The following is a 71790-nucleotide window of genomic DNA, read 5'->3' as shown; positions in this document are numbered from 1 at the left end:
TCAAACATGATCTTCTATCTTATTAGGGATTTTTTTATTAATTATTTTTTGTCCCTTTTGTCATTTTACCATCAGTCTAGAGTACCAAATGCATGTGGCTTTAATGAAAAAATCTCACAAAACAAATTATTTAAAATCCTACGAAACACACAACTTTTATATAATCTCTCCACCACGGGACCCCGACTTGGGAACAATGCTTGGATGAGACACGTGGTTTTCCTCTTCTCTAGAAATCTTTAAACCACAAATAAAATATATCCCTCTTGTGTATATTATTGTTCCAAAAATTTTCGTCGTTTATTATTGCTCTAAAAATTTTCGTCTACCCTTTACAAATAAAATATATCTTTCTGGTGTTTAATATTGTTTTAAAAATTTCTGCCTAAGCAACGATCGCTTCGATTAGTCCCTATATATTTGAAAATTAAGAAAGTACGCTTATACCTGTTTACACGTCTTTCTAACTATCTTAGGCACCCGTCAAAGTCCGACTCTCACTTAGACAAAAAATTGATAACTTTCATGTTATATTTTAATTTTTCAATAAAATTTGAAAAACATGTTGAATATTTAGATGAAAACTCATTATATGCGTGTTCCTCATGTTTTTAATATGTTCTAATATTTTATAATATATATACCATTTTATTTTGCAAGTTATGTATTCTAACTGTCTAGCCACCCAAGTACTAGGGCACACCTCGTCGCCGGACTAGTATTTGGCATCTTTTAGATTCTTGGTGCTTAATAATCTAACAAATTCTTCATAAAATAAATTCAATGAATTATTCTTAATATTGTTGTGCCTAGGTCCGTTCGTTAGTACGGAAACAAGATATAGATTACCTCATCAAAATATAAACCTACAGTTGAACAAAATAAAATATAAGAAATAAAACACCAAGAAATTTACGAGGTTTGACAAAAACCTGCCTATGTCACATGAAAGATATTGCTCTTCACTATAAGAATAACAGTATAAACTACACATGAGTTAATAACAGTATAAACTACACATGAGATATTGCTCTTCACTATAAGAATAAGATATTGCCTATGTCAGTACGTGTGTTTGTTGGTTGTTTTATAATTCCGTTGGTCAGTACGTGTGTTAATTAGCTGTTGTTCAGCTTTGTGCGGCCTGCAGCTTGCACGGCAGCGCGTGCACGGTTGCCTTTTTTTACGTTGAATGTCTGTATGGTGAACCTGTTTGCGGCTCCAAGTTTGTTGTTGTTGCTCGATTAATAACCAAGCTCAAGTATTTGAGTTTAACGCGTGCGGTTGCTTTGTGCACCCTACTCTTTTCCTATTTTGCCATTAATAAACTTTACTTAATCTATAACCAAGTTCAAGTATTTTTCATGTTTACTTACATAGAATGAGTACTATTTTTATGCATACGTTAATGTGTATCACTTTTGTCCTAATTATCTTGTATTGGTTATTTGAGGCTAGGTCACTCATTTCTTCAAAAATCTTGGCAACGATGTGGCTTTTAAAATCGATGTGAGTGAGTTGCTGGGGTTATTCAACGATGTGAATGAGCACTGCAATAATGTTTGGAAAGTGCAATGGGCAGGTTTTATGTTGAAATATTTTGATACTCCTTGGTCTTTTATGTCTGCCTCAGCTGCTTTCATTGCCTTATTACTCACCGATCCAAACCATTTTTGCCATTCATGCGTCTGATGGTTCATAGGGTAGGTCTGATAATTCCTGACACGACCCGATAATCCGACAAGACACGACATGACACGAAATTAACAGATGTTCAGGTCGACACGATAACGAATCGGGTCGTTATTGGGTAACCTGATAAGCACCTGTTAAGATAACGGGTTGGTTCGGGTATACACGTGGGTAACACGATACACGATAAGCAGAATATTAATTTAATAATTTTATAACCCTACAAAAATACTATAATAATTATATATATTAATTTAACAATTTTATACTCCTAAAAACTATAATATATATATATATATATATATATATTAAATTAACTATAATAATTATAATAATTATAATAATTATATATACTATAATAATTATACCCCCAAAATATTAACTATAATTATATATATATATATTAAATTTTATACCCCTAAAAACTATAATAATTAATATGCATCATGCTGCCATTTGAAGAAAAAGGGAGGGAAAAATGAAAATTATAAGAAAAGCTGAAAAGAAAACAAAAAAGAGAGGGAAACATAAGACCTAGTGGTATTTTCAATTTGGCTTGCTACTAGTAGGGTGGGTTTTTCCACTGTGGTCTCTCAAGTGTGCACTTGTTATTGTTAGGATAAGATATGACAGCTGTGTTCCTGACACGTGTACGTCATTTACCTCTCTCTCTCTCCTTTTTTTCTTGAGAAATTTTTCATTGTAACAGGAACACAAATAGTACACCATGTGTTTTAATAAAAGTGGTGAGAATTTTTATTTTTTTAAGTTATTAACTTTTTATCACACATATCCCACTATTTTTATAATGACACGTGATGTATTACTCCGTGTACCGGTCAATTATACGTACAAAATAAATAGATTTAAATTTACTTAATAAATATATATATATATATATACACACACACCATTGAACTTGATGGGATATGCATTCTACGAAACTAGTTTCAGTGATCCAACCGTCAAACATGTTTGTATATACTTCGAGATCGCATACGCCAAAAATTGAAAAAAACAAACATTCTGAGATCAAGTAATGGGACAAAACTTTTCGACGGTTATAAAAAAAATCACGATTTAATGGTTATTTTAACTCCGATTTTGATGATTTTTTTACATGTACACTCCTTGATCCTATATGAATACAATGATTGAATTCGATCTTCAATTTAAAATATTTACACTAGTGGATACCACAAAATCTTATGTTATACTTAATGAAAGTATAAATAAATTCTTAAGTGTTAGTGAATCTATTGTTAAGATAACGGATGTGATACGACACAACCCGTTAAGATAACAGGTGTTATACGAAAATGACACGAACACGACAAACACGACCCATTTACCAGGCCTACCACAGGGGCTTGGCGGAGGGCCGTAGGTTTATGGCGCACCAATCATCTCTCAAGTGGTCTATATGGGATTTGATGTCGTTACAATTCATGCCATTTTGTATCACTTAATTTCTTTGTTGACTCCTTTAACTGATTTCTGATATGTTTGGCTGGTGTGTAGTGTTTAGGCTTAAAATATGAATCTAGAGTGTATTTTACCTTTAATTAGTGTTGCATGCTGTTCATATATACATCCCTTAAGGGAAAAGAATGGAGATTAGTTGTGGAACTTACACCATACCAAACTTCAACGATCCAAACTGTCTATTTGTAAGTCTCAATTCATAGATCATCTTTGCAAAAATTCAATTCAATCTGAAACCATTTGCCTCTTTGATTATTTCATTGTTTCTTATAGGACAAAGTATTCGTAAATTTCTTTGAACCCAAGTAGATGTCTTAAATATTTTCGATTTGGCTAATAGTTTGCAAAGATGATCTATGATATACAACTTGAAAAATAGATGATTCGAATCATTGAAGTTCGATGTGGTGTGGGCCCCACAACTAATCTCCATTTAAAAAAATGGGGATCATTTCTCTTATAGGCCTCCACACACATATACATATACTAATTTTTAAATGGGGATCATTTCTCTTATAGGCCTCCACACATATACATATACTAATTGTAAATATACATATATTAGAAGAATTCCATGTTAGTGTTTTTACGACTAAATTTTTACAAATCTAGTTGGTTTTAATTTCTGGAAATTACAGAGAATGTGATGAGCTAGTTACAGTGAGCAACAATGGTGAAAGAGAGAGAAGCAAGGACGAGAACACGTCGTGAAAATCTGCGTTGGATTCTCACAAATTAGTTATGCAAACATGCTGGTTGTGTGAGCCAATATAGCTGTTGCTAGCTCACACCTCAGCTAGCATAGATCATGTAAGTTGCATGTGAGCAACTTGAAACTTGCAACTAAATAGACAGGTGGCATGATATACACGTGTTAGATGTTATAATTGTGGCCATCCATTACACTTCATTACAAAATCAAGAACTTAAGAACTAAAACTGTAAACCATTGCAGCAACTATGATCATCAAGCTTTAATCCTTCATTCTCAACAGCAGCAAAGCTTATGCTTCAACACTCTCTTTTAAGCTTCTTGTTGCTTTCATTCCAAATCCTTTGGCAGAGCCTTGGTAAATATATCTACCAATTGATCCTCAGACTTGCAATAAACAAGATTAATGATGTTAGCTTGTAGAGCTTATCTGGTGTAGTGATATCTTTTGGCAATATGTTTTGATCTTTGATGAAACACATGATTCTTTGTCATTTTAACGGCAGAGGTGTTGTCACAAAAAATTGGAGTAGCATCAGTTTGCTTCTCTCCAAATCCTGCAGTACAAACCTAGGCCACACAACTTGTTTCGTTGCTTCACTGGCACTTATGTACCCAACTTCAGCTGATGAGAGTGCTACATTGTGCTGTTTCATAGAGGCTTATAGGAAAATACCACTGCCAAATGGCCTGAAATGTTTTTTTATGTCAGCTTCATCCCTACTTCACTTACTATCATAGTATCCAACTAGTAGTGTAGCTTTGCCTTTCTTGTACTTTAAGTCCATAGTCTAGTATGCCTTGAATGTACTTGAGCACCCTCTTTGCAGTTCCAAAGTGTTTATTAGTTGGATTGTGCATATATCTTGCTAACAAACTCCCAACCAGTTGTCGATATGTAGCTTCTTCATATTAGGTCTAGTTGCAGTAAGGTATAGCAAACTCCCAACTAGTTGTCGATATGTAGTTTCGTCATATTAGGTCTAGTTGCAGTAAGGTATAGCAAAATCCCAACTAGTTGTCGATATTTAGTTTCATCATAAGCATCACTACCATCCTCATTCATTAATTTCTCATTTACTAGACTCATTGGTTTGCATTCCTTTAATCCAAAAATTTCGATCAAAAAGACAATGCACGCTTCTTCTGGTTTATAAAAATCGTCATGCTTCGATTGAAGTGTTCCCATTTCAAGGAAATGATATAACAACCCTAAGTCTGTCATCTCATATTTTAGCATCATATTAGCCTTAAATACATTCATAACTCAGTGCTACTTTCGGCGTATACTATATCATTCACATAAATAGACACTATGATAGCTTAGAATCACCTCTGGTTTTGATGTGTAAAGTGGCTTTACTAGGACACCTTGAGATACCACACTTGTGCCGATGTGCATCAATTTCTTATACCAGACCCTTAGTGCATGTTTGAGTATATAGAAAGCCTTTCTAAGTCTGTACACCTTATCTTCAGCTCTAACAACTTCAAAACCCTCAGTTTGATCAACATAAACTCCCAATTGTGGTACACCATTGAGAAAAGATGATTTAACATCTAACTAGTATAATTTTCAGCTCTTTTATGTTGCAAGTGCAATTAGAGTCCCGATTGTGTCTAACCTTGCCACTGGGGCAAAGGTTTCATTAAAATCAATTCCAAGTTTCTAAGAGTAGCCATTAAATGCTAGTCTCGCTTTGTGCTTCTGTATGGTGTCATCCAAGTTTAGCTTGGTCTTGTAAACCCATTTCACTCATATAGTTGAACGATCTGATGGTCTATCAACCAATTCCCAGGTGTTGTTCTTTTTTATCATTTCAATTTCTACATTCATTGCTTGCTTCCAAGCATTAGTTGTTGCCTCTTCATATCTTTCAGGTTCTGTCATACTGACATTCCACCTAGCATATACATCACTAAGTGTCTTCAGTTTCATAGGAGTATCACTTGAACTGCTACTTTCTCCAAATTCAGTTTGTGAATCCACAAACACTTGTGTATGACCATCACTCCCTTCCAGCTAATGTGCCACATTTTCACCCTCTTGAGTAATTTTAGCGACTTCATTCTTCTTATTCAAATTCAAACTCATTGGAAATGTCATGGTAACTGAATTCTTAGTTTTCAAGTCCCATACACCTTCTTCATTAAATATAATACTTTTTGATATAAAAACTTTTTTGGTTGCTAAATTATAAACTATGTAACCCTTCTCAACCTTCCCATAACCTATAAAGACTTCTTTCACATAAGCTTCGTCAAGTTTTTGTCTCAATTGTCCAGGAATATGACTGTAACAAATACAACCAAGCAATCTGAAATGCTTTGACCCTGACTTTCTGCCACTAAATGGTTCAAATGGTGTTTTATCCTGCAATGCCTTTGTTGGATACCTGTTGAGAAGATATACTACAATGTTAACTGCTTCTCCCCATAAATCATAAGGCGGCTTCTTGTCACGTAACATGTTTTTAGCCATTTCAACAATGGTTTTTTCTTCCTCTCTGTAACACCATTTTGCTGAGGGAACTATCAGTTGTCTTTCAAGTCCTAAATCATCATAGAACCTTTGAAACTCTAGAAAAGTATACTCTCAACCTCTATCACTTCTCAATTTTAGAATTTGGTAACCACTCTAAAGCTCAACCATAGCTTTGAACCTCTTGAAGGTACTGAATACCTCTGACTTGTGCTTTCAAGAAATATAACTAACACATTCTGGTACAATCATCAATAAATGTCAGAAAGTATCTATTTCCTCCAAGGTGTAGTGACTTGCATAGGACCACATACATCAGAAAGAACAAATTCCAATGATTTACTTGCTCTTCAAGTTAACTCCTTACTAATTGCTTCTCTTTGCTGCTTTCCTACAACACACCATTCACATACATCATTTGTTTCCATCAATTTAGGCAGGCCCAAAACCATTTCTTTATCAGCCAACATATGCAAACTTTGGAAATTCAAGTGGCCAAACCTTTTGTGTCATTCCCAAATGCCTTCTTTAGCTATTACATTCAATGTCGATGGCATCATATCCTCCATAATAAGCGGAAAACATCCGTTTCCTGTTATTTGTACAATGACTACCAACGGCGGAGCTAGTAACAGGGCTATGGTGGACTCTAGCATAGGGAGAGTTTTAGTTGTTTAAGGTTAAAAATACTGATAATTTAGATTATTTTATTAATTTTAATTGTTATAGTCTACCTAATAAATAAAAGTTCTGAACAATAGGATTACTTTTAGAAAAAGTAAGAGTTAATAAATATTAAATAAATTATTTACTTTAATCAATATCAAAATTTATTATTATTATTATATTTCAAATCATACACACACTGGCAGTCACGTCCCATTAAGTCTTTTTATTTGATTAGTTTCTAGGGAGTAGTATAGTGATCAGTTTAGGAGTAGAGTAGTCATCTCATCTGGTTTTAAAAAGTAAATTTAATATTTTATTAATTTAGGTTTCCTAGGAGTAGACTAGTTTATTATTTTATTTCAACTTTTGGGGTACAACACAGTGATCCTCGTTCACTTTCTGACTTTCAAAAAAGCCCTTGTCCCGTCTCGACCTCTCGTCTCTGCACTGTAGTTCACAGAAACCAAGCATACAATACAAGTGAGAAAACTTGTTGATTTTTCTTATCAATAGGTAAGTTTTTAACCACTTTATTCTTATGTCTTGATGATTTTATTTGTTTATTGCTTTAATTTTAAGAATTCGTACTTTAAAAGTTCAATTTCAAGTTTAATATATTTTTTCTAATAGCCTGATAGATTTCTTAGAAATATAATTTATTATATAAACTTGCATTATTGTTGTTTAATTTGTTAGGTTAACGTTCAATGAAGAGGTTAAGAACTATTGATTCATTTTTTAAAAAGAGAGATGATGGTGATAAATTAGGGAGTGATATACCTTCTGCATCTAATGATAATGCACCAATATCAATTGAGCAGCCTCATGATTCTCACCAAACATCTAATATAATTGAACCTTAAGAAAAAGTTTTTGATGATGCTTCTTTGGAATTGGAACGAGACCCGGGGAAACGGATTCAAATACATGAGCATCATATTCATCAACAAGATGAAGTTCGACGTGCTTATATCAAAGCTGGGCCTTACCGACCGAAACTTCTTAAGTATCTTAGGTCTCGGTTTGGATCACAATATCGTTGATTTCAGTATTCTTGGTTTTCACAATTTCCATGGTTAGAATATTCTTCGACAACAGATAGAATATATTGTTTCCCATGCTTTCTTTTTGGGACTGGCCTAACAAGTCGTCCGGCATTAACTGTTGATGGGTTTAACAATTGGAAAAGAGTTAACGACATAAAGAATTGTATATTTCTTTCTCATATTGGAGGTCCATCTTCATTACATAATACTTGTGTTTCACGTGTAGAGGAATTGATGAATCCATCTCAGCATGTTGACAAGGTTATTAATCGACAATCAAAAGAAGAAATTTTGAAGAATCGGTTGCGACTCAAGACTATAGTTGAGTGTGTTCGATGGCTTACATTTCAAGCATGTCCTTTTAGAGGACATGATGAATCAGTGGGTTTGAAAAATCATGGGAATTTTATTGAATTGGTAAAGCATACAACCAAGTTTAATGATAAGGTCGCTGCAGTTGTTTTAGAAAATGCACCAAAAAATGCCAAATATTCCTTGCCCATGATCCAAAAGGAGGTTTTGAACATTCTCGCCGACATAGTATGAAGAAAAATTCGTGAAGAAGTTGGGGATGGTGTTTTTTGTATTCTTGTTGATGAAGCACATGATATTGCTCACAGAGAGCAAATGGCCATTATTTTAAGATTTGTTGATAATGATGGTTTTCTACGAGAACGGTTTTTAGATATTGTGTGGGTTGAAGACACTACTGCACCAACACTTCACAGGGAGATAAAAAAAGTCCTGGCTTTCCATGAGTTGCCTATAAACAAGTTACGAGGTCAAGACTACGATGGCGCAAGTAATATGCGAGGTCAGTGGAATGGGCTACAATCTTTATTTATTAAAGAGTGTTCATCTGCTTATTATGTGCATTGTTTTGCTCATCAACTGCAATTGGCATTAGTTGTAGCATCAAAAGAAGTAGTTGTTATTTGGTTATTCTTTTCAACATTAGGTTCAATTATGAATGTTATTACTACTTCTTCAAAGAATCATACTCAGCTACAGGTTGCACACACAGTGAACATTGAAGAGTTTATGGGTTATGGTGAACTTGAGATGGGAAGATGAGCTAATCAAATCGGTACTATACATCGACGTAGAGCTACTCGTTGGGGTTCTCATTATGATTCAGTGTGTGACTTGATACATATGTATGACGCGTCTTGTACAGTACTTGAGAACATAAAGAATGATAGATCTACTACAAACTTTTTGCGTGGGGAAGCTACTGGTGCTTATAATGCAATCAGATCTTTTGAATTTACTTTCATCTTGCATCTATTGCAGGAGATCATGGGAATCACTGATATCCTTTGTCGGAACTGCAAAATAAGTCACAAGACATTCTGAATGCTATGAACCTAGTCACTACTACAAAAGATGTCCTTCAGAAGTTGCGATTGGATGGTTGGGCTACCTTTATAGATAAAGTGAGTTTATTCTGCAAAAAACATGACGTTGATATGCCCGATATGAATGCTCAATAGGAACTGGTCGTTCTTCACATTACATTTGAGCATCATTATCACATTGATATCTTCAATAATGCAATAGATTTTCAGCTGGTAAAGCTATATAGCAGGTTTAGTGAGGAGGCAATGGATCTTCTTATTCTCAGTTCAGCTTTAGAACCAAGAGAAGCTTTTAAGGCGTTCAACATTGATCACATTTGCAAGCTTGCATAGAAAATTTATCCTATGGATTTCACAGAAAAAGAGCTACATACGTTGAGATGTGAGTTGAAAAATCTATGAATCAGACGTACCGCATCGTCCTGTCTTTTGATGCGAAATTTACTTGACACTCAAATTAAACCCTCGTTTGACAATTGTAGTAGAATGGATAAGTGAGGGATCGTTCTAGACCGGGGATTAGGAGGGCTTGCTAAAACCTTCTAAATTGGTTTAAAAACATAAAAACTAAATTAAAATACTCTTAACAAGACTACTATGACTCAGAATGGCTTTGAAAAACTCAAATTGTCTAAAACAATCAAATTGACTCAAATAGAAGCTAGAACTTGATTTAGATGAATTTGCATTTATTTATGACTCCAAAAGCTTAAAGATACAAAAATAAAACATATACGAATGATTAAGACTTAACAAAATAGGGGGGGGGAATTGTGGTTGGACGATATTAAATTAAAAAGACAGAATATAATTAAAGGCAAAATGTAAATATGAATGTGATAAAAATATGGATGATGGAATAGCCAAGGGGTTCTTCTCCACACATGTTACACTTGCATACAAAATTGATTCTCAGTTGGTCTTTCGATAAGTTGTGAAACTCAATGCTCCAAGTTAATTAGGTCCGCTTAAATTAACTTTCAGATTTCCCTAGATTCGTTGGATTGAATGGAAAACGCATTACAACCAAATTATTCTTAATCAAAGTCCCTAACTATGGAATACGCATGATAGAGACATTCAACAAAGATCATTAAGTTCAACGGAAATCATAAACATTGACGATGCATTCGTTACTATGGAATACGCATGAAACTTATGCCAAGAATTCGTTTAACGCGATTGTTTATAAGCAACCTCCACTACTTGTGAATATAAGTTCATAACGATTAGATGAAATTCACTTATATTCTAGCGTCATATTCATGCATGAAAATTAAGCGCGCATTCTTAATAAACATTCATAAATAAATTATCAATCAAACGGTTAAACAAATTGAATCCACAACTTATGAAATTCCAACGAAAGTTAATCAATTCATATTGCAAATATAAACATAGTTTTGAATCACCCCCTAGCTAAAGGGGGTTTAGTTCCTCATAAGTTTGAAATCAAAGAAACCCCTAAACATTCCAACAACTCAAACTTGAATTGTATGAACGTTTAGGCACTCTTCTCTTCCATTCTCATACGTACAAAACAAAGAGAATTAAATTTAAACTTTGAAATCAAAGAAACACCTAAAAATTCCAACAACTCAAACTTGAATTGTATGAACGTTTAGGCACTCTTTTCTTCCTCGTTGTTGTAGCACAAGGTCTAGGTGAACTTTGGGGATTATGTGAAGTGTTTTGGAGGGATGGGAAGTGGTTGGATAGTGGCTGCAATGGAGGAGAAAAACTGCACAGAAATGGAAGGGGATTTGCGGCACAAGGGTTGTGTTTGTGTTGTGTGAAGTGTATGAAAATGAGATATGAATTGAATGGGGAGTGAATGAATGAATGCTAGGGTATTTATAGGGGTAGTGGAGGGAACATATGGCTGTTTGTTTAAGCATTTGTGTGGAGGAATGATGGAAAAACAGCTAGGACACATGTGAAAACTGGAATTGCACAAGGGGAGCAAAGGGAACCCACGGCAATTAGAGTTTGTTTGATGATGATGCATGTGATAGGTGGGAACAAAGGGTGAAACATGGCACAAGGGGGCTTGAATGAATGATTGAATGTGCATGTGGATTTAAAGAATGAGTGGTGGTGTAATGATGAAGTGAATGCATGTGGAATTAAAAGGAGGAAAGCTGAAATTGTGAAGGGAAGGCACGGCAATGTATTTTGTAAAAGGGAAGATGGTGTGTGAATGCATGTGATTGTAATGTTTGTTGGTTAAAGATGCATGTGGATGTATTATACAATGGGAAAGTATGTGATTGAATTAAAGGATGCAAAGTGAATGAATCATGAATCATTGTGGATGAAAGGTGGAAGTGCATGTGTTGATGACTAGGTTAGTGGGTGGAAATCTGAAAATGGCATATAGGAATGGGAGCTCACGGTTTGAATGTGTGAAGTGTGTGTGAATGCATGTGAAGATGCAATAAATAATGCATGTAGGGTTAGGAAATAATGAAGAAATGCATGTGAGATGTTTGGAAAGGAATAAAGAATGAATGGTGGAAATGTGAGTGAATGATGTGCATGTGTGAGAATGCATGTGGAATTAAGAGGAGTATGGAAGTGAAATAAATGAATGATATGTTAAGTGATAAGTGAATGATATGTGGTGAGTGATAAGTGAATGGTTTGATAAGTGATAAATGAACTAGTTTAAAGGGCTAGGGTTTAAGTACATAGAATGGGCCTAAAATAGGTTGGTTTGTATGGCATAATGTGTTAAGCCCAAGGCAAGGTGAATGTAATTGGGTTAGGGCCATTGTTTTGTGTCTTCAAGTGCATACAAGGCCTTCAAATTCGTCCATCTTCTTGGCTCCATGGATAAGCTATCCAATCCATGCCCAAAAATGCTCCAAATGGCCTCAAAATGCACTTTCTTGCTCCCTAGGCCCTTAGAACCTGAAAACACACAAAAGAAACATAAAGGACTAAAATAACGAGAGAAACATAACGTAAATGCACGAGAACAAGCCATTTAAGTCGCATGAATATGCTCCTATCAAATACCCCCACACTTAGCTTTTGCTAGTCCTCGAGCAAAACAGAATAAAAACAAATAAACAAAACGACACTAAACACGTAAAACACAACCTAAACCTTCCAACAACCGTCTTAGGGATTTCCAATGCACATGACATGTTAAAAATCATCATTCTCACAGATTTTAGTCATCTTCACACTTAAGTACATTCTTAATCATAGTTACCATATACTAGTTCACAATTAAGCATTTAAAACCATGTTTTGAATGTAGTAACATGCCTTAGAGAATTTGCTCACTTTCTTTCAAGATATGCACTCAATTTTTACTCAGATTCTCTAACTACACACCCTAATCTAGTCATATGTGAGAAGATTGATGGAAACATGAAAACGACACTCACATATATGTATCACAAAGAACGCAAATTCTGGAGTTAATAATCAAGTTTAGATATGATCTCATGAATGGAATGCTACTACTTAGACGCAAGAACCAGTGACACCATAAGCTCATACCAAGTTCAAACTCCACAAATTGAAATACACAACACTCAAGATAGAAGTCAAGGGTTGTAACGGGGCTTGGGGTATGTGGATAACAAAGAAGGGATATGGAAAACAAAGGTTCTTAAAGAAATAGTGAGCAAAGCATTTGAATCAACTTAGAATTCACTTTTGAATGAAAACTCAACTTTTGAACAAAAAGGGAGAATTTAGACAATTTACGCCCAGAATTGGTGTTTTGGAACCTTTCTTCAATCACTTATTCTTTTCTCTTTTTTTTTTTTTTTTTTTTTTTTTTTTTTTTTTTTTGAATCTCCAAAACAAAAACACTTAAACATTCTCTCCCCCACACTTATTTTCTTTCATAATGTAACTCAAAAGGAATTCAATTAAGTCATACTCACTATCTTTTAAGAACAAGGGTAAGGACGGTCATATTCTAGGTTAGGCGAAGATGAAGTGGGTTAACAAAGAACATGGGTTAACATGGCTCAACGGGGGTAAAACTTACAACATATACGAAATATGGGAAGCGAGGCTATTTGGCTATGGTGGCAACTATACAACTTCATCTTGATATATGTTATGCAAATCAATAACATGCTTTGAATGAAATGGGCATGAGTTCTAGCATTTGGAACTATATGATGAAACGCCTTCTAAGCAGTAACCAAGCAAAGAATAATGAGATCATGCAACGATTTTAGAAAACAAGAAATCACAGATTATACTCTCCAAAGAACGTTATAGGCTCAAGTCTCTCAGGGTTGTAGCATTTGTTTGAGTTCCTTCCTTCAGGCATGTTACAAAAACTAAATTTTCTTTTATGATTGCATGTGAAGTCATACATTATAACCATAACCAAGCATATACCAAGAGTAAATCAAACTTTTCTCTATGTTTATAATTCTCTTTAACAGTCATGCAATTACAAACCAAATCCTCATCATTGTGTTGGAAGGTACCCTAAGACACAAACACACACACAAAAACAACTCTTTTTGGGTTTTTCAAAACAATTTTTCAAATTTTTATGGGATTTTCGAATTTTTAAGACAAAACACACTAAAACAGTTTTTAAAACAGTGAGAAACAACATGTGAAGTGATAGGTGATAAAATCCAACGAATTTGTATCAAATATACTTAGTTACCCCCCCACACTTAAATCAAACATTGTCCTCAATGTTTTAAGCATAGAATCACACAAAGCATAAGTAAATACACAAAAAGCACTTAAACATACTAAACATGGCATAATATGATTAACAAAGAGAAGAGTTTAGGGACGCAAATCTGGTTATAGAGTGTAAATTCCATCTTCTCCTTGATAATTGCATTGAGGCTTTATCTTGGTGATTCCACAGGCTTACTCTTGAACTGGTTTCTGCCCATCGTTGATTTTCCTTTGTGCTACTTCTTGAACTGGGCAGCAGGATGGTTCTTTTGGTCTCCCCCGAAGGTCTGAGCTTATCCCTTTTATCTGTTTCTTTGTTCAATCTGTGCAGGAGTGGTCCCTTCTCTGGAAGTGTATCAACCGTTGAAGATGACTACTCGAGAGCAACGCTAGGTAAGCAATCAGGAATAGATTCCAGGCAGTTGGCTCCAGATCGGAAGACTGACTCCAAGTGCCGGCTGATTGCTTCTTTCACTTTGCCATACGAGTAAGAACAAGGACAAAGAAAAGGACAGGGAAAGAGCATGATATGAGATACTTTTGCTTTTGACCTTGATGATATGAGATACCTTTGCTTTTGAAGAAGCGGTGAATGAATCAGCGTATTTCAATCCGCCGTTTCCTCCTGGGTCATCTGTACTCCAGGCATCTGGTATCATCTTTGGGGAAGAAGAAAGAATTGAGTATTTCGAAAGGCTTTGCTGGGAGTGCTCCCTCAGAGGTGAGGAAGAGTTGGGCATTTTCTTCAGGTTTTACCTTGCCAAAAACAAAATGAAGGTCGACATATATAGAGATAATAGCAAGTGGTGGTACTTTTTACCCTTGTCGACAAACGTTTTGATCCCGCAAATCCGTCTTTTTGAAATAGTGGCGCCTCTTCGATCTTTGAATACGCCTCTTCGATTTCTGAGCAGGCGCCCCTTCGATTTCTGAACGACGCCCCTTCGATTTCTGAACGACGCCCCTTCGCTTTCTGAAAGACACGTGGTAGTGCAGATGCGGCTCCTTTTGACAAAGCTGCACGCGTTTTCTGAAAAGCAGAGAAAGCGTCGCCGAACTTTGCGCTTGTCGGCTAAAGAGGTGTAGTTGCGATGATGGCCTCCACGTGCGTCTTCTGAAAAGCCGAGAAAGCAACGCCTAAATTACGCCGGAAATTCCGGCTTCTTGAATCGGTGGACGCGTCGCCTTGGCTTTTTATAGAGCTATCGATCACCACAACAAACACACTCTGAAGACTTCCCATTCTTGAAAATCGACTCCGACCCTTTTCTTTGAACACTTTTGAAAAATGGCAAACTCATCGAACCTTAGCTTGGAATTGAGCCTTAGCAGTGATACGGGCGCGCCGCGTCAAGGTAACGTATGGCGCCCTTCTTTCTTTTCTTCTAACGGTCCTCTCACAGGTGAAGACTCCGTGATGCAGGACGCCACAACAGCTACAATAGTAGCTAAGAACCTCCTCACTCCAAAAGATAGTAGGCTGCTGTCAGGACGGTCCGATGAGTTGGCCGTTCAAGAGTCCCTCGCACTTAGTGTTCAGTGTGCGAGCTCTGTGTCCAATATGGGCCAACGCCTGCTTGCCCGCTCCCGTCAGGTGGAATCATTGATGGCAGAGGTGGAAAGTCTCAAGCAAGAGATCAAGCAGCTGAAGTATGAGAATAGAAGTTTGCATGTGCTTGCAAACAACTATTCAACGGGCATGAAGAGGAAGCTTGATGAGCTGCAAGAATCCAATGTTCGAATGCAAAGTGACCGTCAAAGTGACCGTCAAAGGCTTTCGGCTTACTTCCAGAGGCACATTTTTCCTGGCTCGTCCAGCGTTTGGCCAAGTATTGGGGCCTGGAATGCTCCCGCTCCGATGCCTTCCGCTCCGATGCCTTCTGCTCCGATGTCTTCTGCTCCGATGCCTCCCGCTCCGAGAGTTTTGCCCAGTAGTGGGGCTTCAAGTAAACGCCCTTTGTGAAGGCTCCATCTTTCTTTGTTTAGCAGTGCCTATCAATAAACAAAACATTTTCTTAATGTTACAATCATAGACTCACAGAATTAATAAACAAACAAACAATAACAACTAAACAACCTAACAAGTCAAAAACGAAATAGCAACAAAGAAAAGAATTTTAATAATTTATTTATTTATTTATTTATTTATTTATTTATTTTTTTTTTTTTTTTTTTTTTTTTTTTAAATTTTCGGAGTTTTATACCAAGACACTATAAAACACACTAAAACACTCTAAAAACGCTTAAAACAGCAAGAAACAACATTCTAAGTGATAGGTGAATAAATCCCACGAAATTCATGCAAATACAAATTGTTTACACCCCCACACTTAAATCAAACTTTGTCCTCAATGTTTTAAGCAGAAAGTCACAACAGAGCAAGCAAATAAACAAATACGAGAAAGAAAGCAAAGTAAAGGCCGTAAAGAAAAAGAAAGGAATAAAAATAAGTTTCTTAAAGGGGTTTCCAAGTTCTTCTCTATTCGGATGCATGGGTTGCCTCCCACTAAGCGCTTTCTTTTACGTCTTGCAGCCGGACGGTACCTCCGTTTAAGCTTGACTAGGTTCCACGGCATGGAGGGGTACCTCCTCCACAACATGCTCCTCAAATGTCTCGTAATAGGGCTTCAATCGATGCCCATTCACTTTGAATTCTTGCTGCGTCCTTGAACTTTTGATTTGCACTGCACCATGAGGGAAAACATTAGTAACAACAAACGGGCCAATCCATTTGGAACGCAACTTACCAGGAAACAAACGTAGGCGAGAGTTAAAAAGTAACACTTTCTGCCCAACTGTGAAGGTCTTGGTTCGAATCATTTTATCATGGAATGCTTTGGTCTTGGCTTTGTACATCCGGGCATTCTCATAGGCTTCATTCCGAATCTCCTCAAGTTCATTCAATTGGAGCTTCCTATGAACTCCCGCTGCATCTATGTCCATGTTGAAAATCTTCACGGCCCAATGTGCCTTGTGCTCTAACTCTACAGGCAAATGACATGGCTTACCATAGACGAGCCGAAAAGGTGACATCCCAATGGGTGTTTTGTATGCCGTACGATATGCCCACAGTGCATCATCTAAACGTAAGCTCCAATCCCTCCTTGTTGGTCCAACGGTCTTCTCCAAAATTTGTTTGATTTCTCGGTTAGACACCTCGGCTTGGCCATTTGTTTGAGGATGGTAAGGTGTGGAGACCTTATGGTTGACATGGTACTTTCTTAGCAACGCCTCAATGGTCCGATTGCAAAAGTGAGACCCTCCATCACTTATGATTACTCTCGGCATTCCAAACCTAGCAAAAATGTTAGTTTTCACGAAATCTGCAACCACCTTAGAATCGTTAGTACGGGTGGCTTTTGCTTCCACCCATTTAGAAACATAATCAACGGCTAGCAAGATATAAGTGAAACCATAAGATGGAGGGAAAGGGCCCATGAAATCAATGCCCCAAACATCAAAAATTTCAACATTAAAGACAGGGGTTTGCGGCATTTGGTCCTTGGTACCTATGTTACCCATTCGTTGGCAACGATCACAAGACATACAAAAGGTTCTAGCATCCCTAAATATAGTCGGCCAATAAAAACCACACTCTAGAACCTTAAGGGCAGTGCGTTGTGTGCCAAAATGACCACCACATGCATATGTGTGACAAAAGCTTAGAATTGAGTGAAATTCAGAATCATGCACACATCTACGTACAATTTGATCTGAGCAATACTTCCACAAATAAGGGTCATCCCAAACATAGAAACGTGCATCATTTTTAAGCTTATCACGTTGGTGCTTGTTTAGTTCATTGGGAATTTGTTTAGCCACCAAGTAATTCACTAAATCTGCATACCATGGTTCACTTACCTCAATGGATAGCAGCTGCTCATCGGGAAAAGTTTCAGGGATAGGTACGGCATGTTCATGCTCCTCGTGGATCATTCGGCTTAAATGGTCAGCCACTACATTCTCACTTCCTTTCTTATCCCGGATTTCAATATCAAATTCTTGAAGAAGAAGAATCCAACGGATAAGCCTCGGCTTTGCTTCCTTTTTCGTGAGCAAGTACCTCAAAGCTGCATGATCAGAATAAACGATTACTTTAGTACCAATTAAATATGAACGGAATTTATCTAAAGCAAAAACCACAGCTAGAAGTTCTTTTTTCGTCGTGGAGTAGTTCAATTGGGCATCATTGAGAGTCCGAGAGGCATAGTATATGACATGCGGCCGCTTGTCTCTTCTTTGTCCTAGAACAGCTCCTAATGCATAGTCGGATGCATCGCACATGAGCTCGAACGGAAGGCTCCAATCTGGAGGTACAATAATGGGGGCCGAGACTAGCTTCTCCTTGAGTTGGTTAAATGCCGAATTACACTCTTCATCAAACTTGAATGGCACATCTTTTTGAAGCAATCGGCAAAGAGGGTTGGACATCTTGGAGAAGTCCTTGATAAAACGCCTATAGAACCCTGCATGGCCAAGAAACGAACGTACCTCTCTAACCGAAGTAGGAGAGGGTAAGTGACGTACAAGGTCTATTTTCGATTTATCTACTTCAATTCCTTTTTCTGAAACAATATGTCCTAAAACTATACCTTGTTTCACCATAAAGTGACATTTCTCCCAATTCAAGACAAGGCTAGTTTCGACACATCGTTTCAAAATTAAGGTTAGATTATCCAAGCAATTATCAAATGAACTCCCAAACACACTGAAATCATCCATGAAAACCTCAATGATCTTTTCAACAAAATCGGAAAATATACTTACCATACACCTTTGGAAAGTGGCCGGTGCGTTGCATAAGCCAAATGGCATGCGACGATAAGCAAATGTTCCAAAGGGACATGTGAATGTGGTCTTCTCTTGATCATCCAGGGCTATCACAATTTGGTTATATCCAGAGTATCCATCAAGAAAACAGTAAAAGGCATGACCGGCTAACCTTTCGAGCATCTGGTCGATGAATGGCAAAGGAAAGTGATCTTTCCTAGTCATGGCATTTAGCTTCCGGTAATCGATACATACTCGCCATCCAGTCTGAATGCGTGTAGGCACGAGCTCATTCTCATCATTCTTGATAACAGTTACTCCGGACTTCTTGGGAACGACTTGAACTGGAGAGACCCAACGGCTATCGGAGATAGGGTAGATCACTCCGCAATCCAAAAGCTTGATTATTTCCTTCTTCACCACTTCCATCATCGGAGGGTTGAGACGGCGTTGAGCCTCTCGGGATGGCTTAGTCCCCTCCTCAAGAAGTATACGGTGCATGCATGTGGTAGGGCTTATTCCTTTAATGTCGGCCAAAGTCCACCCTATGGCCGTTTTGTGCTCTCGCAGCACCCTCACAAGCTTCTCCTCCTCCATTGCCGTGAGACTTGATGAAATGATGACGGGCAATGTTTCGCCTTCTCCCAAAAACACATACTTCAAATGGTCCGGCAACGGCTTAAGTTCAAGCGATGGTGCCTGAACAACAGAAGGTAGCATCTTAGTGGAAACCGAATTTGAAAGTGAGAGTGGAACCTTACCATATTGTTGTGGCAATGACTCAAGGGCTGCCACAACCTCAATTATTTCTTCACTAGAACCCATGGCAAAGAATTCCTCCTCCTTGTCGTGGCCTTGCATTGGCCCAAATCCTTCATTTTTGCGCTCTATGGCCTTAGTGATGGTTGTTTCCAGGGCGTCCTCGTTCAATTCTTCAAGGTATACCTGCGCCAAAGAATCGATAACATCAATGGAAAAACAAGAATGGTCATCAACGGGATATCTCATAGTTTCAGAAATATTAAAATCAATCACTTCCCCATCGAATTCCATTGTCAAGGTGCCTTTGTATACATCAATCTTCATTCGGGCCGTCTTCATGAATGGCCTACCAAGGAGAATCGGCAAAGATGTAGAATGGGCTGAATCCTCCATGTCTAGGACGTAGAAATCAGCCGGAAAAATTAAATGGTTCACCTGCACAAGCACATCTTCCAAAACTCCTTTTGGATACGCGTTAGAACGATCGGCCAATTGTATAATTACACCATCTTGTTTTAATTCACCCAAATTCATAGATGCATAAATAGAATAAGGCATGACATTTATGGATGCACCTAAATCAAGCATGGCATGTTCAAAACGATTATGTCCAATCACACAAGGAATTGTGAAACTACCGGGGTCTTTGCACTTGGTAGGCAGTTTACGTTGCAAAACAACGGACACATTCTCGCTTACCTTCACTACCTCTTTGTTTGCCCTTCTTCTCTTTGTATTGCATAGGTCCTTGAGGAATTTAGCATACTTTGGAACCTGTTTGATTGCATCGAGAAGCGGTATGTTCACTTGCACCTTCCGGAACGTTTCAAGAATGTCCTTCTCGCTTTCTTCCTTTTTTTCTTGCATGAACCTGCGAGGAAAAGGTACATTGGGCAGATTAGGACGTGAAGTACATGAATTTGAACTTAAATTACCTGATTTGGCCGAGTTAGGGTGATCTGCCTCAGGTTGTGTCGTCTCTTCATCTACTTTCTGGGTAGATTTGGGATTGTTTGGCTCGGTCCCAACTTCTTTTCCACCCCTTAGGGTGATGGCCTTGGCGGATTCGAATCCTCCCTTTGGATTGACTGTGGTTGAGCTAGGAAGCTTTCCTTGTTCTCTAATCTGTCCAAGAAACTCAGAAATCTGCCCTATTTGTTTCTTCATATCCATCATCTCCTTCTCGTTATTTTCTATCCGGTTGTTTTGATTTTGCAACCCCTGTGAAATAGAGGTTAGTAATTGCATAGCTTGATTACTTTCCAAAGACGTACCTGAATGAGATGATGCCGAAGGTTGTTGGGATTGTTGGGGTGCATACGGCTTGGAATAAAAACCAGGGGGGTTTGGCCTAAATCCTCCTTGTTGGGCAGTTTGTTGTGGCTCCCTCCATTTGAAGTTTGGATGGTCCCTTCATCCGGCATTGTAAGTGTTCGAGTATGGGTTGTTTTGATTTTGTCCTTGGAAACCAATTGCATTGGCAGATTCCCACCCACCATTCTCGATTAGTTGAGGGCACTTGTCGGATGGATGCCCTTGAATTGAGCATACGCCACAAACTTGGTGTTCTTGTGCTTTTGGACCAATCACAACCTGAGAAACAAGAGAAGTAAGATTAGCAAGCTGTGATTGAATTTCAGAAATAACACTCACCTCATTTACACTTTGTTGCCGTGGGGCTTCCCTTTGGCCCACTCCTTCATATTGTTGAGCGTTGAGCGCTCGGTTGGCTATGAGCATCTTGGCATCCCTTGGTGTTTTGTCCACCAATGCTCCTCCTGCTGATGCATCAAGCATTTGACGTTCGATAGGAAGAAGGCCCTCATAGAAGTATTGAAGGAGAAGTTCCTCCTTCATTTGATGTTGAGGACATGAAGCTACAAGGCCTTTGAAGCGCTCATAATAAGCCGGGAATGTCTCACCATGGTTCTGTTGAATACCACTAATTTTCTTCCGTAGGAGAATCACTCTCGAAGTAGGGAAGAATTTCTCCAAGAAAGCACGCTTCATACTCTCCCACGAAGTCACAGTTCCCGGGGCTAGTTCGTAGAGCCAATCTTTGGCCTTGTCCATAAGTGAAAATGGAAAGGCCTTCATCTTCAGTATACTCCCATCCACATTGACGGGGGTCATGCTCGAACAAACCACCTCGAACTCCTTCAAGTGTTTGTTGGGGTCTTCCATAGACAAGCCATGGAATTTCGGAATATGGTGTAACAAACTGGATTTGAGTTCAAATTCGTCAGTCTTCCCCTCTGCAGCCGTGGGGTATTGGATACAAAGAGGCAATGCATTATCCAAACCCGAGGCCGAAAGCTCCTTGATGGTTCTATTATCTGCTGCCATGGCTTGTTCTTCTTCAAAAATCTGATCCGTGGGCTTTTCTTCTACACCGACTTCGTCTTCTTCAAGCCTAGGTTGTGGTGGAGGTTGTGGTGGCTCTTGTTGACTCCTCGTTCTCCTCAAAGTGCGTTCAAAATCACCGTCAAAGTCGGAGATGTTCTCTATAATAGGCCGAGAGCGACGAGTCATACACAGTACCTAAAAAAAACAAGGAAACAAACAAACTAAGAATCTGAAATAAGAATGCACGAAAAACTAAAAAAAAAAAAAAAAAAAAAAATATATAAAAATAAAGACAAAGGATTAGCAAAGTTGCTAATCCCCGGCAACGGCGCCAAAATTTGATGCGAAATTTACTTGACACTCAAATTAAACCCTCGTTTGACAATTGTAGTAGAATGGATAAGTGAGGGATCGTTCTAGACCGGGGATTAGGAGGGCTTGCTAAAACCTTCTAAATTGGTTTAAAAACATAAAAACTAAATTAAAATACTCTTAACAAGACTACTATGACTCAGAATGGCTTTGAAAAACTCAAATTGTCTAAAACAATCAAATTGACTCAAATAGAAGCTAGAACTTGATTTAGATGAATTTGCATTTATTTATGACTCCAAAAGCTTAAAGATACAAAAATAAAACATATACGAATGATTAAGACTTAACAAAATAGGGGGGGAATTGTGGTTGGACGATATTAAATTAAAAAGACAGAATATAATTAAAGGCAAAATGTAAATATGAATGTGATAAAAATATGGATGATGGAATAGCCAAGGGGTTCTTCTCCACACATGTTACACTTGCATACAAAATTGATTCTCAGTTGGTCTTTCGATAAGTTGTGAAACTCAATGCTCCAAGTTAATTAGGTCCGCTTAAATTAACTTTCAGATTTCCCTAGATTCGTTGGATTGAATGGAAAACGCATTACAACCAAATTATTCTTAATCAAAGTCCCTAACTATGGAATACGCATGATAGAGACATTCAACAAAGATCATTAAGTTCAACGGAAATCATAAACATTGACGATGCATTCATTACTATGGAATACGCATGAAACTTATGCCAAGAATTCGTTTAACGCGATTGTTTATAAGCAACCTCCACTACTTGTGAATATAAGTTCATAACGATTAGATGAAATTCACTTATATTCTAGCGTCATATTCATGCATGAAAATTAAGCGCGCATTCTTAATAAACATTCATAAATAAATTATCAATCAAACGGTTAAACAAATTGAATCCACAACTTATGAAATTCCAACGAAAGTTAATCAATTCATATTGCAAATATAAACATAGTTTTGAATCACCCCCTAGCTAAAGGGGGTTTAGTTCCTCATAAGTTTGAAATCAAAGAAACCCCTAAACATTCCAACAACTCAAACTTGAATTGTATGAACGTTTAGGCACTCTTCTCTTCCATTCTCATACGTACAAAACAAAGAGAATTAAATTTAAACTTTGAAATCAAAGAAACACCTAAAAATTCCAACAACTCAAACTTGAATTGTATGAACGTTTAGGCACTCTTTTCTTCCTCGTTGTTGTAGCACAAGGTCTAGGTGAACTTTGGGGATTATATGAAGTGTTTTGGAGGGATGGGAAGTGGTTGGATAGTGGCTGCAATGGAGGAGAAAAACTGCACAGAAATGGAAGGGGATTTGCGGCACAAGGGTTGTGTTTGTGTTGTGTGAAGTGTATGAAAATGAGATATGAATTGAATGGGGAGTGAATGAATGAATGCTAGGGTATTTATAGGGGTAGTGGAGGGAACATATGGCTGTTTGTTTAAGCATTTGTGTGGAGGAATGATGGAAAAACAGCTAGGACACATGTGAAAACTGGAATTGCACAAGGGGAGCAAAGGGAACCCACGGCAATTAGAGTTTGTTTGATGATGATGCATGTGATAGGTGGGAACAAAGGGTGAAACATGGCACAAGGGGGCTTGAATGAATGATTGAATGTGCATGTGGATTTAAAGAATGAGTGGTGGTGTAATGATGAAGTGAATGCATGTGGAATTAAAAGGAGGAAAGCTGAAATTGTGAAGGGAAGGCACGGCAATGTATTTTGTAAAAGGGAAGATGGTGTGTGAATGCATGTGATTGTAATGTTTGTTGGTTAAAGATGCATGTGGATGTATTATACAATGGGAAAGTATGTGATTGAATTAAAGGATGCAAAGTGAATGAATCATGAATCATTGTGGATGAAAGGTGGAAGTGCATGTGTTGATGACTAGGTTAGTGGGTGGAAATCTGAAAATGGCATATAGGAATGGGAGCTCACGGTTTGAATGTGTGAAGTGTGTGTGAATGCATGTGAAGATGCAATAAATAATGCATGTAGGGTTAGGAAATAATGAAGAAATGCATGTGAGATGTTTGGAAAGGAATAAAGAATGAATGGTGGAAATGTGAGTGAATGATGTGCATGTGTGAGAATGCATGTGGAATTAAGAGGAGTATGGAAGTGAAATAAATGAATGATATGTTAAGTGATAAGTGAATGATATGTGGTGAGTGATAAGTGAATGGTTTGATAAGTGATAAATGAACTAGTTTAAAGGGCTAGGGTTTAAGTACATAGAATGGGCCTAAAATAGGTTGGTTTGTATGGCATAATGTGTTAAGCCCAAGGCAAGGTGAATGTAATTGGGTTAGGGCCATTGTTTTGTGTCTTCAAGTGCATACAAGGCCTTCAAATTCGTCCATCTTCTTGGCTCCATGGATAAGCTATCCAATCCATGCCCAAAAATGCTCCAAATGGCCTCAAAATGCACTTTCTTGCTCCCTAGGCCCTTAGAACCTGAAAACACACAAAAGAAACATAAAGGACTAAAATAACGAGAGAAACATAACGTAAATGCACGAGAACAAGCCATTTAAGTCGCATGAATATGCTCCTATCATCTTTCAAAAAATGTCTACTACTTCGAAGTCATGTCGGGGATTAGTTGAAACAAAGAGGTCTGAAAGGTACTATTTGATTGATAGGTTAATTCGACTTGTATTGACTCTTCTCGTTTCTACAGCAACTACTAAACGAGCTTTTTTAGCAATGAATCTTATTAAAACAAGACGTCGCAACAAGATGAAGAGTGAATTTCTAGCAGATTCAATGGTTGTGTACATTGAAAAAAAGCTTGCTGAAAAGATTGATTCAAAAGAAATAACAAAAGATTTCAATTCCATTAAGGATCGAAGGGCACAACTTGAATAGGTACTTTTTCTTTTATTTGTTAAGTTGTTATGACAAGATTGATGATGTATGTTTTTTTCTACTATAAGTTGCAATTTCAAATGTTTTCTTTGTTAAATCTAGTTGTAACTAGCTTTATTCATATTTAAATTTCTTACTTTAAATTATTGCTTTCAGGTTTGTCATTGTGTAACTTTACGTAAATAACAAAAAATTTTAACCATTTGATCTCCTAGTAATAATTTTAGTTTAGCCTACCCACCAAATAATTCATGGCTCTGCTATTGATGACTACATGACCTTCCAAGCTTTTATCCTCAAATATTGCAACCTGATTATCACCAAATAAATCACCAAATACAGAAGATACTCATGCTGCACCATTTGACCTACACTGAGCAAGTTTTCATATAATCCTGTCACTAGCATCACCTCTTAACAGCCTTGTATTTTATTTTTCCGCTGACATATCTTCAGTTTGGATAAACAACATTATGAAGGCAACCGGCGAACATCTTCAATTTGGATAAACAACACTGTTGCCGTACAATCAGCCGACCGCGGAGCACCTTCAGTTTGGATAAATAACATTGTATCGAGGCAGACTGATTACCTATCCAAGTCTCAGCCGACAAGGATTTTCGAGTCTTTGTTGGTAGAGGTCATCTCATTAGCCTTCTCGGCGAAGTGAGGTGTTACAAGTTATTGGGCTCGGCACATTGAACGCTGAGTTGTTTATGATTGAATATTCACAAGTAAGTTTTAAAGTTCGGCATTCTGACGGCCGAACGACATTCATCATCAAGACACACATCTTTTTTTAGTCTTGTGTCCGTATAATTTGGTGCTAGTTCGGCGTGCTTATACTCTTACGAATATAATCACCATGACCGAATCAGGTGCCAACGATCCGTGAAGTTCACAAGACTAGCAACCTTGTCTTCAGGCTTTAGAACCTAAATACCGAGACGTGTTCCTTCCTCAGCCGCAATCGCGAGACCAAGAAGTCAGCAACGCACTCAACGCAACATCAACACATTTTACTCCCTGGCTGAGCTTGGTCGTCGAGTTAGCACGCCCCGCACATAACCAAATGATGTAGTTAGCTCATTGATTACTCGACCTACGTGCCACGTAGGCTTGGTAGTTTTTAGGGTCAACATTTTGGCACACTCAGTGGGACCCATTGCTAAAGCTACGAAGTTCATGGCCATTGAGACACGGTCAGTAAAAAAGAAAATAGGGATGGGTAAATCAGCGACTAACCTTCCACCTATGGTACAAAACCCAGATCATGATGGCCTGTCAAAAGCACATAATCCTTCTGCTATCATTATACCCAAAGCCACGAGTGTGACACCTCAAGAAAATAAAGTTAGTCTCAGCGGACAGGCTTATGATGTTGAGATCACCACCAGAGTGACAAAAGAAATTTTTGTCGAAGGAATAATCGAAGATTGCGATGAGGATGATGGTGAAGGTTCTGATCTACCGACTAGATCTTTTCTTCGGAGAAGACTCGAAGAGCAATCTCAGATTTTCAGTCGAGAAGTAAAAAGCATACTTGAAGTAATACGCAGTAATGGTGAGGCACATAACAAAATGTTCAAACTGTTGGTTAGTAAAGTTTACAACAGTGATTGTTCCCGGCAACTTCCACCTAAGGGTAATTCGGTATCGACGCTACAGGCCGAAACAGGATCTACTTGGCTCAAAATGATCGATTTGGAAAAAAAAAAAAAAGGAGGATCAAGCAGTAGATCAGAGAGAAGAAACAGCATATGTCGATATGATCGAGGTCTAAAGAATGATCAATTTGTCTTTGAAAAATAGGCTGAAGTTCCCCAAGTTCATCTATCCATATCGAGCTTATGTAGAGAAATTTGAATATCCTAAAGGTTTCAAAATCCCAGACTTCAGCCTTTTTGTTGGCGAATCATCCTTGTCTTCGTTAGAACATGTGGCTCGATTCACTGCACAATGGGGAGATGTTAATAGCGACTTCTATAAACTACGACTATTCAACTTCTCGCTAACAGGTTCGGCATTTGCTTAGTACATCAACCTCCTGCCCAATTCCATCCAAAGTTAGGAGGAATTGGTCGAAAAATTCCATGAACAATTCTACCCGCCGGGGATGGAAATACCAGTTTCATCACTAGCTAGGATGGCTCAAACATCTGACGAGTCGCCAATGAAATACTTAACGAGGTTCAAGTCGACCAGAAATTGGTGCCGAGTACCTCTTCTTGAGGTTGAATTCATCAGAATCGCTTTGAACGGCTTGGATTTGGAATATAAAAAGAAATTCTTGGGGGCAAACTTCCGAGATATGTACGAACTGGCCTAGCATGTCAAGCACTATGATTATTTGCTTCGCGAAGAAAATATCTCGAAGTCCCCATCTCGGGGAACGATTTACAAGAATCCCACGGTTAGCTACGCATTGGTCGAAGACGAGGATTCCCAATACACCAGTGTGAACACCGCTGAGATAGTGATAGATAAACCGTACGTATGCAAGGCTTTGGCTCAACTTAATTCCAAGGATGCCAAAACCCGCTCGGCCTCTGAAGAGACAATGAAAACATCAAAAGTTTACACTTTTGATATCACCAAGGCCGATGCAATTTTCGACCAGTTGTTACTGGCAAAGATCATTAAACTTCGGCCAGGACATAACATTCCAAAAGTTGAAGAGCTCAAAGGCAAAACGTATTGTAAGTACCACAACTTGAATAAGCATACCACAAACAACTGCGTCTTGTTCCGTGATGTTATTCAAAGCTGGATTGATAAAGGCAAGCTAAAATTTCCTGAAAAACAGATGACTGTCAACGTTGACCCTTTCCCTTCAGCGATAGTTGGCATGGTAGATGCTCATTTGCCCAAGAGCAAAGGGAAGGGAAATGGCGAGTTCATTCTAATACAACATGTCCCAAAGAAGAACTCTCGGCCGCGACGCAAGATTGATCTATTTTCAAACGAACCACCTAGAGAGTTGTCAGGACCGACCATAGTCGAATCTATGTCAGGCTCCAGTGCAAAAGAAATTGATGAACCAATGGTTTTGTGCAGCCATTGTAAAGCACGCGTCGTCCTAACCAAACCAAAAGAGAAACCACCTTTGGCTCTAACACCACGGAAACCATCCACGACCGCTATAACACCTCCAAAGGTACTCGGCCTAGGCCAGTACCAGAAGGTGTTTGATAGGCTCGGCCCTCAAATATGAAAGGACGGCCCAACTTCAACCAAATGACGTCTTAATTTTATCGTACTGTTTATAATGAAGATTATTACTCGCATAACTCTAGCAGCTCGAGTACATTGGCGAATAAAAAAACCTTTAAGCCACCTGAGCCACGAGACCAACGTTGGTATAGTTACAATTCTCCTACCGGCATGTATACTGCATTATCCAAATCTCAGAAACGTTGACGCCAACGAATAGACTGTATGGCTTGACGACAGGCAACACAGGCTACTTCGATTACCAAATGACAATCGAAAGAAGCTGCAGGAAGTGGAGATGACCGACAACCCCTGACAATCATGGTCGAATTACTTCAAGGGAAAAAGGTAATTGTTCGTGACTTTGAAACCACCATTAAAGAGTCCGAGAAGCGCATCAAACTCCTCATTCGGCCCGGGAAGATGAAAGCATGTTTCGAGCATTTAAAAAAAAAAAAAAGTCGAAAGCAAGCTTCCCTCATTACCCCTACAAGAGTCGTTAATAAGAGTCCGACGAATTCTACATTTTCCATTTCTCGGAGAATCATTAGAGTACAGGCGAGAATTTCATAAGAAACATTCTGCCAATAACTTGTACAGCTTACCGAAAGCGTGTCAAGAAGCCCTCGACCTAGCACTAACTTGCCTTGATGCTGAACAGATTATCCAGAAAACCACTGATCCAGCAATGAAAGCCAGGTTCCAGCATATACGTGAAGCTTAGGTCCTCGACTTCGAAGTCGACCCGAACACAGACATAGACATCGCCGAACTCATTTTTTCACTTAAAGACCTTCAGTATTTACGACATCATTTTGAAGTCTTTTCAACTGTATCTTTCTTCAGCCTTACGGCCGATGAAAAGAATCGTGTGGAGCATTTGGATGCCTATTTAGACACAAGGGATGCCCGAATCGCCTATGAAGAATGAGTCTGTAAAGCGTTGCAGGGACAAAATCAAACCCCAGCAACGAAAAAGCTTGAGGATGACAGCCATAATGAAACATGTTCAGTTGAAATACCACAACAGCAAGTACTCGATGAGGCAAAAGATGATCAGGTCGAGGATACTCCAAAGCATGATACCGCACTCGATAACCTGAAGGACGACGACCAAGACCCGATGGGCCATTTAGTCCTCAAAAATATGGAAATCAGCATGGTCCATGTCTTACCTGCTGAATTTCAACCAACCACACACCAACCAAATTTCTTGGATGGGGACGTGGTTACCGAGGAACCAACACAAGTCGATTTCATCGCTACCAAATAAGATGGGCAAGCAAGTGAAAATGACAAACTTAAAGCAGCTCTAGCCATACTGTTTCCCCACTTTTCTTCGGTTAATCTTCAACATTTGAAGCCATTGTATATCACGGCTCACATTGAAGGTTATCCAATCTCCAAAATCCACCATGAAGGCACTACAATGATCTAATGACAAACTCATTCCATCAGGAATTCGTCAGTGACAAGTCCAGACTAAATGAGTGCTTCCTTTGGAGGTAAGTGATGCAGGTCGCAATCATACGACTGCATTCTTTATCGTCGACTCCAAGACTGAGTATAATGCATTGCTCGGCCAGGATTAGATCCATCAAACCAATTGCATTCCCTCTTCATTATATCAGGTTCGCATCTTTTGGGACTGCAAATCGGTTGTGGTTCATCCGGCCGACAATCAACCGTTTGAAGCCAATATAATTCAGGCATGGTATTACGATGATCACGTCGGCTGTATTACTCTACAGGGTTTGAACAAGGAATGACAGTCGACTCGAATTTCGATACAGAAAGCAATCAAGGGAGGTGCCGAGACTGTCCATTAGGATTCGGCGATACTTGGGTTGGTCAATCTGATCATAGATACTAATGTCTGAAGACAACTAGGACAAACGCCAGGCCGCAGTTTCATCTACCATGGAACGACTGCTGGCCCATTGGTATGCTATTTCTAAGCAACCAAATTTGGGCATAAAGTTGGTCGAATTTTTGGCCGAAGGAGACAACGACCCAGTACTTTCACTAGACAAAGTTCAGGCTGCACCAGCCGAGCTCGAGGATAGTCAACCTCAAGTCAAAGATCATTTAGAGGAAATAAATGTTGGAGTGGCCGAAGATCCATGGCCTTTGTTCGTTAGTGATTTGTTACCTCAACATTGTAATTTGCTTAGAGAATTTAAGAATTGTTTTGCTTGGAGCTACCATGAGATGCCTGGTGTAGATCGAACGCTAGTTGAACGTGAATTACGCATCAAACCTGGGTGTAAACCATTTCGCTAACCACCTCGACAATTCTCAACCGAAGTACAACTCGGCATAAAAGACGAACTCGTTCGACTTTTAAAAGCTGGATACGTCGAATGGTTTGCAAGCATCATCCCAGTTTTAAAGAAAAGCGGTGCCTTGCGTATTTGCATTGATTTTCGAAATTTGAACCTGGCAACTCTTAAAGATGAATATCTAATGCCAATTTCAGATTTGTTAATCGATGCAGCAGCAAACCATGAGATCTTATCCTTTATAGATGGGCATGCTGGTTATAACCAGATTTTCATCGTTGAGGTTGATGTCTATAAGACCGTTTTTCATTGCTTGGGGCCACTCGGCACATACGAATGAGTCGTCATGCCATTCAGCCTCAAGAATGTAGTACCACATACCAACGAGCCATGAATACTATTTTTCATGATTTGATTGGTACCACCATTGAAGTCTACATTGATGATGTTGTAATCAAATCACAACGTCGGCAGACATATTTGGATGATCTCCGTCAGGTTTTCCTACATATGCGCCAGCACAACCTTAAAATTAATCACGCCAAATGTGTTTTCGACGTATCAGCCAGCAATTTTTTAGGATTCCTTGTACATCATCGTGGTATTGAGGTATATGAAAATAAGGCTCGAGCAATCATTAACGCTCTACCCCCGATGACTAAGAAATAACTACAGTCGTTGCTCGGCAAGATTAACTTTCTCTGTCGATTCATTTCCAATTCGGCGGTAAAAATGAAAGCCTTCTCCACGTTCTTAAAACTTAAGGATTCTGACATTTTCGAATGGCATGCAGAACACCAAGAGGTGTTTAGACAGAACAAGGTCTCCCTCACGACTCCACCTATCTTGGTCTCACCACGACGTGGCAGACCTCTCAAGCTGTACATCTCAACAGCCGAAGAATGCATTGGATGCCTTCTTGCACAAGACAATGATGTTGGATGAGAACATGTCATTTTTTATCTTAGCCGAAATCTCAACCCACCGGAGATTAATTATTCCGCCATCGAGAAGCTCTGCCTAGCATTATTTTTTGATGCATCAAAACTCAAGCATTACATGCACCCGTCGGTCACTCAGGTCATCGCCCAGACTGATGTCATTCGTTACATGCTTACTCGGCCGATAGTAAAAGGCCAAATCGGAAAGTGGACAATGGCACTGTTTGAATTTAGTTTGCAATATGTGCCCCAGAAAGCTGTCAAAGGCTAAGCTTTGGCCGATTTCTTGGCCCAACATCCCTCACTGTATGGTTTTAGGGGCAATGACGTTGAAATCGGCATGGTAGAAACACATGATAATTAATGGACGATGTACTTTGATGGTTCTAGTACTTCAGTCTCGGCTGGCATTGGGATTGTTATTCAATCATCAAATTGCAGCCGCTGGTACTTTTCTCTCAAGCTCGATTTCGATTATATGAATAATCATGTCGAATACGAAGCCCTTATCATCGGTTTTGGTGTCCTACACGATTTGCGGGCAACTCGTGTCCTTATTCTCGGTGATTCCGAACTTGTGATTAACCAACTTAACGGGACTTTTCGTTGCATAAGTTGCACTCTGACACCCTATCACATGGTTGCCAATTATTTGGCTGAGTCTTTGACGGCGGTACTTTCAAACACATTTCACGTGTTCGAAACACTGATGCAGACGAATTAGCTCAAATAACCTCCGGAGCACAACTTTTAGAGGGCAAACTAGGCCGAGAAATACCTGTGTCACGACGAGTGTACCCAGCCTTAGTTAATCAGCAAGTTCTCCAATGCGATCGCAGGATTCGTATACGAGTCATGTCCTTACCTTCGTTGTTGAAGCGAAAGGACCCTATAGAGGTCTGCGCAGTCAAGGCAACACGAGACAATTGAAGAAGGTAAATCATGCGATATCTTGATAACCTTAGTGATAAACACGACTGCAGGACAAAGGTCCATGCCACAAATTATGTGTTATATCAGAGCAAATTGTACCGGAAAGGTGATGATGGTTTATTGTTATTATGCCTTGGCCCGCGACAGGCTGCCCAAGCAATTGCAGAAGTATATGAAGGAATTTGCGAGGCTCATCAATCTGGGCGCAAGATGCATTGGCTGCTTCGACGACACAGCTATTTCTAGCCGAATATGTTGAAAAATTATACCGAGTATGCACAACAATGTGTAAAATGTCAAATTCATAGGTCTATACAACGAGCCTTGGCCGAATTACTTCACTCGATCACCAAACCCTAGTCGTTTAGAGGATGGGCCATGGACGTGATCGGTAAAATTACATCGTCTTTCGGATCAGCTAAGCATGCATGGATACTTGTCGCAACAAACTACTTCACCAAATGGGTCGAAGCAAAGTCATACGCCGAGTTAACGTTTAAAAAGGTTTGTAATTTTGTGGAAGAAAATATCGTAACCATATTCGGCGTACCAGAAACAATCATAACAGATAATGGTACGATATTTACATCTGACAGGTTTAAGGACTATACGACAAATCTAAAAATTCGACTCGAGCAGTCTACGCTGTATTACCCGTAGACGAATGAACAGGCCGAAGCAAGTAATAAGATTTTGATTGGTATCTTGAAAAAATGGTAAAAAAAAGGCTTGACATGTGGCATTTAAAGTTAAACTAAACGTTATGGGCTTATTGAATTTCATTTCGATCAGCCACCAGAATGACTCCATACGCGTTAACTTATGGACACGACAGAATGTTACCGGTCGAGCTAAGTATAAACTCGTTGTGAGTGATTGAACAAAGTAGTTTGTTTAGTGCCAAGTACAGTCAGGCCAAGAGACAAGAGTTAGAAGACTTGGAAGAAATTTGGATTGATGCTTATAATTTATTGGTGGCACAGATGAAGATTGTCGAACGAGCCTATAATCAACGAGTCAGACAAAAAACAATCGGAGAGGGAGAGTCGGTTTGGCAAACTATGCTGCCCATGAGGATTAAAGACCCCAGGTTCGGCAAATGGTCGTCGAATTAGGAAGGACCATTTCGTTGTTCACAAAGTTCTCGGCAAAAGGGTATACCATCTCAAGGATCAAACTGGTTTAATTCATAAATTGCCGATCAACGGGAAATTTTTAAAGAAATACTATCCAGTCACTTGGGAGACGTGAGAATAAAAGATCATTTCGTTAATTTTGCAAGAGGGCGTACAAGTAAAGTTACAGTAACAGCCAACATTTGTTGTTGAAGCTTGACAATTTGACATTGAAGTTCAACAATTTGATGATCAAGGCCGACCAGCTGTATTTTCTTTGCTTTTATGGCCTCAACCTTAGGCCGACTGGCTTCATGAGCAATCTTTACAGCTTTTAGGTCGTCTTCGGCCTGAAGCGCCTGTTCAAAAGTAGTAAAGTACTGCCGGGTCCACTCCAGAGGATTGGATAGGTGGACGACATTTTCGGTGCTCAGCAAACCATCGATGACAAGATCATTCAGGCACTCTCCTATAGAGTTGAGGCATTTACATTGAAGGATCTGTGAGGTAGAAAAAGATAGGAGTTCCTGCAACTTGGCCAAGGCATCGAATTTGGCCGCGGTCGAAGGCTCGGTCGACACGGCAGATGACCCGGTTACTCCAGAAGTATTCACAAGGAGAACATCAAGCTCGACTTCCCATGAAGCCTGCACATGAAAAGCTTTTAGGCAAAAGGAAAATCGTAAAGAATATAACAGAGAGAATTTATTTTAGACCTGTTGAGATGAGACTTTGGCCATGTCCTTTGGTTCATTGCTCGAACCTAGAGAGCTTGAAGGCTGATCCTAGTGTTTAAGACTGCTTCTCAATTCACGCGGTCGATGAAGGTTATCTACGTTCGAGGGCCACTGAGGTGGCCAGGAAATATAGATAAAACCCTTTGGCGCATAGAATTTCAGTGAAATGAATAGTCAGACACTTAACATTTAATATTTTTCTCGGTTCAGACTTGTTATAGTAAAATTAACGAAATAAAGGGATCAAGCCTTACAAAAGCTGAAATAGCTTATTGAGGAGGAATGCCAAGGTCTTGATCCTGTGGATGGATTGATGTCTCCGTCGTCGCTTCAGGCTCGACAAGTGGCATTTTCCCACGATCGGTTACAGAATGATCGACATGGTCAGTCACCTCAACCATAGCTGGAAGGTTAGTGGCATGGGGTTTAGTTGGTCGAAGGCAACTCATTAGAGGGATTTCTTCGCTGTCGTCATCCCAAAATAAGAGTTGTTAGTATTCGGAATCTAGTCGAAGAAAAAGTTGCCAGCAACATAATCATACCTATTCTTCTAAAACGATAACTGGTTTTGTTTTTGGATTTAGGGGAAGGGTTTTCTCGGCTATAGAAGCTGTTCGGAAGGGTTTTCTCAGCTATAGAAGCTGTTCTCTTCGGGGTAACAACCGTTGAGCCAACTTTGGCGTGAGCAGTGGCCGGTATTAAAGGCACAGGCTCTTCGACAGCTGGATTGACGACCTGCTTAATCACTAAGTCTCGTTGCCCCACGGCAAGGGAAGGGAAAGAAGCATTGTGAGTAGTGGTTCCCATGGTTTGGCTAGAGATGACATGGATCTCTCATTCCCCTTTCTTTGCCAATTTCTTGACACGTTTTTTCGGCTGGGGTGCTTCACCAGCCATCTCGGCATCCGTGCGAGACCGCTGGCCCAACGGGGTTGGCACGACAGTTGCAGTTTTCCTCAAGGGAGAGGCATGCTTCTTCGTAGCTGCATCTATTGTAATTACCTCAGCCCTCTTTATGGTTCAGTGGCCTGAAAACACAGTTTGAATCAGAAAGAAGTTTGAAGTAAACAAGCAAGAAAAGTAACAAAGAAAGCTGTATACCTTGGGCCGTTTCTTTGGATTTTGGGAAAATAGTCTTTTTAGGGCGGTCGCCAAAAAGCTTCTCGAAGACTTCCTCGATCGAAACGTTGAAGAAGTCCTTAGTATAAGCAACCCATCAGTCGGCGAAAATGCTAGCACACCGAGGTTTGGGAGTTTTCGATCGAAGACGGAATTTAGCGCACCGCTCCTTAAAGTCATTATCGGCTACATCACACTCTCTTTCTGAAGAGCCAGAAAAACGTTCTACGTTCAAGAGGGAGAGAAAGGTAAGGAATGACATAGGGCATCCCTGAAGATAGCCTAGTTGATAAGCCAAGAAGTTAAGATGGTAGACTTCCCAGCTTCCTTGACGAGCCTCGCAACCATAGGGCAGGTCACGAGTAATGATAAATGACCTTTAGGAATTTCAGAGATCAGCTTCCTGGACAGCTTCTCATGCTGATGTCGAAAGAATAATGGAGGATGGGTACGTTCGGTGACGAAAAATCTGGAATTAGTCGTCTGACAAGTCTTTTAGGCCGAAGAAATATTTGAAGATCTCTTCGGCCGAGTGGGGAGGAATGGGTCGTGAGGCTAGCTTAAGGCCGATAGCTTCGGAAGAAGGGAAACTTGCAAGGTCTGGCCGCAGCGTCGAGAAATAGACTTGCAACCAGAGCTAGAAAACCCAGAGCGGGCCATTTTGGTGAGGGTTGATTTTCCCCACGGTAGTCTCGGCCAGGCACCTGGTGAGATTGGTGAGAATGGCCAGACTAAAAGTCAGGACATGACCGCTGGCCAAGGCTCCGGCGACAGGCATATTTTTTACTAGGCATTTATTCGACTTGGCACAAAATATGTATTTGCTATACCAATAGAATAAGAAGGCCTCGTGTTCACATTTCTTAAGATCTTCCCTTCTCGAGCCAGCAAAGTGAGTGATTAGGGTGTTGTAGTTAAAGAAATTCTTGTGTAGTTTATGCGCATCTTCTCTCGCGCGGTTTTTGGTTCTCCTTTGTCAAGGCTTCGACGGAACGATCCTCTAAAATGGTCTTTAAGTCCAAGTTAAATTGGTACCTAGAAAGAGAATTGTCGACTAAGATGCCAGTAGGAAAGGTGCCGAGTATGGCGGAGATGTCCATCATTGTTGGGCCAAACGGACTGAGGGGAAGGATCATCGTATTGGTGGTCGAGCACCAGAAGCTTAGACTAGCCATCATGAATTCTTGATCCAAGCTAATTTTGATGGTCGAAAGTTTAATGACATAGAAAATACCAAGAATTTTCCATTTGTCGCCACAATGTGGCTCCATTTAAGTGACCCAAGAAGACCAGCTTGCAGTGGTCGAAGGCCAAATGCCTTAGGGTTTGGCTGGTTCCCATTTTGACCAATCATACCTTTGAAATAAGGGTTTCAGACAATGGTCCTTGAGCATTTCGATGATCGCTTCTGGAACATTGTCTTTGAACAATAGGTCGAGGGTTTGGCGAGAAACATTCGGCTCATCCTTAAATCGAACAATTTTAATAGTGTTTCGATCGGTGATACTTTGGCATTTACAGCATTCCTCGACCAACTTGGCAATTGAAGTATTGGCGGCCATTGAAGAGGATGAAGGTTTTTCTGGGTTTTAGAAGAAGATGAAGGTTTGCTAGGAAGGTTGGTTTCTAGGTTTGAGAGCAGTTGGCAATGAGATTTGAGAATTTTGAGAGTGTAAAAGTTTGAGTAAAGGAGAGCATAGTATTTATAGGTGTTTTAGGTGGAAGATCAACAGTTTTTGGGGGGTAAAATCGATTGGAGGATTTTGTAATTATGATGGATATTCAAAAAATCCAAGCAAAGAGACCGAAAAACTTGCGGATTAAGGATGCACATTTGTGTGTGACAGCGGATTTAATGGTGAAGAGACGTTTTGATGGTCACAAATTTCGAGGGCCATTATTAATGGCAGGTAAGTAAGCTGAGGAGTCACCACGTGGCAAAGCATATGAAAAATTAAGATCATGCAATCGTGCTTCATAAATGCAACTAAGAGGATGGAATATTCAGAACTTTTTGTTGTCTTCCAAATATACGTTGAGGGCTTGATTTCACTTCTTCAAGGTTGAAACTCAACCAAAAAGGTCTAGGCTAAAGACCTCAGAAGCGAGGGGGCAATGTTTGGGGCCAAAATAACATTATTGGGCCGAGCTTAGGTTTGTGTTCGGTCCAATGCTCTTCCAAAAATACTATGGGCCATCCAGCTGTCATAAGCCGCCCAATTGGGTCAGCCGAGTCCTATTGCAAGAATGATTGATTTGGGTAAGAGTGAAGAAGTCGAGTCCTGGTACGACAAATGGGCTTTAGAGTTGGAAACGCTTAGAAGTCGGGAGTGAATTTGATTCATTATAGAAGCTTGGTTTGGAAACCTATTGAAACTAGGATTGGCTGAATCCTAATTAGAGTAGATTTGGGAGTTTTAGTTTGGATATATTTCTGGTTCGGTCAGGAATAGGTTTGCTGCTATATAAAGATGGGAGTGCATCATTCAAAGCCTCTCAAATTCAACACACAAACTGCCTTGCGCAAACTCTTGCTTTACGCGAAACCTCTTAACAGCCTTGAGATTTTTTTTTTTCTTTTTCCACCAACACATCTTCAATTTCGTTAAACAGCACTGTGAAGGTAACCGGCGAACATCTTCAGTTTGGATAAACAACATTGTTGCCGTAGAATCAGTCGACCGCGAAGCACCTTCAGTTTGGATAAACAGTACTGTGTCGAGGCCGTCTGATCACTTATCCAAGTCTCGACCGACAAGGATTTTCGAGTCTTTGTTGGTAGAAGTCATCTCATTAGCCTTCTCGGTGAAGTGAGGTGTTATAAGTTATTGGGCTCAACACATTGAACATCGAGTTGTTTATGATTAGATATCACAAGTAAGTTTTAGAGTTCGGCATTCTGACGGCTGAACGACATTCACCATTAAGATACACATCTCTTTTGAGTACTTGTGTCCATATAATTTGGTGCCAGTTCGGCGTGCTTATACTCTTACGAATATAATCACCGTGACCGAACTCGGTGCCGACGATCCGTGAACTTCGCAAGACTAACATCCTTGTCTTCAGGCTCTAGAACCCGAAGGTCGAGCCGTGTTCATTCCTCTGCCGCAATCGCGAGACCAAGAAGTCAGCAGCGCGCTCAACGCAACATCAACACATTTTACTCCCCAGCCAAGCTCGGTCGTTGAGTTGGCACGACCAGCACATAACCGAATGACGTAGTTAGCTTATTGATTACTCGGCTTGCATGCCACGTAGGCTTGTAGTTTTTAGGGTCAAAAGAGTGACAAATTCAGATCGACAAGGTTTTTTATGAGGCCATTTATGCACACTATTCTCTGGTTGTACGTTTTTTTACTTTGTACGCATTTCTCTTTTACGTATTTGAATGAATATCGTACTGTTATCAAAAAATTCAGATCGATGATGTCGGGAGACGATTACCGGCTCCAACCAAGATATGTCCAGGCTGCTAATCTAGTCTCGCGTCTTGCGGAATTTGTGTTCAAGCGACTCTCCGCTAGCGATCAACTAAAGCAGATTGATGAAGTGGTGTCGGAGTATCGAGGTCAAGATGTACCGCTTAACAGGCCAGCAGAACTTAATGTCGAAAGCGACGAAGATTTCAGAGTTAAAACATTCACCAAGCTATGTGGTAAACAGTTAAGAAACTTCCCATTTTTGCGGGGTGACTGGATTCAAGAAGCCTGTCAATACTATACCACCATTGAAATACTTAAAAAATTCTCCGATAAAGAGGAGATTTTTTTTGTTCAAGCAACTAGGCTCCAATGATCAACAAGAGCTAGTTCAGAAAATGCTAGATCGGATCAAGGAACAGAGGTGTGACATCGATGAGGATATCCTGAATCGACTTCCCGAGGAAAGTGAGGAGGATTTCAGACTCAAAAGATTTACCAAGTTGTATAATTCCTATCCGTTTTTCCTTTGGGATTGTTTCGGTAAAGCGGAAGCTGAGAAGTACCTCCTGAATTTAGGCAAAGAAATAACAGAGTTCCCTCGTGCAGAACTTTGGGTAGGTGTGTCGAGAATTTGGTTCGAAACGCTATCAGCAAACGAACAAGGAGAGCACATTGCAGTACTCACCCGTAAATTATTAGGTGATGAAGCCAAAGGGAAACTGCTAGGCGAGAGTGAAGCGTATTTCCGAGTCAGAAGATTCAAAGAGCTGTTTGAGAAACTAGAGCCTGATTCCCAGCAATATCTCCTGGAGCATATCCGAACAACACTTCGGGACGATCTAGGCCTTCCACGTCCACTTAGTGCCGACTTCTTCGATGGAAGGTCTTTGTTCGATAATGAAATAATCAAATTCATTAATCCACATCCAAGGGAAGCGGGAGGAGTAGGAAGAGGAGGAGCAACGTCGTCCGCACAAGGAGGAGGCGGAGGACAGGGGACAAGTTGTACTACTACTTCCGTTGGTTAGTACGTGTGTTAATTAGCTGTTGTTCAGCTTTGTGCGGCCTACAGCTTGCACGGCAGCGCGTGCGCTGTTGCCTTTTTTTACGTTGAATGTTTGTATGGTGAACCTGTTTGCGGCTCCAAGTTTGTTGTTGTTGCTCAATTAATAATCAAGCTAAAGTATTTGAGTTGAACGCGTGCGGTTGCTCTTTTGTGCACCCTACTGTTTTCCTATTTTGCCATTAATAAACTTTACTTAATCTATAACCAAGCTCAAGTATTTTTTATGTTTACTTACATAGAATAAGTACTATTTTATGCATATGTTAACATGTATCATTTTTGTCTGGGTCACTCCTTACTTCAAAAATATTGGCAAATTGTGGCTTTTAACTTGCTGCGGTTATTCAATGATATGAATGAGCACTGCAATAATGTTTTGAACGTGCAATGGGCAGGTTTTAGGTTGACGTATTTTGATACCCCCTTGGTCTTTTATGTCTGCCTCAGCTGTTTTAATTGCCTTATTGCTTACCGCAATCCAAACTGTTTTAGCCATTTATGCATCTGACGGTCCAGAGGGGCACGGCGGAGGGCGGTAGGTTTAGGGTGCGCCGATCATCTCTCAAGTCTCAAGCGGTTTATGGGATTTGATTTGTTATTCATTTGATTTTAAATCGTTTAATTTCTTCGTTGATTTGCCTTTAACTAATTTTTGATATGTTTGGCTGGTGTGTAGTTTTTAGCCTTCAAATATGAATCTAGAGTGTATTTTACCTATAATTTTTAATTAAAAAGGTTATATTTTATGGAGTCTTGCGGTCTTGGTAATTTTGCATCAAAATGGAACCATCGGAATTGACATTAGAGACTCGCTTTGGGGGCGAGTCCTTTTAACATGGAGAAATTTTAAATTTAATTTGGAAACTAAATTTGGTTTGTAAATTTGATGAAATTTCATATCCCTGTTGTTAGCCTTCCCAACAAGATATGTAAGAGAGAATTTCTATGTGAAACAAGGCTAGGCACGCGAGACCACAAAAAATATTTAAAAAGCAACAAAAGAATAAACATCTGAACTTAAGATGCAACAACGATGTTTTTCACGACACGGCATAATGATAGAGTAACTACTGACAAAGAAGAAAAGTACATCTAACTACCCACATAGAAGACACATACACACTAATCCTGGGAACCTTTGAGGCCAAACATGATTTAGTTGCAATTTCATACAATCCGTTACATAATTTGTTAGATTGACTGTTAAGTGGTGATGTGACAAATATGGAACCTATTTTTTATGGGTGATTTTGTGAAAAATCAATAAAAAGTTACAATATTAACAATAGATCAACAATATTTATGTTAATTATAAATAGATCAATCATGTATTATGATACATAAATGCATTTAAATTAAAAAAAAATTACAAAATCTGCAACTATAGTTGGCACCCACTTCAACTTACACTCTCTTTCTTATAGTTTTATATTTAGAATCATTGTTCTAAAAATCCTCCCCTAGCGGTGCTAGGCAGCCGATTAATGCCTAGGCGTTTGAAAATTAAGAAATGGCGCCTAGACCTTCTAAGGCGCCCGCCTAGACCGCCTAGGCACCCGCCTAGCCCGCCCAAACGCGCCTAGACACCTGCCTAGGTTGTAACTCACTTAGATAGAAAATTTATAACTTTCTTTTTACGTTTTATTGTTTTCAATAAATTATAAGACTTATTGAACACTTAAATAAACACACATTATATGTTTGCTCCTTATGTTTTCATTATGTTCCAATACTTCATAATATATATGTCATTTTATTTTCTAGTTTATGATGAAATTATATATATTTTAAGTATAAACAGATACTTATTTACACGAAATACAATATATTTACTTAAATCCGTCTAGTCCGCCTAGGCGCTAGGCCCCAACCCATCGCCCGACTAGCTTTTAGCATATTTTAGAACCTTGTTTAGAATAAGTCAATATGGATCAGACACTGTAATACAGTGTCTGTTTCCAGATTCTATTTTTTACATTTGGATTCAGACACTGAGTTGCAGTATCCATTTATTGGTTTCGTTTTTCCATCACTCACATGCCTCATACATGTTCTTATGTACATTTGGATTCAGAAACTGCAATGCAGTGGTCCGTTTCCTGGTTATGTTTTTCATTTTTGGATTCAGACGCTGTGTTGCAGTGTACGTTGCAATGTATGTTTCCTGATTCTGTTTTTTACATTTGGATTCAAACACTGAGTTGCAGTGTCCATTTATTGGTTTCGTTTTTCCATCACTCATACACCTCATACATGTTCCTTTGTACCAGACACTGCCCGTTTCCTGGTTATGTTTTTCACTTTTGGATTCAGACGTTGCGTTGCAATGTCTGTTTCTTGATTCTATTTTTTACATTTGGATTCAGACACTAAGTTGCAGTGTCCATTTATTGGTTTCATTTTTCCATTACTCACACGCCTTATACATGTTCCCTTGTACATTTGGATTCAGACACTGCAATGCAATGTCTGTTTCCTGGTTATGTTTTTCACCTTTGGATTCATACATTGCATTACAGTGTTTCCTGGTTCTATTTTTTCCATCACTCACACGTCTCCTACTCTTCACACCTCACGCAACTCTTGATTTTACATTTAGATTCAAACATTGTAATGTAATGTCTATTTCCTAGCTCTGTTTTTTACATTTAGATTCAGATACTGTAATGCAGGGTCCGTTTTCTAGTTTTTTTTTTTTTTTTTTTTTTTTTTTTTTTTTTTTTTTTTTTTTTTTACTTGAGTAGACTCCTTCATGTAAATGTAAGGCGAGAGAGAGTGATAGAATATACTTATTCTAACTATTTATTGGATTCAGATCCTCTCAAGATTAGTTCTATAGCAATAGAAATCCAACTGCCGAATCCTTTTCCCTCACCTCTCTTCCCCTTCAACTCCTATTTCTCCCTCGTACCCCCGCACCTCACCGTTGTTAATGAATCTCAAGTTCAATTGCAGGTCATCTATGCTCTAAGTCTGATTTATTTTTTCATTATCCCTTACTTATTTGTCATCTCTTTCTTCTTCTTCATCTTTGAGATTTCTCTCACTCCAATTATTCCATAGTTATGAAAAATATCTCTACAACCAAAAGACATTGGTTTGCACGACCCCTATATTTGTTGTTTCATTAATATCGGCTGAGATTTTAAGGTCAAGGGACTTGCAAGTGAGGGTTGTGGTGGTGGTGGGGCTGATTTTAGAGAGGGTAAGGTGAGGGACTTGCAATTGGTGGTTGTGGGTTGGGTGGGTTATGGCAGTGTTGGGGCTGATTTTAAGATAGGATTGAATTTAATTTGGAATTTTAGGAGCTAGTAGTTCAAATTTGAGAGCTTCGAAGTTAGGGAGAAAGAGAAGAGTTGAGAGGAAAAGATGAAGGATAAGAGATTTTGGCCGTTAGATTTGTATCATTTGATGATATCTATCAACACGGAGGATCTCCACAAATTGATCCGAAGATGATCTAAATCCATATTAGATCTATGGCCGTTGGATTTGTATCAATTGATGAGATCTATGGTCGTTGGTATATCCATAGTAGGCCCCATCACCGGAGGGTGAAACTGTACGACACTGGGTTACGCCAGTGAAGAAATATACATAACAGGCCCCATCACCCGAAGATGAAATAGCAAGACTCTAGGTTACGCAAAAGAAGAAAAGATCCATAACACACCGACACTAGCTGTGGCTAGTTAAGTTGTCCGATATTAGTTTCGCAGTGAAGCTGGGAGTATGTCATAAAATATCTCACCACTCATCAATTGTGTCTTATGGCCATAGACAAATACATACTCATTTTTTGTTTATGTGTTTTATGACTACCCACTATGTAAGCACTGAAACATACATCACATTTCTCATATCAAATCATCAAAGCTCAAAAGCTCAAAGCATCATATCATAAACCAAATCTTTCGCATCAATCATCACAGGTCAAAAGCTTGAAACATAATACCATAAACCGTAGGAGCGTTCTAGCTCATATCATCATCATAAACCATATTCATGAACCCATAATATTTCATAAAACGTAAATCCAATAATTAATAATGTTTCATAAAACGTAAATTCGATAAATCATAAATATATTTCATGAAATGTAAAGTCAGGAAATCATGCTTTTCATGAATGCAATCCTAGTATTTTAATAAAATCATGCAATTTGAGAAGGGGTCCACTCACAGTCATGTAGTCAAGTCATAATCCGCCATGTAGGCGTCGGAAGTCTTTGATATGCGTTTCACTTAGAACTGAAACCGTTTACGTAAATACGTAACGTACTATCCTATATTCGCGTATTCGTACAAAGTATTTGTTAATAAAAAGGCTACATTAAAGCGATTGAAGTTTGGAAAATGGAGGGCGGATTTAGGTTCGGCACATTGAGGAACCTAATGAGGGACCTCAGATTCCTACACGCGTCGCCACAAGGTGGCTGTGCAGGTAGCCACGCGCTAGGCATAGGGGAAACCCCACGCTCGCCCACGTGACTGTGAGTACACTAGTACCCACCTTCCTCGCGAGTTCTTGCAGTTTTGCAGGTTCTTCCCCTGACTTTCAAAGCTCATTTCGAGCTTGATTTTCAACCAAATTCAATTATTCAAAAAGCCAAAATGAAGTTAAGAATGTACGGAACAGGTCTATACCAAAATTGAGGCTCAACAGAGGACGGTCGAAAAAGAGGTCTGAAAGTGGCCCAAGGGCCACGATTTCAAATCCAAAAAAATGAACAGTGCCCTCCCTTGGGAGAAATTTGCATCCACGCTTGATCAACACTTTAAAACTACCGTAATCCAATATTAAAACATGATCTAAGGGGTTCTAGGGGGTTTACCTTAGCTGGAGGCCATGAGAACTCGCTGTAGAAACACAAGCACAGAGGCCACTATTATGCAGCGTGGGGGAGAGATATTTGAGGGGTTTTCTCCATTGTTCCTGGTTCGTGGGGCTCCCGATGTTATGAGGAGGCTGTTGTTGTCCTAGTTGTTGTTAGACGTGCATGGATGTAGTGCTTGGAGTGAAAGAGAGATGAGAAGGAGCGAATGGAGAGTTATGAGAGAGAGACGAGTGAGGGAAGAAGATAAGGTCAAGGAGGAAAAAGAAGAAGTTGGGGGACAAAGGGACACAATTAGGCCTCAATGGCTCATATAATAAGGTCCACTAGGGAGGAAAATAGAAATATCTTCCTAAATTTCGTAAAAATGTCTTCTTAATTTTGAATTTAATTCCGTTCGCGCCTACGCATTCGTAACAACGAGTACTAATGATATGAGGGTCAACGAAAGTCTACGATTTCACCTCAAAGGGCATTTTTGTAAACTCACACTTTTAAAATTAATAAAATTGTTCCATCCTCTCTCTTGTGCATCGCTTCTTCCCGAGCTTCTTCTCCCAAGCACACAACTTCTTCTCTTTGGCACGCTTCTTCCCGAGCTTTTTCTTCTTCTTCTTCTTGGTGCAAGGCTACTAAGACCTGGTTTAGTACTGAGGTGATTCTCAAAAAAGCTGCTATCAAAAAAAGCTGGGAGCTGTTTTTGTGTTTGGTAAACACTCAGCTTCAGCTTTTTTTCACAGTTTTGGATGAAAAAAAAAAAACCAAAAACAAGAAGCTGCAAAACCCAGCTTTGAAAAACCAGTTTTTTTTTCACATCTGTTTTACATAAAAGTTTACCAAACACTCTAATATTGCTTCTTTTTTTTTTTCAAAAGCACTTTTACAAAAAGGTTTACCAAACACTCTGCTGCTTTATTTCACAGCTGCTTATTCTCACAGCACAGCAGAAGCAGCTTTTTTTCAAAGCACAGCAATACCAAACCAGCCCTAACTCTATTTCCACCTTATGTAGTCTGGAAGACTTCATGTTTGGAGTCTGAGGGGTAGATGTAGAAGATCCCCCAAGGTTGCAGACCTGACTTGCTCCTAGCCCGCATATCTCTTTGCCCTTCTGTCACCTAACCTCGTCCATCAACAATTGTAGACCTCTAAATTAGGTGTCAACTCCTTCATTGCGCGTGTCCGATTACTGTTGGGAGAGATTGGCAAGGTACTGGTCCTTCTCAAGTGGTCTATGGGATTTGGTTTCGTTACAATTCATATGATTTTGCATCATTTAATTTCTCTATTTATTTACCTGAAACTAGTTTCCTTTATGATCTGTAGGCTGGTGTGTGTTATCAATCTATTCTACTCATTCATTACCTTTAACTAGATTACATGTTGACTATAGGATAAATTTCAATGGTTTGCTTTGTTCATGATCTTTTGGCCAATTTACTTTTTTTTTTTTTTTTCGAGACATCTGTACTGGTTGGTTATGGTTTTCGGAATGGTAGACTCTACTACTTGAATTTGGCACTGGAGAGCGACAGATTGATTATTCAAGCCTTCAAGTTTAGGGCATACAGCCTTTGGGTACGTTAAGAAGGCTTTTCCTTCCTTATTTTCTTAATTTTTTTTAATTCTGATTTTAAGTGTGACTTTATGCTTGTCCACTCAAATGCTTGGAGACCAACTAAAACTCCTACCTCTGGTAGAGCTCGATGGTTTGTCTTCTTTATTGATGATTGTACTTGTATGATCCGAGTTTCTAATATTCAGGTTCTTCATTTTGAAAAAGGGAATTTTGTGAGTTATGAAATCTCTTGGTACTTACAATGTCAGGGCAACATATATGAGAAGTCAACTCGTTAACTCCACAATATAAAGGTGTAACGGGAATTTTATGCTTGGTCACTCAAACAACTAAAATTCCCTACCTTTGGCAAGGCTCGATGGTTTGTCTCCTTTGTTGATGATTGTACTCGTATGATCCAGGTTTTTAAAATTTAGGTTCTTCATTCTGACAACAGCGGAAATTTTATGAGTGATGAACTATCTTAATACTTACAAAATCAGGGCAATATACATGAGGAGCCAACTCTGTTTACTTTGCAATATAACGGTGTAACGGAGTGCAAGAATCGTCACATACTAGAAAATTTGGGACGAAAAGCTAACTGGATAAGAAAGGAGGAAAAAAGATGCCTCATGCATCAAATAGTTGGTGTTTAACTGGAGAAGAAAGAAAGAAGGAAGCAAATAAATGGGAAATGCAAATTAATACCACATGGTTGGCATATGGGGTAGTGTTACAAATACAAAAATATTCTTTCGCTAAGATGACATTTTGTAAGTATAATTGCCTCATGTAATGGGAATATGATACTAATTCATCAACATGCACATTACTTGAAGCTCAATCTGAACACAAATTTAAAATTTCAAATCGATTAAAAATTCAAATTTATGTTATAGAGTCAGTCCCATTTCTCGAACTCGAAACCCTACTACATTTTCAATCTCGGACTACAAACTCCAAAATTCTATGTTGTATGTTCATAAACATCGTCATATGAAACTTGAAAAACAAGAATGTCTTCTTATTTTGAAAAACAAGAATGTCTTCTTTTATTCCGTTACAAAAAATATCTCCAAAACAAAGTGCAAAAAGAAATATAAAACAAAACAACGTCTTCCGGTTAACGTCCGTTACACAATTATTGGAGCCCATTCTTTCCCGTTCGCCCAAGTAACCTAAATGACGAATCTACCCCTACCCGCCCCAATAAACCACACCACATGCCTCCATATAGATCAAACCAGGTTCTCCCATCTCTTAAAAAATGGCTATCCTCTCTGCTCAATTCGCCTCTGCAGTAGCACTGATTGCGGCGGCTTCGTTGTGCCTGATCGAACCCAGGCAAGCCGGAATCGGAGTCGAAATCGGAAGCAGAGGAGGAGGAGGGCAGAGGGAGTTCGATTACTTCAACTTGGCCCTTCAATGGCCTGGCACTTTCTGTCAGCGCACCCGCTATTGTTGCTCCTCCAATGCTTGCTGCCGCGGGTTCATAATCTCTTCCTTCTTTAACTATTAATTTAAAAAAGATTTTTATTTTCCCGTTTTGGTTGATTTTAATTTGGTTGAGCTTCTGTTTGGTGGTTTCTGTGTTGATTTTTTGAGGTGATGTTTTCTACCTTTGGGTTTTCTTGTTTCAGCTCAAATGGTCCAACCGTGTTTACAATCCGTAAGTATTAAGATTTTGTATTATATTGTGTATTGCAGAGATGAAAAGCATGAATTAAGTTGATTTTTCACTTGAAGTTCAAATATTTTGGTTAAGGCATGTTGGTTCATATTGTTGGAAGCTAATTGCTTTAATTGGGAATTACAAATATGTATTAGTAAGCAGCTGCTTTTTATGGTTTTCGGTTTTGAAAGGCACAATCTGAAAATGTTAAGTTAATGTATACTTGTAGTGAATCCAGGAAATGGGTTTTTATCTTTCACTTAGTTATGATCAAAGTCGTCCAACCTGTATTTTATCCATTGACTGTTGTTTGATGGTGAATTGGTATATGATAGTGTATGCATAAATAGTGTTTATACATGTGGGAGATATGCTAACTGGCGCTTAGCATGTGACTGACAGATGGATTGTGGCCTGACTACAATGATGGAACCTGGCCTGCCTGTTGCACACAGAAAACCTTTGATGAGAAAGAGGTGTGTATTTCTTATTTTGTGTCTACATGGTTTTGGGGTTGTGAATATTTTATTGACTCTACTTGCTCACATAAAGGGAATCAGGAACTCCCAAAAGAAAGATTTTCTTTTAGCACATGAGAAAATGTATAATGAATACTGATTGACTGGAATATAGCACCCACACTAATGTCGCTTTATCTTCAACTTTGGTGCTTAAACAGCAATGTTTTATATCTTCATTTTAAATGTCTCTTGTAGTGGCAGTGCCTAAATCTCATCACTATCTCATTATCTACTGTGTAGATCTCAACATTGCACGATGCTTTAGAGAAATACTGGCCGTCTTTAAGCTGTGGTAAACCATCATCCTGCCATGGTGGAAAAGGATCATTTTGGGGTCATGAGGTGATCATTGACTGTGGACTTAATTTCTTCTCAAATTCTAGATGACTTTACTGTGATCTAACTATTCTTCATTCTTGTGTTTCCATGATGACTGAATTCCTGGTATTACAATGGCAGTGGGGTAAGCATCTTTGCCTTTTGCTCTTTGTTGCTTACAATGAACAGTCAGTTGTTTGTCTGTAGCCTTTGCTTTTAAAATTTTTGCCAAATTAGGTTGAATTCAGACCTACGAGCAATGACCCTTTTTTTCTTGGCATGCATCAGTTGTGCAAGTTCTGATTCCTGCATCCTTTTTCATTGTTTCTTGCAGAGAAGCACGGGACTTGCTCCTCTCCAATAGTTGGAGATGAATACAATTACTTTTTGACAACCCTCAATGTCTATTTTAAGTACAATGTCACTGTAAGTTCTAGAGTTACTGTAATTTGTAACATTGATGCTATTGCTGGCTTATTTCCTTGACACTTGGCAATCCATCATTTGTTTTGTCATTCATATCCATTATTTTGAGGTTCTTATTAGAAAATTGGTTTAAGTTGGAGTTTGTCCATTTTATGTATTTGGTGTGTAATGGTAGTTTCCTTTCCCTGTCCTCAGCAAATCCTGAATGAAGCAGGATACGTACCTTCCAATACCGAAAAGTATCCACTTGGAGGCATTGTTTCTGCTATTCAGAATGTTTTCTGGGCAACCCCCAAGTTGGTTTGCAAAAAAGGTGCTGTGGAGGAACTTCATTTATGCTTCTACAAGGATTTCAAGGTTTGCCTCCTATCTACAGCTTATTTAGATTGTATATTTAACTGAATCAATGAAAATATACACTTGTACGTCAAGGAGTTAATTTCTGTTGTTTTGGTGGGTAAGGGTTATACATCTTTCCGGCATATTTTACTTCAGGCATGTGACTGGAGTTTTCAATAATTGAATTAGGTCGTTTCCTAAAAATCTTGAACAGTGGTAACATTGGACAATGAGATTATTTTGAGATGGGCATTAAAGAGGAATTCCATTGTCTACTTTGTATATGGTCTTTTATTATGTGCAGAAATTTTCTTATGTATTCTGAATATTTGATTCTACTGCAGCCTCGGGATTGTCTGGTTGGATCTGGCAATCTAAATGACAAGTTAGCTTCAAGTAGCTCATGTCCCAATTATGTCAGCATACCAGCATATGCATCATTAGGTAACTATTCTTTAACCCAAAATTATCTGAAAGTAGATTTATGTGTACGACGTCGGCCTGTCATTTTTCTTTCGAATTCCATAGTTAAATTTACTTTGCAATGTTCATTATTTGCGGATAACGTGTGGTATAGATGGCTTTCTTACTTGCAACGAAGCTGGTAATCTGGATCCAAAAGGACCACCCGTTGGGGGTTCAAATGTTTGTGCTTGCTGGGTTTAGGGTTTTCTTATCTTTCATACGGTCATGCATCTATCAGTTGCCTGTACTTTAAGGCCTTCACAAAAAAATTCTTAAAATACAATATAACGAAAGCATAAACTTATAAAGTTGTTCTCATGTTTGTCTCCATGTCATAAGAGGGCGTACATTCGTGAGTGCATAATTTTGAACCTTGAATTATCATTCAACCATTCTAGAATAAATTTGTCATCCAACACTTATTCTAGCATAACATGCTATCAAATATTGTTATAGGGTTGTTGATAATTTACTTTTTCTCTATGTGCAGGGCATGGCGGTGGTGAAACTGAGATTTCAAGTGCCTGATGCTGATGTTCCAAGATCTTGGCAGAGGTCAACATGTTGTAAAACGATCAATTCATTTAAGTTTATTTTTTAGCAAAGCTACGAAACTTGGTCCATCTGTAGCAATGTGGTGTAAATTCAGACCCCAAAAGTTGGGAATGTTTTGCATAGCTTTGCTCTTACGGAATTGTATTGCTTCAAAGTTTCTCTGTATGCTAGAATGCAGGGTAAATTCAGAACCCAAAATAAAAATGGTAAATTCTTGGCATGCAACCTATAAAACTCTCTCTCTCTCTCTCCCCCCGAGGTGGAGAAGTGGAGGTGGTTCAGCCGCCCATATATTCTTGCTTTGTACTTCACTGCTGCAGGCCGTAGCCCCACCGTGGAATGATAACGTGATTGCAAAGAGGAACAAAAAAGAGCAAAACAAGAGACTTGTTCTTCACAAAGTGAGCTCCTTCTATTAGAAAAAGATTATGCCAGATCAGATCAAGGAAAGGTTTTCAGATTGGCTGTACTGTCTTGGTTCAAACCCTAACCTGTAGCTGTAGATCCAGGTCTGCCCCATCTACCAAAACCTCTGGTTGACCAGACCTTTGGAAGACTTAAAGTCACATGAAATCCATTTTTTCTGGTTTGATCCTAGTGGCTGGTTCGGGAGTGCACTTCTACCCATATGCATTTAACATTTGGATCAAATGAATGACGAATTCGATACCAATTTATTATGGCAGACTCATTGTGTGGCTTAGTCCATATCTCTCACCCTTTGTCGTAATTTTATGGTTGTATTAAGAAAAGAAAAATTGATTCCGATAAATGTTGATTATTTGAAAGTTCTATTAGCACTTATGATGCTTTTAGCGCTTACGTATGGTTTCCCAATGGCGAAGGGAAATGATTTCGACACTCTATTTCTCTCCCTCTGCAATATTCTAATTAAGGAGTAGGAACAAAATGTAAGGGTCCAAACGAAGAATGTGAAACATGGGCGCAATATTACTTGGTATAAGCTTTGAACCAGCCCATATTGTTCCATATGTCACAAATCTGAAGTGCATTGCTTGGAAAGCAGTAGTTTCTTTTTATATATCCGAACAAGGAGGATAGGTTATGTAGCTTACCTAATGAATAATTATAAATAATTACAACAGCTTCAATTATTTTTATCAACTCTCCTTACAAGTTACAATATTCAATCATTTGTCAACTAGTTCCAGGTATATACACATCTGTTCAAATATTCATTTGATCGCCCACTACTTTCCCTGTTTTCTCCCGCAGAGAGAGAGAGAGAGAGAGAGAGATAGATGAAGGCATTCATAGCTTCCATCATCATCGTCATCTTTGGCTTATCAGCCAGAGTGAATTCACAAACAGATTCATGCAGCTCGAGTCTAAACTTGAAGAATGTCAATTTGCCATTTGATGCAGCTTCTCTCAATTGCCTTGTTGTTTGGGATGCTCATAACTACATCCTCAGAGTAAGTCAATCACTTCTTTTCCATCACTTTCATTTTCATATACATATATATGAGGGATTCTCTTTGCAAGAGGTTCCTTTTTTTCTTCCTTTGATCACCTTTAGATTTTCTCAACCCATTTCAGTTTTTCAGAAAGAAAAAAAACGAACATCCTATCCAGAGAAAAACACTATACATATGCATATATAGTCATCTCAATCACATCCAATGATATTCATGGTAAAGCTGGTTTATATGAAAAACTACATCATTTTTGCAGTACTCACAAACTTCATCAAACCTATGGACCTTTGTCCTCTCAGCACCAGCTGCTAATTCATACATTGCAATTGGGTTCTCACGCAACGGCCGGATGGTGGGTTCCAGTGCAATTGTGGGGTGGATGTCCTCAACAGGAGGAGAGATCAAACCTTATTACTTGGGTGGGACCTCACCTAACCTTGTGGAGCCCAACAAGGGGAGCCTTCAAGTTGGAACCAACTTTTCCTTAATTACATCCCAGTCCAACAGATTGTACCTAGGGTTCCAATTGGAGACCAATCAGCCGCTATCAAGGCTCATATACTCTGTTGGACCAGATGGGTTGCTGCCTGTGGCTCCCAACTACAGATTGAGTGAGCATAGTGACAAGGTCTCCACCTCCATAAATTATATCACAGGTGAGTACAATTCAAACCAAACTAAGGTTGACTTTTTAATTTTTTTTTTGTTTTTACAAGCGATATTAGAGAATGAGAAATCAAACGTAAAACTATTAATAAGGGTGTTAGAGCAAGGTCAATGAGGCTTGCATCTTGTTCACATAATCAAATTATCACATAAGAAAATTATAAAGGCACTGATTTAGAGACCCTTAGTGTAGGGAGAATTTTAGGGTCTTTGAATCGAACACCTGGCCCATGTGACCAAACGCACAACACTTTAGCGCCCGTATTGGATTAGCATCAATCCTACTTGTAAATAAAAATTTCTCAAAGTGTAGAGAGCAAAAATCTCTTTAGAGATCCGAGATTTTGTCGGATCTCTAGGAGGGTCTATATCCTCCGCCATTGTTAGAGACTTGAAGACTTTCAATAAGCTTGCTCTAAGAGGTTATTTTCTTTCTTTATTGGTGTAACAGACCTGAGGAATTGTGGAAATTGTGATGTTGACCCTCACCTAAGCTTTGATTTTGATTTGTTGAACATTGAAAACAACTACCCATCTGCTTCTTGTTTTATTTGGAACCTATCAAACATGTACCAGTTGAATAATCTGGTATGAATTGATCTATTACCTATCTTTGTCTTATACTTCATACAAATCTTAGTAAGAAAGGGAAATATTCACAAACTCTCTCGTTGTCTGGTAAAATAAGATGTTTATGTTGTCGGACTACGAATTTTGGATTATGGATCATGTTAATTTTTGTTTGAATGTGTAGTTTAAATTCATAGTCTAACAACATAACGTCTTTTTTTTTTCTTTTTCTTTTTTTGGTGCAATTTTGAAACAGGTCAAAGTAAATTGAGCACGGAGAGTCCACATTCAAGACTGAGGAAGAGCCATGGACTACTAAACATGCTAGGATGGGGCATTTTAATGATAATTGGAGTAATAGTGGCTCGTTACTTGAAACCATATGATCCACTTTGGTTTTATCTTCATACTTGCATTCAGTCATTTGGGCTTATATTCGGAATAATAGGTGTTTTTTGTGGATTTGTCTTAAACAATAAGCTCAATGCTGATGTCTCCACCCACAAATCTCTTGGTATCTTCATTCTTGTGCTCGGTTGTCTTCAGGTTTGTTCTCTTTCTTTTGTTTCATATATTCCGGTCATACCACATTATCATGCTGATGTGATTTGACGAGTATCACTTTAGAGTCGCTAAAGATATAGGTTTTTTTTTGTTTTTTATTTTTTATGGTGGTTAAACCCTCTCTGTTAGCATAACGACGCAGTATAAACTCTTTGTTTGTCAATGATATGGATGTTGTATAAACCTTGCTTTCTTTCCATTTGGTTTGTTTCGGTTTTAGGTCATGGCTCTTTTGATTCGACCGGAGAAGGAATCGAAGGTGCGAAAGTACTGGAATTGGTACCATCAAGGTGTGGGAAGGATTCTGATCATTTTTGCGGTAGCAAATGTTTTCTATGGAATCCATTTGGGAGAGAACGGAAAGGGATGGAGTGCTGGCTATGGAGTTGTTATTGCTATCTTATTTGTTACTGCTTTAATTTTTGAATTAAGATTGTGGCTTAGAAAATAAAGTGTGTATGTGGGGGGAGGGGGCACTTTCTCTTTGTTTTTTACTAATTAGACATTCTAATTTGAAAGTTTTTCTTTTAATCATCTCATGAATTTGAAGTGATACAGATATACCATTTACGTATATGACATATGCCTTTCAGAAATTTTTGCACTGTAATTTGTTTCTCACACACTCATGTTTAATCTTGCATGTCATTTTTGTTTGATTTTTTTTCATCTGATGGTTAGAAATGAAAAAAAAAAAACCGTGAAAACCACCTTCCTTTACCAGAAGAGAAAAAGTGTTGAATCCCTTAACAAATCTAGGACAGTTTAATCTGGTTTTACATATTCGATCAAAATTCTTGAACACCGTGTTACTACACAAAAAGAGTAAATAATAAGGATTAAGTATCTAAAACTCCTTAATTTTTTAGTGTAATCCAAATTGGTCTGAACTTTTTTAAACATTCCAAATAAGTACTTAATCTATTGGAAATGTCATATCCGTTAAGTCTTAGTTAAAAATGTGTTAAATTAACTCGGGCATATCTGGTCTCCAAAATCAATAAAATGTCATGAAAGCATATCATCCACCAACGAATGGTCACCACCAGCCTCATCATGCCATCACCTCCAAACAAAACACAAACCCACTAACTCCACCCTACAACTCTAGCCGCCAACATCGAGAAGAAGATCATTAAGGTAGCTGAAATGGTATGGACTGTTATGATGCAGCCATCACCATCTTCACCGCCCACAAAGAAAATTGGAAGCTTTGAGATGAGAATTGACGTGTGAGGAAATCACATGAGTGGAAACAAACTCCTTGAAACCTTATCTAAAATCTTAACCCTCTCCTTTATTAGGAGATTGCCCTCCTAATATAATTTCAATTTGGGTCCATTTTCGATTCAATTCAATACTCGTTGTGTATTGGGTTCCATATTACATAATCTATGTTTGAAATTCAAGTTTTGAGGCAACTAATATTAATGTTGACCATGATATACCCAATTGGTGGATTTGGAACGTAATATATATCTATGTTTGAAAAATTAACTGGGGCTTAACGGATGTGACATTTTTAATAGGTTGTGTACTTATTTGGAATGTTGAAAAATATTGAGATCAATTTGGAATAACACTAAAAGGTTGTAAGGTTTTATGTAATGAAAAATCTTTACATTTTTTCAGAAAAGGGTTTTTCCAAAAAAAAAATTTCGATGATAAATTCGCCATGAAAACTCCGTCCGGAAAGACCTTAGGGAAAAATTTGGACGTTCATTGGCAAGATTTCACTTCTTTCCGATGAATCTTTCTTGACAATGGGTACACCAACTTGTCATATACTTGCCGGATTCTCATTAATTTCTTTTCATTGCAGTGATTAATAACAACCGACTTAGGGAGACTACAATTTTTATACAATATTGTGATATTATATGATATGATAAGAGAATTATATACGGCCAATATCCAAGAGACATAAACAAGGATAATGTATACAACTAATATTTGATGAGACTTAGTCATTGATCAACATCACATATCCAAATCATTTGTCATATCATGCGGTAACCCTAATATGTTTGGAAATAAACACATCACCAGGCCACATCATTTTGTACGAAAATATGGTGTCCCCAACATTTTAAAAAATAATAATAATTCAGCAAGCCAGATATTGGGGGAATGAATCAAAAGTATGACATCGGGTGCAAGAGGAAATGATATTCTTCAGTTTTTATGTTTCTATACAAGCGATGTTGGGGGAATGAATCAAACCTAGGACATTTGTATGGCACATTGACCTAATTTCTTCCGTTTCGAGCCCGTTTAATTCACGGATTAAAAACTCGGAAACGAATATGAACATAATTCCTTGTTTAGTAAGCACATTCTTGGAAATCCACCAAGTAAACACACAGAAAACCAATTCCTAGCCCTTATTCAACGTCTCTGCCATTTTTACCATCCTATTATTTATGGAAATAAATCCCATAATATTAACCTACCCACAATCCCATGACAGTATATTTATATAATCGTTGCGACTAGAACTTTACTAGTTGAGTCATATTTTTCTCATTGCTTGAGAAGTTGTAGCATTAGCACAATGTATGGTTCAAGCTCAACTTCATCCAAAGATGATACTGTCATCTCAATCCCCAGCACCAAAAAAAGGCCTGCTGCAGTTCTTGAAGAAGTCGCTCAGCGCGATCCAAAGCTCGCGAAAAGGTTTGCGTTTCGATGATTTTTAATACTCGTTAAGCTAAAATACTTATAAACCAACGTCGGTGACATGCTTGCGCTAATTTTTTTTTTTAATTTCGCAGGGATTATGACTAACCGGAGGTCGGCTATGAGGGCAAAGGAGAGGAAGAAGATGTACATTCAGACGCTTGAATGCAACATACAAAGCTTGCAGTTTGAATTAGCTGCTCTGACTGCTCAGTTGGAACAATGGCAGGTAAATCCAACATGATTTTAGCACACTCAAATATTTTTTTATACAGGCAATATTAGCGGATTGGGAATTTAACTCTAGACTTCGGGTGCAGGAGCAAACGCTCTTATCTGCCTGAGCAATAAGCCCCGTTGCAATTATGCACGGTGACAAATTTTCTGTTATCTTTTTCTTTATGAGCAGATAGACACCCTTTACATAACTGCAGAAAACAGTAGATTGAAAGAATGTCTACACCATATTTTGGAAGACATTGAATTGCAAGACGGTAAGAACTGTTGTTTAGTTTTCTTCTATGAACTTTGTTACATTAAAATGCACACAATATAAAGAGCATTTACACACACAACACACACACACACATATATATATATATATATATGTAAGCGATATTATTGAGGGAGAGGCGAATCCAACACAGAACCTCGATTGTAAGAGTGAGTGCTCTAAACTGCTTACTATTAAAAAACGTTAATTCACGATGAACATTACATTTAGTTGACAGCTAAGATATCATGTATTATGGTCAGACTAAATATATTTTTAATTTTTTCTGTTTAATGACAGCCTTGAATTATCACAGCAGAAATGAGATTGAACGTCTGAAAAGACATGTTTTCTCAAACAATAACTCAAAAGATTGATCTGGATCGATGCACACATGTTTTTTCTCCGCAAGGCATAGCATCATTTCACAGGATGCCCCGGTAGTGGTGCACCTATGTCATGAAAGTCCTTCTCCAAAGTCCGCACACAGATTCAGCAATAAAAACTTCAGTAGGAGTTTGAGCAGCAGCATGACCGGCAGAAGTTGAAACAGATGTTATTGTGAAAATAATTTTTTCAAGTTCAATGTACTTTTTTGCTGATGATAAGTTTAGATTTATTTAAATTAAGAATATTTACATTTTACGTGACTTATTTTTTTTGTCAATTGTACCCATTTCTTTTGTTTGACGAAGCGATATTTTATACAATTCTAATCTAAATCAACGGAAAGGAGATCCAAAATTAGGTGCAAAAAGACAACATGTTGCGATTGCAAGCTAGCACAATAATTGATTTTACTAGTAATCCATATGAAATTCATTAAATCAAAACGATCACATACTTATCAGGGCACCAAACACCATATTGTAAAATTAATTTCACAAATTATCAATTAGAAATTCACAAGTCTTTCACCAGCTAAAAGTACACATGCTGAAGCAAGTTAAATCTTCAGAAAATAATAGAAAATTTCATATCAAATAAGTCAAATTATTTTTTCATCAACTATCATCTCAACTCCCAGATGGGACCTATACACATTTTCTCTTCATTCTTAATGGTAACCTGACTCCTATAACATTTGAACAACTCTAATGCTGTTGAAGTAATCTTAGGACAACCGTTCATGTACAAAATGGAGAGTTGTTTGTAACCATTCCGCAAAGCCACTAAACCCTGATCGATTCCGACACCGGTTGACATGAAGCTTCTCCAACTTGTGACAACTCATCCCGATAGAAGACCATCCCACAATTTTGACCTCATGACACAATGCCAAGTTCCATTCTTGAAGTAGTGGACAACCTTCTGCAATTGCTACAATCGACTCGTCACCAAAAGTTCTACAAAGCCGAAGGTTAAGAATTTTAAGGAGGAAGGCAAATCCTCTCCCAATCGCTGCCAAGCCATTTCTACAATTTTGAAAGATACCAGATATATTCAATATTCAATCCCGCCTCTACTAACAATTCCCAAAAGACCTTCTGGCTCAAGCTTACATGATTCGGCTTCTTATAAGCTAAAGTTGATGGGGAACCTTTAAAGCCAACACCAGTTATGCCTTTGCAATGTGACATCTTAACCGCTTGAAGTTGACGACAACCTTGTGAAAGAGCTTTTAGCCCACGGTCAGAAATAAAATAGCAGTTCAATAGATTCACATCCTTTAAAACTGAGCAAGACTAGCTTAGCCAAATTTCCTAACCCAAAATCAGTAATTTGGCAACGGTAAAGACTGATAACTTGCAACGAGGGACAACCAGTAGCTGCCCTAGACAACCCATGATCAGTAATACCTAAACAACACTCCAGATTAAGGGTGTGCAAATGTGAACCATAATTTACCAAGTGGGACAAGCCTGAATCTGGTAGCTCTGTGCACCCAGATAGGGACAACTAGTGTAAATGCTGAAAGCGAGTAAGAAGCCTGTGAAGATGAAAGGTTCTAATGGTAACATTGGTATTTGAATGTGATAATGAAGAAATGTCAAGTTGTTTGAATGAACATTGAAACTGTAAGGATAGACGACTAAGATTTTGAACACGAAGACATTGATGACAAGTCAAGCCAAAGGATTCACGGTCAGAGCCAGAAACAAGGCATTGGAAAATAAAGACGAGACAATCATCAGGCAAGTCCATGATGGTGGTAAGAGAATTAGTACTAGAGCTACAAGTAGGTTTCATGTTAGTACTCTTCCGAAGGTTGTAGAGCTCGTATTTTTATATTGAACTTTCTATAAGATGAAGTAGATGATGAGTTGGGAGAGTCAAAACCACAAAGAACAGAAGAGTCTCCATATCCATAACCGATATGAACCCCACATTTACGGCAGAGAAGTTTAGTCTTTGAACGATAACGACCCCAAGAGACTGGAAAACAGTTTACCTCATCAACCTGTGTGAACCGACTAAGATCAACCGTAAGGAATGAAATAAGACCTTTCTTGATGGACTTTCTATAGTTGGAGCCTATGCCAGACTCAGCGGTCAATCGATTTGAAGACGACAAGTTCAAAGGGTATCCACAAGAACCACAACTGTAACAGATTCAAAAAATAAAACCAACCAATTTCAGCCTAACAACCAAGCATTGTACATTTCAGTTTCAGGAACCAGAAAACTAATTAAAGATTAGCAAAACATGCACATTTAAGCAATCATCCAATTTTCACTAACCCAATGAGATTGGAGTGATGAAGGTCAAATATCAATCTTCATCAATCAACCCAGATGATTTCAAGCACTCAAAAATGAATAAATAAATGGTTAATTCAGTGAGAAAATTGACAATTTAACATGAACCAGTGTGAAAGTAATGAAATTGGGTGAAGAAATTAAATGGCAGCTGATTCAGATTCAGAACAAAAAACGGAATTTGGGAAATTCACCTGTAGGAGACTTGAGCTTGGGACATCCTTCACTCACCCAAGATCGGATTCAGACTCAATATCCTCCGATTCATTGACATAAATTGCTGGCAATATTATCAGAGTGCAAAGCTTGTGTTTTCTTTGGGATGTTCGTAATTCCGTTCTTGTCTGGTCAAAGGATTTTGCCGGCTTGGGATATCAAACTGGAAGACTGTCAGATGACAAAGTTCTTAGACTCCAAACAATATGATGTGGGACGTTTCCAAAAAAAAAAAAAAAATTGTTGTTGGCATTCAAAAATTCTCATTCTACGCTAATTTAGAAAAAAAAAAAAATTACTCGTAAGAAGTGTATAATAAAATTTTTCGAATTCCAATAACACTAAAAAAAAAAAAAAATCAACAATATGATGTGGGCCGGACTTTGGGTTCTATCCTGGCCTGCCTTCACTTATATAAAAATTAGGTTTCTATCCCTATTTTTTTTTTATTATTAATTGAAATCTTTTGTTTTTTTTTTTTTAATTTTTGATAAAGGTCTTTTAATTTCTATCTAGATCGTAATACACGTTAGCATATTTAAATTTTATAACCATTTTCAAAACGTTTCATTTTGAATATTTATATTTATGACTAAATTTTTACATCATATATTTCTATTTTTAATTTGCACCATTTTTTAATTTGCAACCATTGTTTAATTCAAATCAGTTTTCTTTTTTGTTTAAATTTTTACCCGTGTATTTAATTTCATTTTGTGCCCATATTTTAACTTCAATGTGTACCGTTCATTTTTTAGAATCTTTATTTGCTTTAGAATCTTTATTTGCACCCATAATTTGAATTTTTAATATGTACCCTAAATTAGGTTGGGGTACTTTGTAGGGGTAATTTTATCAATGTTTTCAACTAACACGTGTACGGATAAAATACAAAATTGCATTTTTTTTTCTTTATTATAAGCGATATTCTACTGTAAATACAATTAGATGAGCCCCTGCTTTTAAATTTTAGAAATTTTCTATCTATTTTAGTCACATTGCAAAAGTTTGAGGACAATGAAGTAATTTTATCCCTAGTGTTGATAACATATTGCCTTTTTCTTCTTTTTTCTACTAGTTTACTTTATACACTTTCTGTTTGAATTAGTCATAGGAGTCCAATTAGTAGCTACAATGTATTGGCTTTGTGCCCAATTAGATAAGCTCATGACGTTATTGTAGACATCGAAATTTCGGTGAAATGAATGTTAACCAATAATTAAAATTTCAACGTTTACGTGTCACATAAATTTTACATGTAGCGTGTGACTCAACGAAAAATCGAAATAAATTGGAAAGGTCATCAAATAGGACACGTGTCAATATCTGGCAGAAATGATTTATTTCATCTGATTATTTAAATCCAAAAATCAAGTTTTGGAATTCTATAAATAGGAGGCTAAGGCATTCATTTCGGGGGGGAAAAGAAAAGAAGAGAAAGAGGAGGAAGAAAGAAAGAAGGGAATTTACATCACACCAAAACCTTGAAGCCTCGAAACTCTAAAGCTCTCAAGCAAATCCCGAAGGATCAAGAAAACACTCTTCGTTCTTCGTCAAATCCTCCTTCAAAGGTCAAGCCCCGACGGCCCTTGAAGAACTTCCACCGATTCAAGATCAAGCCCCGACGGCCCTTGAAGAAAGTGTTCATCATCCGTTCATCTCAAGATCAAGCCCCGACGGCCCCTTGAAGAAAGTGTTCATCATCCGTTCATCCTAAGATCAAGCCCCAACGGCCCTTTGGATCAACAACCTCAACAAATCCACACATCCAATCAGTCTTCAAGATTAGGCCCAAAAGCCCTTGAAGATCCGCTCATCCATCAACCCTCAAGATCAAGCCCCGACGGCCCCCTTGAAGAAATCCATACACCCAGTCTTCAAGATCAAGCTCAAAAGCCCTCGAAGATCCGTTCATCAACTGTTCATCCCTAGATCAAGCCCCAACGGCCCTTTGGATCAACAGCTCATCCACAAACCTACACCCTACGAAGATAGAATCAGAGGATCAAATTACAAAGAGATTGTAACCCCAAAATCAATACAAACAAAAAATATATTTTGTACACGTATTCTTGTTTCTTGTTTCAGGAACTTTTTCGTGTTTACAAATTTGGCACGCCCAGTGGGACAATCTCTACCTCTCATCTCTGTCTCCGTTCAAGATATTCAAGCACAGTCCATGGCTTCAAACAAAGAACGAGTCATGACTATCGGCACTACCTCCATTGAAAAACAGCTGGTTCAGATGAAGGAAACAATTGCAAGGCTGATAAAGACTGCAGAGGAGAAAAACTTGCAAACCGCCGGACTCATCAACCGTCTGGAGGCGCAACATGGTGTTATAATGAAACCAAGCTCTCTTCCAACTAAGAGTACCGAAGAAGGCTTCAACCCAAATGCCTACGAACTCATGTCAAAGGCTGGGCATGACTTTGCTTCCTCTTCAAATCTTGGAAAGAAGGTTTCAAACACCGTCAACGACAAAGATCGCGACCTCACCGAGACTCAAAAGAAGTTGAAGGAGCATGATTATGGAGTTGACAACAACAAAGCTGGACTTGGCTTCACACCAAATGCACCCGTGAAGATTTCAAGCAAATTGAAGAAAGCTAGCGTTCAACACATCAGCGTGAGCATTGAACAAGACCAAGAAGAGCCTAAACCCTCCCCTCGGACGTCGGTCTTCGATAGGATGAGCCATTCAAGCTCCAGAACTTCAGTGCTTAATCGCATTGGTGGTCAAGACCGAACCTCTGTCTTCAAGAGGCTTAACGCGCCAACATCCCAAAGCTCTGTTTTTGAAAGGTTGTTAAAGCCTAAGAAACAAAGCAACACAGCTATCTCTCCTCTGCGACGATCAGCTTCAGAAAGATTTGAAGATAATGGTAAGCATTTTGGAAAGAGGAAGACAACACTAAAGGAAGAAAAGCTCGATGGGTTAGGAGAAAAAGACGACGCTCGAAGCTTGATTCCTTCAAGGATGAAGCGCCAAGCAATCCTAGAGGTCGACACAAAAGGACCACTGAAGGTAAGGAGGCGCATCATCGTCCACACTGGCAAATCTTCATGCCAACAAACTCAAGAGAACGGCACTGAAGAGGAGATCCAAGATGTTTTCTACATCACGGTTCAAGAAGGTAAAGAAGACGAAAGCCCGAGGAAATACTCAGAGTCCCTACTCTCCGACCCTGATCCAAGCGGCAGTACAACCATGCAAGTCATGACCACTGGAGCAACTTCAATCGAGGAGCAGCTAGCTCAGATGAATGAAGCAATCGCAAAGCTCACACGGACTGTGGAAGAGAAGGACTTGCAGATTGCCGCACTTGTCAACCAACTAGATGCGCTGCCCGACGTGAAAGTCGACCCAAATATTGGCCTGTTAAAGAAAGAAGACGACAAAGAAGAGGAGCCACCAGTGGAGAAAGTTGAAGAGAAGCCGAAGCTAGACCAAGCAACGGCATTCATGGGATCTCTCTCTATCCAGCAGCTACAGGAGATGATCGCAAGCACTGTCAAGACACAGTACGAAGGAAGCTCGCATGACTCCGTACTGTACTCAAAGCCTTACTCCAAGAAGATTGATGCTTTGAAGATGCCAAGGGGTTATCAGCCCCCAAAATTCATGCAGTTCGATGGAAAAGGCAACCCGAAGCAACATGTCGCCCATTTCATTGAAACTTGCAACAATGCTGGGACAGAGGGAGACTACCTTGTCAAACAGTTCGTGCGTTCGCTGAAAAGTAACGCTTTTGACTGGTACACTGACCTCGAACCTGAGTCTATCAACAGTTGGGACCAGCTAGAAAGGGAATTCCTCAACCGTTTCTACAGCACTCGTCGTACTGTAAGCATGCTAGAGCTAACCAGTACGAAACAGTGGAAAGATGAACCTGTCATCGACTACATAAATAGATGGCGCTCCTTAAGTCTGGATTGTAAAGATCGGCTTTCCGAAACCTCTGCCATTGAGATGTGCGTTCAAGGCATGCAGTGGGGACTACACTACATCCTTCAAGGCATCAAACCACGAACATTTGAGGAGTTAGCCACCCGCGCCCATGATATGGAGTTAAGCATCACCCGTCATGGGAAGAAAGAACAGATCGCCGACTACAAGAATGACAAAGTTTTGGGGCCAAAGGTGGATAAGGCTGCGTGGAAACCCACCAAGGAAGCAATGACGCTCAACACAACTCCAGTCAAAACCCATACACGAGGCAAGGCGATTCAAACCGAAGCTTTTCGTGATCAAGAGATACGTAGACGCACTTTGAAGGAGCTTGAGGAGAAGACTTATCCATTCCCCGACTCTGACGTGGTTGCCATGTTAGATGACTTGCTTGACAAAAAGGTGATCGACCTACCTGAGTGCAGACGGCCGGAAGAGATGAACCGTACTGACAGTCCAAGGTACTGTAAATTCCACCGCTTCATTGGTCATCCGACGGAAAAGTGCTTTGTGCTAAAAGATCTCATCATGAAGTTGGCTCAGAAAGGGATCATCGAGCTAGATCTTAATGATGTGGTGAAATCAAACTATACCTCCGTCACTTCTGGCTCTTTGAACTCAAAATCTTCGCCTCAACCGCTGGGGGCATGCTCCAAAACCATGTCAGTCAAGTCAAGTGAAGATGAAGGATGGACTTATGTCACTCCAAAGAAAATGCACAAGAAACATAGGTCTCCTCCACAAGTTCACCAATCGGAAAGGGGGCAAAGCTGCTACCGTCAACCTTCAAAGCTACATGAAAGTGTTGAGGATGATGAAATTATGACACAAAGATCGCCCGTTGCCATCACAATGCGCGATTTCTTCCCCAAAGACTTCTTCAATCACTCAATCAAGACTCTTTGCTATAAAGATTGCAAGGAATGCCTCTCTAAGATCGCTTGACAAATTTCAAACGCTCCTCGTTCGCACGAGCCTAAAAGGCGACAACCAAAGCTCCTTGTCCGCACGAGCATAAAAGGCGACAACAAACGCTCCTTGCCTGCATGAGCTGAAAATGCAAACGGCACCAAGAAGCTCCTGACCCGCAAGAGCATAAACTGTGTACGGCAAAATCATCACCAAAATCATCATCAAAACCATCACTCATTTGAACTACGTTATGACTTGATCTCTTCTTTGGAAGAGTACGTAGGCAACTTGAAACTTCAAAACTTCAAGTACAGTCACATCAAAATAAATAAATAAATATTTTATTAATGAAAGTCAATATTATTACATTCTTTGTACAAAAAAATACAAAATATATTTTGTTAAAAAAAAAAAATAATAATAAAAAATAAAAAAAAAATAAAATAAAATATATATATATATGTGTGTGTGTGTGTGTGTGTGTGTGTGTGTGTATTCTCTGCCCAGTGCCATCATCATCCCCAGCTCGCTCGAGCAGCCAGATTCCACTAGCCCAAATCCAGGCCCAGCTCTCGAAGTCTCTATTCAAACCCAACTTCCTGCCTCTGTCCTTCGCACCATATAAACCCACGGAGCCGCCTCCTCTCTCACTCAGTCTCTCTCTGCGACTGCAATACAGCAGAATCCAGGTGCGATGGCTACCGTTCCGGGACAACTGATCTGGGAGATCGTGAAGAAGAACAACTCCTTCTCGGTGAAGGAGTTCGGCCGTGGCAACGCCGGCGTCCGCTTCAGCAAGGAGCCCAACAACCCTTCACCCTCAAGTACCAGCTCCCCAGCGAGGACCTCGACTCCTTAATCTCCCTCACCACCGACGAGGACCTCGACAACATGATAGTCGGCGCACAACCGCAGCCACAACTCTCAGCAGCCAACAGCAAAAGCAGCAGCCGCAGGAGCAGCAGCAGGGGAAGCACACCATCTTCCATGATTTTTCTGGGCATGAAGCCTGGAGATTCCCCTGTGGGTTTAGCCCCAAAAGCCTCCACCGGTTGTAGGCTCTCTGGGCCTTCTCCCTCCGCCTCCTAATTTCGATCCTTTAATGGGCGGTGCCGTCGCTGGGATGCAGCCTAATCAGCAGCAAGTGCAGCTCGTCGACGACCCGTTTTTAGCTAGGGGGAGTCGTCCATCACCACCGTCGATTTCCCAGATCAAGAATTCCAGGATCAAAATCGATGACTTTCCGGGAGGCCCTGATGGGTTCGAGTTAGTTTCTCGATTCTGTTACGACAACGGCAGAATCAAACTCACGGTTTCAAACGTGTGCCTACTCCACTACTCTGCAATCTTCCTTGGCATGACCGAAAAGCTTTCGCCCCGCAATTTGTTGCAGAAAACAAGTCATTTTCTTGAGGGACTTTTCGAGTGGTCGTTCAAAGACGTACTAGTCTGCCTCAAGAGCTGCCTCTCGTTCTTCGACCACGCAGACTCGTCCGGTCTTTTAGACAAACTCATTATTGCACTGCTTGCAAAGATCGCTCAGAATTCTGACGTGAGCAATCTCATTGACACGTCGCCTTCGTCTTCGTCTTCACCGGAAACTGCATCTGGGTTCAGACTCTCTTCCACCCCGGAATCCATCAGGCCGAGCTCGTCCAGCAGAGCGTGGTGGTTCGATGACGTGGCCCTTCTGTCACCAAATATCATTGAGAAACTCCTCCAGATTTTAGGTGCTTACGGACCTGAAAACAACAGCTTGATCCTCACCTTCAGCTCCCGAAAGCCATGCCCTCTACCCGCCATTGACCGCTTCTTTTCGATCTATGATGAAGTTGTTAAATCAAACACACTTGTTGAACCAAGAGTGCAGGTGGATGGCAAAGTTGTGACAAGTCGTGGACCTGGTACTACCATGGAGTTTGCTGTTGCACTGGTCGAGCAATTGTATGGGAAAGAAAAAGCTGATGAAGTTTCTGGGACACTGGTGATGCGGTCCAACCATGGGGATGAATATGTCATAACTAAGCTAAACCCAGTTGAGTGGACTGCCAGTGATTCCCCTAAGATTCTTGTACCCAAAGCTGTTGCACAGAAGGTGTTTGATAAAGAGGTAGTCCTCTCCACTCCCTGCGATTTCACCGCCCAGCCGTTGACGGAGGAAGAGTGTAAACACGAAAAAGTTCCTGAAACAAGAAACAAGAATACGTGTACAAAATATATTTTTTGTTTGTATTGATTTTGGGGTTACAATCTCTTTGTAATTTGATCCTCTGATTCTATCTTCGTAGGGTGTAGGTTTGTGGATGAGCTGTTGATCCAAAGGGCCGTTGGGGCTTGATCTAGGGATGAACAGTTGATGAACGGATCTTCGAGGGCTTTTGAGCTTGATCTTGAAGACTGGGTGTATGGATTTCTTCAAGGGGGCCGTCGGGGCTTGATCTTGAGGGTTGATGGATGAGCGGATCTTCAAGGGCTTTTGGGCCTAATCTTGAAGACTGATTGGATGTGTGGATTTGTTGAGGTTGTTGATCCAAAGGGCCGTTGGGGCTTGATCTTAGGATGAACGGATGATGAACACTTTCTTCAAGGGGCCGTCGGGGCTTGATCTTGAGATGAACGGATGATGAACACTTTCTTCAAGGGCCGTCGGGGCTTGATCTTGAATCGGTGGAAGTTCTTCAAGGGCCGTCGGGGCTTGACCTTTGAAGGAGGATTTGACGAAGAACGAAGAGTGTTTTCTTGATCCTTCGGGATTTGCTTGAGAGCTTTAGAGTTTCGAGGCTTCAAGGTTTTGGTGTGATGTAAATTCCCTTCTTTCTTTCTTCCTCCTCTTTCTCTTCTTTTCTTTTCCCCCCCGAAATGAATGCCTTAGCCTCCTATTTATAGAATTCCAAAACTTGATTTTTGGATTTAAATAATCAGATGAAATAAATCATTTCTGCCAGATATTGACACGTGTCCTATTTGATGACCTTTCCAATTTATTTCGATTTTTCGTTGAGTCACACGCTACATGTAAAATTTATGTGACACGTAAACGTTGAAATTTTAATTATTGGTTAACATTCATTTCACCGAAATTTCGATGTCTACAAATGCCCCCACTTCAAGGCGCGTCGTTGACATGTGCTTGTCACGTGTATGAGATGCGTTTTGAAGTTCCTTAATGTAGATGTCCATCCAAGGGCCGTCGGGGCTTGATCTTGAATTGGGCTGGAAATTTCTTTTGGTCTCCTCCGAAGGTCTGAACTTGCTCCTTTTATATGGAGTTGAATTTGATTCAAGGGTGGTGAACACTTGATTTTGAATCGGACTTGTGATTTCTTCAAGGGCCATTGAGGCTTGATCTTGAACTGGGCTGGAGGATTCTTCTGGTCTCCTCCGCTCGTTGATTTTCCTTTGTGCTACTCTTGAACTGGGCAGCAGGATTCTTTTGGTCTCCCCCCGAAGGTCTACGAGCGGTTTCAGGATATGGCAGGCAAGTACAAGGTGGAGGTGCTGACCTGTTTCTTTGTTCAATCTTTCCAATTCGTATTGAAGAGGGTTGGAAAGATTGAAGTTTCCTTGTCCCTTCTCTGGCAGTGTATCAACCGTTGAAGATGACTACTCGAGAGCAATACTAGGTAAGCAATCAGGAATAGATTCCAGGTAGTCGGTTCCAGATCGGAAGACTGACTCCAAGTGCCGCTGACTGCTCTCTTTCACTTTGCCATGCGAGTAATAACAGGGACTAAGGAAAAGACAGGGAAAAAGCATGATATGAGATACCTTTGCTTTCGAAGAAGCAGCGAATAAATCAGCACATATATTTGTTGTGCTTGTCTCCACATGCTTCGATGTATCATTTTCGCTTGCCTTACTTGCTCCCCTTTGCAGAAGTGGTATTTCCTTATGCAGGTTTAGCATCTTTTCTTGTAGTATTTGTCCTCCGATGCAGGAGTTGAATGCAACCTTTGCATTTAAATGGTGCTTCACTCCTTGGTGGCAACTGGTTTGAGTGGAGGTTCCGACATATTGCTTTCTTTGTCCTTGTTTTGGCAGGTGAGAACAAGGGCAAAGGAAAAGATAGGGAAAAAGCATGATATGAGATACCTTTGCTTTCGCCCTTGATGATATGAGATACCTTTGCTTTTGAAGAAGCGGTGAATGAATCAGCACATGCTTCAATCTATCGTTTCCTCCGGGGTCATCTGTACTCCAGGCATCTGGTATCTTCAAAGGTTGAATAGGTTTTCTCAAAGGAAGAAGAAGAATTGTGTATTTCGAGAGGCTTTGCTGGGAGTGCGCCCTCAGAGGTGAGGAAGAGTTGGGCATTTTCTTCAGGTCTGCCTTGCCATAAGAGACGAAGGTCGACACATATAGGGATTTCTTAATAGCAAGTGGTGGTACCGTTCTTTTACCCTTGTCGACAAACGTCTCTTCGATATCTGAACGACGCCTCTTCGATTTCTGAACGACGCCTCTTCGATTTCTGAACGAGCGCCACTTTTGACAAAGTTGCACGCGTTTTCTGAAAAGCAGAGAAAGCGTTGCCGAACTTTGCGCTTGTCGGCTAAAGACGTGTAGTTGCGATGATGGCCTCCACGTGTTCTCGACTTTGTCAGATATCTTTTGACAAAGTTGAACGCGTTTTCTGAAAAGCCGCGAACGCGTCGCCGAACTTCACGCAGGAAAATCCGGATTTTTGAATCGGTGGTCGTGTCGCTTGGCTTTTTACAGAGGTATCGATCACTCCAACATACACACTCTGAAAATTGCCCATTCTTGAAAATCGTCTCTGGCCTTTTGAGAATTATCTCCATCCACCCCTTCTCTCTGAACACCTTTGAAAAATGGCTAACTCATCGAACCTTTGCTTAGATTTGAGTCTCAGCAGCGATCCGGTTGTGCCCCGTCAAGGTAATGTATGGCGCCCTTCTTTTTTATCTTCTAACGGTCCTCTTACAGGTGAAGACTCTGTGATGAAGGACGCAACAACAGCTACGATAGTAGCTAGGAACCTCCTCACTCCTGAAGATAGTCGGCTGCTTTCAAGACGGTCCGATGAGTTGGCCGTTCAAGAGTCCCTCGCTCTCAGTGTTCAATGTGCAGGCTCTGTGTCCAACATGGGCCAACGCCTACTTGCTCGCTCCCGTCAGGTTGAATCGTTGATGGCAGAGGTGGAAAGTCTCAAGCAAGAGATCAAGCAGCTAAAGTATGAGAATAGAAGTTTGCACGTGCTTGCAAACAACTATTCGACGGGCATGAAGAGGAAGCTTGATGAGCTGCAAGAGTCTGAAGGTCGGATTCAAAGTGACCGTCAAAGGTTTTCGTCTTTCCTCCAGAGGCACCTTTTTCCTGGGTCTTCCAGCGTTTGGCCAAGTATTGAGGCCTGGAATGCTCTAGCTTCAACGCCTCCCGCTCCGATGCCTTCTGCTCCGATGCCTTCCGCTTCTAGAGTTTTGCCAAGTAATGGGGCTTCACGTGAACATCCTTTGTGAAAGCTCCATCTTTTTTTCTTTTTTTTTTTTTTTTTTTTTTTTTTTTTTTTTTTTTTTTTTTTCTGTACACACTTGTAATTTCTTGGAGATTAATGGACATGCTTTATTTTATTCAGTGTATTGTGCTAAATACAAATAAAACATATACATCACCGTCCATCATCATTCCTTTTTATTTTATTTTATTATTATTATTTTTTTCTTTTCTTTGCTTTCGGTGGCGCTGATCCACCGTTCATTTATATATATATATATATATATATTTCAGATGGTGCCAGAAGCACCATCATTGTTTTTTTCTTTCTTTTTATTATATATATATATATATTTTTTCTTTTTGCACATGGTTCCAGAAGCACCATCATTGCTTTTATTATATATATATATATATATATATATATATATATATATATATATTTTTTTTTTTTTTTTTTTTTTTTTTTGGAATGGTGCTGTCCATCTGGATTCCATCATTTTTTTTTTTCTTTATATGGTGATCTGCAAGGCTGAGTTTGTGGGTGAAAACCCAGGCCGAGTCCGAGAGAAGACGGAGGAGATCTTTGGGTGTGAGTTGACAAACTTTGATTTTGTCAATCACATTCAAAGGCAGCAGCATAGGCAAGCAGACGGATGAGATCTTTGGGTGTGAGTTGACAAACTTTGATTTTGTTAATCACATTCACAGGCAGCAGCCATGGCGGAGGTGCAGAAACAGCCAGAGCTTGAGGCAGAGTGTAAAGCGTCGAGCTTCGCGATCGGCTAGTCGTTTGACAGCGGTCACTGAAGTTCTTCGCCGATTTTGATCACGACGGCTAGAGTGACGAGCTTGAGGTTATTGGTAGCGGCTAGGAGACAGGAAGAAGCTATTCTTCTTGTTCTACCATGGAAGATGAACCTCTGAAATCCAAAGCTCCACCATTACCATCACTGAGCACAGCCACTAACAACAACCATTGCACATCGCCTTCTCCGTCTCCCATGAATTTGATAACCTTCATTTATCAAGTCCGATCTCTTCTGAGATTTGAAGACCGTGGCAAGTGTTCCTTGATCAGAAGGTCCTCTCAGCAGCAGCCTCTCCGCCTGTTAGAATTTCTGAAGCCGATGTGTGATTAGCTATTTCACCAGACAAATCCGCACTTGCATTTTCCACTCCATCCGTGGTAGATATACTCCCTTCAGGAGCCAAGATATCAGAACTCACCTCTTCTTTTTCTATGGTTTGTTCTGTAGTTTCTAATGTTTCAATTGTACTAGAAACTGGGCTTTCCTGGTCCTCCGAAGAAGTACCACCATTTTCAACAGTTTCATCTACCGCTGCAGGGACACCAAGAGTTCCCTCCTCGCTGCTTGCTTTTTCATCC

At 39.4% G+C, this 71790-nt stretch overlaps 5 protein-coding genes and 1 pseudogene across 6 annotated transcripts; 4 read left to right on the top strand and 2 right to left on the bottom strand.

The window, feature by feature from the left end:
• The first annotated feature begins 47720 nt into the window (after positions 1–47720).
• On the top strand, positions 47721–50980 carry LOC137729328 (ribonuclease 2). The gene is made up of 9 exons (XM_068468247.2): positions 47721–47947; positions 48100–48128; positions 48534–48607; positions 48893–48994; positions 49112–49115; positions 49305–49396; positions 49592–49753; positions 50080–50179; positions 50691–50980. The coding sequence occupies exons 1-9, from the start codon at positions 47727–47729 to the stop codon at positions 50726–50728; spliced, it is 822 nt and encodes a 273-aa protein (XP_068324348.2). The 5' UTR covers positions 47721–47726; the 3' UTR covers positions 50729–50980.
• An 844-nt stretch (positions 50981–51824) lies between these two features.
• LOC137727280 (cytochrome b561 and DOMON domain-containing protein At3g07570-like) lies at positions 51825–54526 on the top strand. The gene is made up of 4 exons (XM_068466146.2): positions 51825–52191; positions 52451–52850; positions 53687–53976; positions 54215–54526. The coding sequence occupies exons 1-4, from the start codon at positions 52018–52020 to the stop codon at positions 54443–54445; spliced, it is 1095 nt and encodes a 364-aa protein (XP_068322247.2). The 5' UTR covers positions 51825–52017; the 3' UTR covers positions 54446–54526.
• A 2022-nt stretch (positions 54527–56548) lies between these two features.
• LOC137728314 (transcription factor RF2a-like) lies at positions 56549–57715 on the top strand. The gene is made up of 4 exons (XM_088677132.1): positions 56549–56669; positions 56769–56902; positions 57083–57167; positions 57467–57715. The coding sequence occupies exons 1-4, from the start codon at positions 56549–56551 to the stop codon at positions 57541–57543; spliced, it is 417 nt and encodes a 138-aa protein (XP_088533258.1). The 3' UTR covers positions 57544–57715.
• Positions 57716–58018: 303 nt separating this feature from the next.
• LOC148693667 (F-box/LRR-repeat protein 12 pseudogene) lies at positions 58019–59356 on the bottom strand (annotated as a pseudogene). The gene has a single exon (XR_015951867.1). The product of XR_015951867.1 is annotated as an F-box/LRR-repeat protein 12 pseudogene (transcript).
• Positions 58019–60308, bottom strand: LOC137727434 (uncharacterized protein At4g08330, chloroplastic-like). Its single transcript, XM_088677133.1, has 2 exons — positions 60061–60308; positions 58019–59709 (listed from the first exon to the last, which is right to left on the bottom strand). The coding sequence occupies exons 1-2, from the start codon at positions 60084–60086 to the stop codon at positions 59358–59360; spliced, it is 378 nt and encodes a 125-aa protein (XP_088533259.1). The 5' UTR covers positions 60087–60308; the 3' UTR covers positions 58019–59357.
• Positions 60309–66048: 5740 nt separating this feature from the next.
• On the top strand, positions 66049–71189 carry LOC148693666 (BTB/POZ domain-containing protein At3g19850-like). Its single transcript, XM_088678084.1, has 2 exons — positions 66049–67056; positions 71112–71189. The coding sequence occupies exons 1-2, from the start codon at positions 66049–66051 to the stop codon at positions 71187–71189; spliced, it is 1086 nt and encodes a 361-aa protein (XP_088534210.1).
• The last annotated feature ends 601 nt before the right edge of the window (positions 71190–71790 follow it).

The sequence above is a fragment of the Pyrus communis genome, chromosome 10, assembly GCF_041283825.1.
Source record: "Pyrus communis isolate YQ-2024b chromosome 10, ASM4128382v1, whole genome shotgun sequence".
NCBI lineage: Eukaryota > Viridiplantae > Streptophyta > Magnoliopsida > Rosales > Rosaceae > Pyrus > Pyrus communis.
Note: the sequence above shows the minus strand (reverse complement) of the source record. Positions and strands in the feature narration are given on the sequence as shown.

Coding starts and splice junctions, on each gene's coding strand:
- LOC137727434 (XM_088677133.1), bottom strand. CDS start 60,086: ATGTCCCAAGCTCAAGTCTCCTACAG. Junction 59,710..60,060: donor CAAGCTCAAGTCTCCTACAG/GTGAATTTCCCA, acceptor AATCTGTTACAG/TTGTGGTTCTTGTGGATACC.
- LOC137727280 (XM_068466146.2), top strand. CDS start 52,018: ATGAAGGCATTCATAGCTTCCATCATCATCGTCATCTTTGGCTTATCA. Junction 52,192..52,450: donor CTCATAACTACATCCTCAGA/GTAAGTCAATCA, acceptor TCATTTTTGCAG/TACTCACAAACTTCATCAAA. Junction 53,977..54,214: donor TTGTGCTCGGTTGTCTTCAG/GTTTGTTCTCTT, acceptor TTTCGGTTTTAG/GTCATGGCTCTTTTGATTCG.
- LOC148693666 (XM_088678084.1), top strand. CDS start 66,049: ATGGGCGGTGCCGTCGCTGGGATGCAGCCTAATCAGCAGCAAGTGCAG. Junction 67,057..71,111: donor AGAAGGTGTTTGATAAAGAG/GTAGTCCTCTCC, acceptor TCACATTCACAG/GCAGCAGCCATGGCGGAGGT.
- LOC137728314 (XM_088677132.1), top strand. CDS start 56,549: ATGTATGGTTCAAGCTCAACTTCATCCAAAGATGATACTGTCATCTCA. Junction 56,903..57,082: donor CTCAGTTGGAACAATGGCAG/GTAAATCCAACA, acceptor CTTTATGAGCAG/ATAGACACCCTTTACATAAC. Junction 57,168..57,466: donor AGACATTGAATTGCAAGACG/GTAAGAACTGTT, acceptor GTTTAATGACAG/CCTTGAATTATCACAGCAGA.
- LOC137729328 (XM_068468247.2), top strand. CDS start 47,727: ATGGCTATCCTCTCTGCTCAATTCGCCTCTGCAGTAGCACTGATTGCG. Junction 47,948..48,099: donor TCCAATGCTTGCTGCCGCGG/GTTCATAATCTC, acceptor TTCTTGTTTCAG/CTCAAATGGTCCAACCGTGT. Junction 48,608..48,892: donor AAACCTTTGATGAGAAAGAG/GTGTGTATTTCT, acceptor TCTACTGTGTAG/ATCTCAACATTGCACGATGC.